Genomic DNA, 72,089 nt, shown 5'->3' with positions numbered 1-72,089 from the left:
ACAAAATACACATAAAATAATGTAAATTCGTATCAAAATAAATAAACAAAATACCAATAAAAGAATGTGTATTTGAATAAATATGAATATATAAAATACACATAAAATAACGTAAATTTATATCAAACTATATACAAAAATACACAAAGGTAGTTAAATTTGTATGAAAATAGATATACAAAATACGCATAAAATAAGCTAAATTTGAATTGAAATATATTTATACAAAATACATCAAATAATGTAAATTTGTATCAAAATATTTATACAAATACACATAAAATAACGTAAATTTGTATAAAAACACATAAGCAAAATACACATTAAATAATAAAAATACGTATAAAAATATATACACAAAATACATATATAATCATGTAACTCGTATCAAAATAAATAAACATAATACCAATAAATTAATGTAAATTTGTATGAGAAAACATCTACAAAATGCACATAAAATAACGCAAATTTTTATAAAAAATTATGTACAAAAATAAAGTAAATTTGCATAGAAATATATATACAAATCACACATTAAATAATGTAAATACGTATAAAAATATGTATACAAAATACCTATGAAATAGTCTAAATTAGAATCGAATTAAATTAACAAAATACCAATAAAATAATGTAATTTTGCACGAAATTGTATACAGAAAATACACATAAAATAATAATGTAAATTTGTATCAAAAAATATACGAATACACACAATAAAATAACGTAAATTTTTATGAAAATATATATACAAAATACACATAAAATATTGTAAATACGTAGAAAAATATATATACAAAATACACATAAAATAATATAAATTCGTATCAAAATAAATAAACAAAATTCCACTAAAAGAAAATATATTTGTAGGAAAATATATATGCAAAATACAAATAAAATAATTAAAATTTGTATAAAAATATATACAAAAATACACAAAAATAATTTAAATTTGTTTGAAAATAGATATGCAAAATACACATAAAATAAGGCAGATTTGTATTGAAATACATATACAAAATACACATAAATAATGTAAATTTGGATGAAAATATATAAACAAGGACACAAAATAAAGTAATTTTTTTTAAAAATATATATACATAATATACATTAAAAAATGTAAATATGTATGAAATATATATACAAAGTACACATAGAATATTGTAAAATCGTATCAAAATAAATAATCAGAATATCAATAAAATAATGTAAAATTGTATATGAAAATAAAGATGCAAAATACCGATAAAATAAAGCATATTTTAATGAAAATACATATACAAAAATACACATTGAATAATTAAATTTGTATTAAAATTAATATACAAAATGCACATACAATGAATAAATTATTTGAAAAAAGAAAAAATACACATAAAACTGTAAATTTGTTTCAAATATATATACGAATACACATAAAATAAAGTAGATTTCTATAGAAATATGTGTACAAAATACACATGAAATGATGTAAATACGCATAAAAATATATATACAAAATACACATTAGATAATGTAAATTCGCTTCAAAATAAAAAATAAAAAAATATCAATAAAAGAATGTGTATTTGGATGAAAATAGATATACAAAATACACATAAAATGACCTAAATTTGTATAAATCTATATACATAAATACACAAAAATAATTTAAATTTGTATGAAAATAAATATACAAAATACACATAAAATTAGGTAAATTTGTATTTAAATACATATACAAAATACACTTAAAATAATGTAAATTTGAATGAAAATATATAAACAAATACACTTAAAATGATGTAAATTTGTATAAAATATATATACAAAATATACATTAAATAATGTAAATATGTATAAAAAATATATACAAAACACAAATAGAATAATGTAAAATCGTTTAAAAATAAATACACAGAATATTAATAAAATAATGTAAATTTGTATGAAAATTAAGATGCAAAATACCATTAAAATAAAGCATTTTTTTTTATAAAAATATATATAACAAAATACACATAAAATATTTGAATTTGTATTAAAATAAATATACAAAATGCACATACAATAAGGTAAATTTGTATTGAAATAGATATGCAAAATACATATAAAACAATGTAAATTTGTTTCAAAATATATATACGAATACACATAAAATAACGTAGATTTCTATAAAAATATATATACAAAATACACATAAAATTAAGTAAATACGTATAAAAAAATGTATACAAAATACACATAAAATAATGTAAATTCGAATCAAAATAAATAAACAAAATACCAATAAAAGAATGTGTATTTGTATAAATATAAATATACAAAATACACATACAAAATAAACATAAAATAAGGTATATTTGTAATGAAATATATGTACAAAATACATATAAAATAATGTAAATTTATATGAAAATATATTTACAAATACACATAAAATACCAAGAATTTGTATAAAAATATATATTTAAAATAAATATTAAATAATGTAAATGCGTATAAAAATATATATACAAAGTACATATAAAATAATGTGAATTCGTATCAATATAAATCAACAACATACACAGAAGTAATTAAATTTGTATGAAAATAAATATACAAAATACAGATAAAATAAGCTTAATTTGAATTGAAATGTATATACAAAATACATAAAATAATGTAAATTTGTATCAAAATATTCATACAAATACATATAACAACGTAGATTTGTTTAAAAATATGTAAACAAAATACAGGTTAAGTAATGTAAATACGTATAAAAAATATGTACAAAATACATATATAATCATGTAATTCGTATCAAAATAAATAAACAAAATAGCAATAAAATAATGTAAATTTGTATGAGAAAACATAAACAAATACACATAAAATAACGCAAATTTCTATAAAAATATATGTACAAAAATGCACATAAAATAAAGTAAATTTGCATAAAAATATGTATACAAAACACACATTAAATAATGTAAATGCGTACATAAAATAACATAAATTTGTATAAAACTATATACAAAAATACACAAAAATAATTTAAATTTGTATAAAAAGAAATATACAAAATACACATAAAATAAGGTAAATTTGTATTGAAATACATATACAAAGTACACATCAAATAATGTAAATTTCAATGAAAATATATAAACAAATACACTTAAAATAACGTAAATTTGTATTAAACATATATGCAAGATACACATTAAATAATGTAAATGTGTATAAAAAATATATACAATAAACAAATAGAATAATGTAAAATCGTATCAAAATAAATACACAGAATATCAATAAAATAATGTAAATTTGTATGAAAATAAAGATGCAAAATTCCCATAAAATAGCGCATTTTTTTTAAATATATATAAAAAAATACACATAAAATATTTAAATTTGTATTGAAATAAATATACAAAATGCATATACAGTAAGGTAAATTTGTATTGAAAGAGATATTCAAAAATACATATAAAACAATGTAAATTTGTTTCAAAATATATATACGAATACACATAAAATAGCGTAGATTTCTATAGAAATATATATACAAAATACATATGAAATTATGTAAATACGTATAAAAATATATATACAAAATACATATTAAATAATGTAAATTCGTCTCAAAATAAATAAACAAAATATCATGAAAAGAATGTGAATTTGTATGAAAATAGATAATAGATAATATGTTTGTATAAAATATATATGCAATATACACATTAAATAATGTAAATATGTATAAAAAAATATATACAAAAAACAAATAGAATAATGTAAAATCGTATCAAAATAAATACACCGAATATTAATAAAATAATGTAAATTTGTATAAAAATAAAGATGCAAAATTCCCCTAAAATAGCGCATTTCTTATAAAAATATATATAACAAAATACACATAAAATATTTAAATTTGTATTGAAATAAATATACAAAATGCACATACAATAAAGTAAATTTGTATTGAAAGAGATATGCAAAAATACATATAAAACAATGTAAATTTGTTTCAAAATATATATACGAATACACATAAAATAACGTAGATTTCTATAAAAATATATATACAAAATACACATAAAATAATGTAAATTCGAATCAAAATAAATAAACAAAGTACCAATAAAAGAATGTGTATTTGTATAAATATAAATATACAAAATACACATACAAAATAAACATAAAATAAGGTAAATTTGTAATGAAATATATGTACAAAATACACATAAAATAATGTAAATTTATATGAAAATATATATACAAATACACATAAAATATAATGAATTTGTATAAAAATATATATTCAAAATAAATATTAAATAATGTAAATGCGTATAAAAATATATATACAAAGTACATATAAAATGATGTAAACTCGTATCAATATAAATCAACAAAATACCAATAAAATAATATATATTTGAATGAAAATAAATTTACAAAATACACATAACATAACTAAAATTTGTATTAAAATATATACAAAAATCCATAAAAATAATTTGAGTTTGTATGAAAATAGATATACAAAATACACATAAAACTAGGTAAATTTCTTTTGAAATATATATACAAAATACCCATAAAATATTGTAAATTTGTGTCAAAATATATAAACAAATACACATAAAATAACGTAAATTTGTATGAAAAATATATACAAAATACATATAGAATAATGTCAAATCGTATCAAAATGAATGAGCAGAATATCAATAAAGTAATGTAAATTTGTATGAAAATAAAGATGCAAAATACCAATAAAATAACGCATTTTTTATAAAAATATATATACGAAAATACACATAAAATATTAAAATTTGTATTAAAATAAATATAAAAAATGCACATACAATAAGGTAAATTTGTATTGAAATAGATATGCAGAATACTTATAAAACAATGTAAATTTGTTTCAAAATATATATACGAATACACATAAAATAACGTAGATTTCTATAAAAATATATACAAAATACACATAAAATGAAGTAAATACGTATAAAAAAATGTATACAAAATACACATAAAATAATGTAAAATCGTATGAAAATAAATCAACAAAATACCAATAAAAGAATGTGTATTTGTATAAATATAAATATACAAAATACACATAAAATAACGTAAATTTGTATAAAACTATATACAAAAATACACAGAAGTAATTAAATTTGTATGAAAATAGATATACAAAATACAGATAAAATAAGCTAAATTTGAATTGAAATGTATATACAAAATACATAAAATAATGTAAATTTGTATTAAAATATTTATACAAATACATATAATAACGTAGATTTGTTTAAAAATATATAAACAAAATACATATTAAGTAATGTAAATACGTATAAAAAATATGTACGAAATACATATATAATCATTTAATTCGTATCAAAATAAATAAACAAAATAGCAATAAAATAATGTAAGTTTGTATGAGAAAACATATACAAATACACATAAAATAACGCAAATTTCTATAAAAATATATGTACAAAAATGCACATAAAATAAAGTAAATTTGCATAAAAATATGTATACAAAACACACATTAAATAATGTAATTGCGTACATAAAATAACCTAAATTTGTATCAAACTATATACAAAAAAACACAAAAATAATTTACATTTGTATGAAAAGAAATATAGAAAATACACATAAAATTAGGTAAATTTGTATTGAAATACATATACAAAATACACATAAAATAATGTAAATTTGAATGAAAATATATAAACAAATACACTTAAAATAACGTAAATTTGTATAAAATATATATGCAAGATACACATTAAATAATGTAAATGTGTATAAAAAAATATATACAAAAAACAAATAGAATAATGTAAAATCGTATGAAAATAAATACACAGAATATCAATAAAATAATGTAAATTTGTATAAAAATAAAGATGCAAAATTCCCATAAAATAGCGCATATTTTATAAAAATATATATACCAAAATACACATAAAATATTTAAATTTGTATTGAAATAAATATACAAAATGCACATAAAGTAAGGTAAATTTGTATTGAAAGAGATATTCAAAAATACATATAAAACAATGTAAATTTGTTTCAAAATATATATACGAAAACACATAAAATAACGTAGATTTCTATAAAAATATATATACAAAATACAGATAAAATTAAGTAAATACGTATAAAAAAATGGATACAAAATACACATAAAATAATGTAAATTCGAATCAAAATAAATAAACAAAATACCAATAAAAGAATGTGTATTTGTATAAATATAAATATACAAAATACACATAAAATAACGTAAATTTGTATAAAACTATATACAAAAATACACAAAAGTAATTAAATTTATATGAAAATAGATATACAAAATACACATAAAATAAGCTAAATTTGAATTGAAATATATATACAAAATTCATAAAATAATGTAAATTTGTATCAAAATATTTATACAAATACACACATAATAACGTAAATTAAATTAAAAATATATAAACAAAATTCTCATGAAATTCTTTAAATACGTATAAAAAATATGTACAAAATACACATATAATAATGTAATTCGTATCAAAATAAATGAACAAAATACCAATAAGTTAATGTAAATTTGTATGAGAAAATATATACAAAATACATATAAAATAACGCAAATTTCTATAAAAATATATGTACAAAAATGCACGTAAAATAAAGTAAATTTGCATAAATATATATATACAAAGCACACATTAAATAATGTAAATGCGTATAAAAATATGTATACAAAATACCTATGAAATAGTCTAAATTAGAATCGAATTAAATTAACAAAATACCAATAAAATAATGTAATTATGGATGAAAATATATATTGAAAATACACATAAAATAACCTAAACACAAATACAAATATACACATAAAATAATTTAAAATTGAATGAAATAAATATACAAAATAAACATAAAATAAGGTAAATTTGTAATGAAATATATGTACAAAATACACATAAAATAACATGAATTTGTTTAAAATTTGTATGAAAATATATACGAATACACACAATAAAATAACGTAAATTTTTAAGAAAATATATATACAAAATAAACATAAAAAATGTAAATACGTAGAAAAATATATATACAAAATACTCATAAAATAATGTAAATTCGTATCAAAATAAATCAACAAAATTCCAATAAAAGAATGTTTATTTGTAGGAAAATATATATACAAAATACAAATAAAATAACTAAAATTTGTATAAAAATATATACAAAAATACACAAAAATAGTTTAAATTTGTTAGAAAATAGATATGCAAAATACAAATAAACTTCGGCAAATTTGTATTGAAATACATATACAAACACATAAAATAACGTAAATTTGAATAAATTATATATACAAAATATACATTAAACATTTTAAATATGTATAAAAATATATATACAAAATACTCATAAAATAATGTTAAATCGTATCAAAATAAATAAACAGAATATCAATAAGATAATGTAAATTTGTATGAAAATAAAGATGCAAAATACCCATATAATAACGCATATTTGTATAAAAATATATATACAAAAATACATATAAAATAATTAAATTTGTATTAAAATAGATATGCAAAATGCACATAAATAATGTAAATTCGTATCAAAATAAGTAAACAAAATTCCGATAAAAGAACGTATATTTGTAGGAAAATAAATATACAAAATACACATAGAGTAACGAAAATTTATATAAAAATATATACAAAAATACACAAAAATAATTTCAATTTGTATGAAAATAGATATACAAAATACACATATAATTAGTTATTTGTATTTAAATACATGTACAAAATTCACATAAAATAATGTAAATTTGTATGAAATGAAAACAAATACACATAAAGTAACGTACATTTGTATAAAAAAAAAAATATATATATATATATATATATATATATATATATATATATATATATATATATATATATATATATATATATATATATATATATATATATATATATATATACAAAATACACATAGAATAATGTAAAATCGAATCAAAATAAATACACAGAATATCAATAAAATAATGTAAATTTGTATGAAAATAAAGATGCAAAATACCCATGAAATGAATCATATTTTAATAAAAATACATATAAAAAAATACACATAGAATAATTAAATTTGTATTAAAACTAATATACAAAATGCACATACAATAAGGTAAATTTGTATTGAAAAAATATGCAAAATACACATAAAACAGTGTAAATTTATTTCAAAATATATATACGAATACACATAAAATAACGTAGATTTCTATAGAAATATATTTACAAAATACACATGAAATGATGTAAATTCGCGTCAAAATAAATAAACAAAATATCAATAAAAGAATGTGTGTTTGTATGAAAATAGACATACAAAATACACATGAAATAACCTAAATTTGTATAAAACTATATACAAAAATACACAAAAATAATTTAAATTTGTATGAAAATAAATATACAAAATACACATAAAATTAGGTAAATTTGTATTGAAATACATTTACAAAATACACATAAAATAATGTAAATTTGAATGAAAATATATAAACAAATACACTTAAAATAACGTAAATTTGTATAAAATATATATACAAAATACACATTAAATAATGTAAATATGTATAAAAAAATATATTCAAAACACAAATAGAATAATGTAAAATCGTATCAAAATAAATACACAGAATATTAATAAAATAATGTAACTTTGTATGAAAATAAAGATGCAAAATACCCATAAAATAACGCTTTTTTTTTTTTTTAATATATATACCAAGACACACATAAAATATTTGAATTTGTATTAAAATAAATATACAAAATGCACATATAATAAGGTAAATTTGTATTGAAATAGATATGCAAAATACATATAAAACAATGTAAATTTGTTTCAAAATATATATACGAATACACATTAAATAACGTAGATTTGTATAAAAATATATAGAAAATACACATAAAATGAAGAAAATACGTATAAAAAAATGTATACAAAATACACATAAAATAATGTAAATTCGTATCAAAATAAACAAAATACCAATAAAAGAATGTGTATTTGAATAAATATAAATATATATAATACACATAAATAACGTAAATTTATATCAAACTATATACAAAAATACACAGAAGTAGTTAAATTTGTATGAAAATAGATATACAAAATACACATAAAATAAGCTAAATTTGAATTGAAATATATTTATACAAAATACATCAAATGATGTAAATTTGTATCAAAATATCTATACAAATACACATAAAATAACGTTAATTTGTATAAAAAACACATAAACAAAATACACATTAAATAATGTAAATACGTAAAAACATATATATACAAAATACATATATAATCATGTAATTCGTATCAAAATAAATAAACAAAATACCAATAATATAATGTAAATTTGTATGAGAAAACATATACAAAATACACTTAAAATAACGCTAATTTCTTTAAAAATATATGTACAAAAATGCACATAAAATAAAGTAAATTTGCATAAAAATATATATACAAAACACATTAAATAATGTAAATGCATATAAAAACATGTATACAAAATGCCTTTGAAATAATCTAAATTCGTATCGAATTAAATTATCAAAATACCAATAAAATAATGTAATTTTGGATGAAAATATATATAGAAAATACACAAAATAACCTAAATACAAATACAAATATACACATAAAATAATTTAAAATTGCATGAAATGAATATATAAAATAAACATAAAATAAGGTAAATTTGTAATGAAATATATGTAAAAATACACATAAAATAATGTAAATTTATATGAAAATATATATTCAAATACACATAAAATAACATGAATTTGTATAAAATTTGTATCAAAATATATACGAATACACACAATAAAATAACGTAAATTTTTATGAAAATATATATACAAAATACACATAAAATAATGTAAATACGTAGAAAAATATATATACAAAATACACATAAAGTAATGTAAATTCGTATCAAAACAAATCAACAAAATTAAAAAAACCAAATGTATATTCGTAGGAAAATATATACACATAATACAAATAATATAACTAAAATTTGTATAAAAATATATACAAAAATATACAAAAATAATTTAAATTTGTTTGAAAATAGATATGCAAAATACACATAAAATTAGGCAAATTTGTATTGAAATACATATATAAAACACACATAAAATAATGTAAATTTTTATGAAAATATATAAACAAATACACATAAAATAACGTAAATTTGGATAAAATATAAATTCAAAATATACATTAAATGATGTAAATATGTATAAAAATATATATACAAAATACACATAGAATAATGTTAAATCGTATCAAAATAAATAAACAGAATATCAATAAAATAATGTAAATTTGTATGAAAATAAAGTTGCAAAATAGCCATATAATAATGCATATCAGCATAAAAAAATATATACAAAAATACACATGAAATAATTAAATTTGTATTGAAATAAATATACAAAATGCACATACAATAAAGTAAATTTGTATTGAAATAGATATGCAAAATACACGTCAATAATGTAAATTTGTATCAAAATATATATGCGAATACACATAAAATAGAGTAAATTTCTATGAAAATATACATACAAAATACATATAAAATGATGTAAATAGTATAAAAATATACATACCAAATACACCTAGAATAATGTAAATTCGTATCAAAATAAATAAACAAAATTCCGATAAAAGAACGTATATTTGTAGGAAAATAAATATACAAAATACACATAAAATAACGAAAATTTGTATAAAAATATATAAAAAAAACACAAATAATTTCAATTTGTATGAAAATATATATACAAAATACACATATAATTAGTTAAATTTGACTTTAAATACATGTACAAAATACACATAAAATAATGTAAATTTGTATGAAATGAAAACAAATACACAAAAAATAACGTACATTTGTATAAAATATATATACAAAATACACATAGAATAATGCAAAATCGTATCAAAATAAATACACAGAATATCAATAAAATAATGTAAATTTGTATGAAAATAAAGATGCAAAATACCCATAAAATAAATCATATTTTTATAAAATTACATATACAAAAATACACATTCAATAATTAAATTTGTATAAAAATTAATATTTTCATACAAATTTATATTATTTTATGTGTATTTTTGTATATATTTCATTACAAATCTAACTTTTTATGTTAATTTTGTATATTTATTTCATTCAATTTTAAATTATTTTATGTGTGTATTTGTATTTGCATTTTGGTTATTTTACGTGTATTTTCTATATACAATTTCATCCAAAATTACATTATTTTATTGGTATTTTGTTAATTTAATTCGATACGAATTTAGATTATTTCATAGGTATTTTGTATACATATTTTTATACGCATTTACATTATTTAATGTGTGTTTTGTATATATATTTTTATGCAAATTTACTTTATTTTATGTTCATTTTTGTATATTTTTATAGAAATTTATAGATGTTTTCTCATACAAATTTACATTAATTTATTGGTATTTTGTTTATTTATTTTGATACGAATTACATGATTATATGTGTATTTTGTACATATTTTTTATACGTATTTACATTATTTAAAGTGTATTTTGTTTATATATTTTATACAAATTTACGTTATTATATGTATTTGTATAAATATTTTGATACAAATTTACATTATTTTATATTTTGTATATATATTTCAATTCAAATTAAGCTTATTTTGAGTGTATTTTGTATATCTATTTTCAGACACATTTTATTACTTATTTTTATTTTTGTATATAGTTTTATATAAATTTACGTTATGTTATGTGAATTTATTATATTTCTATTTATAAAAATACACATTCTTTTATTGGTATTATGTTGATTTATTTTGATACGAATATATTATTGTATTTTGTATATATATTTTATAGAAATTTATTTTATGTGTATTATTTGAAACAAATTTATATTGTTTTATATGTATTTTGCATATCTATTTCAATATAAATTTACCTTATTGTATGTTCATTTTGTATATTTATTTTAATACAAATTCAAATATTTTATGTGTATTTTGGTAATATATTTTAATTAAAAATGCGTTATTTTATGGGTATTTTGCATCTTAATTTTCATACAAATTTACATTATTTTATTAATATTCTGTGTATTTATTTTGATACGATTTTACATTATTTTATGTGTATTTTGTATACATTTTTTATATGTATTTCCTTCATTTTATGTGTATTTTGTATATATATTTTTATAGAAATCTACGTTATTTTATGTGTATTCGTATATATATTTTGAAACAAATTTATATTGTTTTATATGTATTTTGCATATCTATTTCAATACAAATTTACCTTATTGTATGTTCATTTTGTATATTTATTTTAATACAAATTCAAATATTTTATTTGTATTTTAGTAATATATTTTAATAAAAATTGTGTTATTTTATGGGTATTTTGCATCTTAATTTTCATACAAATTTACATTATTTTATTAATATTCTGTGTATTTATTTTGATACGATTTTACATTATTCTATTTGTTTTTTGTATATATTTTTTTTATATATATCTACATTATTCAATGTGTATTTTATCTATATATTTCATACAAATTTACGTTATTTTAAGTATACAAAATACACATAAAATAATGTAAATTCGTATCAAAATAAATAAACGAAATACCAATAAAAGAATGTGTATTTATATAAATATAAATATAGAAAACGTAAATTTGTATAAAACTATATACAAAAATACACAAAAGTAACTAAATTTGTATGAAAATAGATATACAAAAAACACATAAAATAAGCTAAATTTGAATTGAAATATATATACAAAATACATAAAATAATGTAAATTTGTATCAAAATATTTATACAAATACACATAATAACGTAAATTTTTATAAAAATATTTAAACAAAATACTCATTAAATAATGTTAATACGTATGAAAAATATGTACAAAATACACATATAATAATATAATTCGTATCAAAATAAATAAAAAAAATTTACCCATAAAATAACGTATTTTTATTAAAATTAAATTTATTATTATTATTATTTTTATTATTATATTATTATTATATTAAATTTGGTTAAATATAATATACAAAAAATACATATATCGAGGAAATTTATATTGAAATATATATGCAAAATACATATAAAACAATGTAAATTTGTTTCAAAATATATATACGAATACACATAAAATAACGTAGATTTCTATAAAAATATATATATAGAAAATACACACAAAATGATGTTAATACGTATAAAAATATATATAAAATACACATAAAATAATATAAATTCGTACCAAAATAAATAAACAAAATACCAATAGAAGAATGTGAGTTTGTATGAAAATAAATATACAAAATACACATAAAATAACGTAAATTTGTATAAAACTCTATACAAAAATACACAAAAGTAATTTATATTTGTATGAAAATAGATATATATTGAAATATATATAAAAAATACATAAAATAATGTATATTTGTATCAAAATAATTAAAGAAATACACATAAAATAACGTAAATTTGTTTTAAAATATATAAACAAAATACACATTAAATTATGAAAATACGTATTCAAAATATATACAAAATACACATATAATAATGTAAATTCGTATCAAAATAAATAAACAAAATATAAATAAAATAATGTAAATTTGTATTGAAATACATTTACAAAATACACATAAAATAATGTAAATTTGAATGTAAATATATAAACAAATACATATAAATTAACGTAAATTTGTATTAAAATATATATACAAAATGCATATAAAATATATAAAATTTGTATTGAAATATATATATATATATATATATATATATATAAAATATATATATATATATATATATATATATATATATATATATATATATATATATACAAAATATATAAAAATATTATAGTGTAAATAGTATAAAAATATATATACAAAACACACATAGAATAATGTAAATTCGTATCAAAATCTACATAAACAAATATATAAAAGAATGTATTTGTGAAAATATATATTCAAAATATAAAATAAATGAAATTTGTATAAAATATATACAAAAAATACACATATAATAATTTAAATTTGTTTGAAAATAGATATAAAAAATACATATAAAATTAGGCAAATTTGTATTGAAATACATATACAAAATACACATAAAATATATATATAAATTTGTATGAAAATATATAAACAAATATATACATAAAATAACGTATTTTGATAAATATATATACAAATATATATATTAAATATATATAAATATGCATAAAAATATATATATACAAAATACACAAAATAATGTTAAATCATATCAAAATAAATAAATTGAATATAGCAATAAAATAATGTAAATATGTATGAAAATAAAGATGCAAAATACCATATAATAACACATATTTGTATAAAAATATATACAAAACACACATTAGATAATGTAAATGAGTATAAAATATGTATATAAAACCTATGAAAAATTCCAAATTGTATCGAGTTAAATAAGAAAATACAGTAAAATGATTTAAATTTTTGGATGAAAATATATATAGAAAGTACACATAAAATTACCTAAATAAATACAAATATATACATTAAATAATTTAAGATTGAATGAAATATATAAAAAATAATCATAAAAGAAAAATTTGTAATGAAAATATCAAAATACACATAAAATAATATAAATTTGTATGAAAATATATAAGAAATACACAAAATAACATGAATTTGTATAAAATTTGTATCGCAATTAATGTGAATACACACTATAAATAATGTAAATTTTTATTAAAATATATATACTAAAATACATATAAAATAATGTAAATGCAGAAAAAATATATATACAAATACACATAAAATAATGTAAACTGGTATCAAAATAACATAAACAAAATTCCAATAAAAGAATGTATATTTGATATATACAAATAGAAATAAAATTAAAATAAATAACTAAAATTAGTATTAAAATAAAATACATAAATACACAAAATAATAATTTAAATTTGTTTGAAAAATAGATATGAAAATACATAAAGTTATTAAATTTGAATGAAATGTATATACAAAATACCAATAAAATAATGTAAATTTGTATAAAAACAAATATACAAAAAAATACATAAAATAACGTAAATTTGTATAAAAAGTAAATTTATATATATATATATATATATATATATATATATATATATATATATATATATATATATATATATATATATATATATATATATATATATATATATATATATATATACAAAATAAACATTAAATAATGTAAATATGTATAAAAAATATAGAGAAAATGCACATAGAATAATGTTAAATCGCATCAAAATAAATAAACAGAATATCAATAAAATAATGTACATTTTTATGAAAATAAAGATGCAAAATACCCATATAATAACGCATATATGCATAAAAATATATATGCAAAAATACACATTAAACAATTAAATTTGTATTGAAATAAATATACAAAATGCACATACAGTAAAATAAATTTGTATTGAAATAGATATACAAAATACACATCAATAATGTAAATTTGTATCAAAATATATATACGAATACACATTAAATAGGGTAAATCTCTCTGAAAATATACATACAAAATACATATAAAATGATGTAACTAGTATAAAAATATATATACGAAATACACTTTAAATAATGTAAATTCGTATCAAAATAATCAAACAAAATTCCGATAAAAGAACGCATATATGAAGGAAAATAAATATACAAAATACACATAAAATAACGAAAAAATGTATAAAAATATATACAAAAACAAAATAATCTCAATTTGTATGGTGAGATTTACAAAATACATATATAATTATTAAATTTGACTTTAAATACATGTACAAAATACACAAAATAATGTAAATTTGTATGAAATGAAAACTAATACACTTAACATATCGTACATTTGTATAAAATATATTACAAAATACACATAGAATAATGTTAAATCGGATCAAAATAAAAATACAGAATATCACAAAATAATGTAAATTTGTATGAAAATAAAGATAAATATACACATAAAATAATTTTATAAAGTACATATGCAAAAAACACACATATAATAACTAAATTTATATAAATATATATTCAAAATAAATATAAAATTATCTATATATATATATATAAATAAATATATATATATATATATATATATATATATATATATAAATCTAGATATATATATATATATAATATATATATATATATATATATATATATATATATATATATATATATATATATATATATATATATATATATATATATATATATATATATATATATATATATATATATATATATATCAATATATATATAAACAAAATATACAATGAAAGAATGTGTATTTGTATGAAAATACATATACAATATTTTAAATGTAAATTTGTATAAAACTATATACAAAATACACGAAAATAATTTATGTTATTTTATAATATAAAATATATAAAATTTACTAAATTTATATTTGCATATTTTGATAAAAACACATAATTTTATGTAAATTTGCATGAAAATATTTCAATACAAATTTACCGTATAATACAAATATATAAATATATACAAATATACACATTAAATAATTTAAAATTGAATGAAATAAATATACAAAATAAACATAAAATAATGTAAATTGTATCAAAATATATGTACAAAATACATATAAAATAATGTAAATTTGTATGAAAATATATATCCAAATACACATAAAATAACATGAATTTCTTTAAAATTTGTATCAAAATATATACGAATACACACAATTAAATAACGTATTTTTTTAAGAAAATAAATATAGAAAATAAACATAAAAAATGTAAATACGTAGAAAAATATATATACAAAATACTCATAAAATAATGTAAATTCGTATCAAAATAAATCAACAAAATTCCAATAAAAGAATGTATATTTGTAGGAAAATATATACAAAATACAAATAAAATAACTAAAATTTGTATAAAAATATATACAAATATACACAAAAATAGTTCAAATTTGTTTGAAAATAGATATGCAAAATACAAATAAACTTAGGTAAGTTTGTATTGAAATACATATACAAACACACATAAAATAATGTAAATTTTTATGAAAATATATAAACAAATACACATAAAATAACGTAAATTTGGATAAAATATATATACAAAATATACATTAAACATTTTAAATATGTATAAAAATATATATACAAAATACTCATAAAATAATGATAAATCGTATCAAAATAAATAAACAGAATATCAATAAGATAATGTAAATTTGAATATACAAAATGCACATACAATAAAGTAAATTTGTATTGAAATAGATATGCAAAATACACATAAATAATGTAAATTCGTATCAAAATAAATAAACAAAATTCCGATAAAAGAACGTATATTTGTAGGAAAATAAATATAAAAAATACACATAGAGTAACGGAAATTTATATAAAAATATATATACAAAAATACACAAAAATAATTTCAATTTGTATGAAAATAGATATACAAAATACACATATAATTAGTTATTTGTATTTAAATACATGTACAAAATTCACATAAAATAATGTAAATTTGTATGAAATGAAAACAAATACACATAAAGTAACGTACATTTGTATAATATATATATATATATATATATATATATATATATATATATATATATATATATTTATATATAAAAATATATATATAGATATATAGATATATATATATATATATATATATATATATATATATATATATATATATATATATATATATATATATATATATATATATATATATATATATATATATATATATATATATATATATACATATATATAGATATATATATATATATATATATATATATATATATATATATATATATATATATATATATATATATATATATATATATATATATACAAAATACACATAGAATAATGTAAAATCGAATCAAAATAAATACACAGAATATCAATAAAATAATGTAAATTTGTATGAAAATAAAGATGCAAAATACCCATGAAATGAATCATATTTTAATAAAAATACATATAAAAAAATACATATAGAATAATTAAATTTGTATTAAAACTAATATACAAAATGCACATACAATAAGGTAAATTTTACATTATTCTATTTGTGTTTTGTTTATATATTTTTTATACATATTTACACTACTTAATGAGTATTTTGTATATATATATTTTATACAAATTTACGTTAATTTAAGAGTATTTGTTTATATATTTTCATTCAAATTTACATTATTCTATGTGTATTTTGTATATGTATTTCAATACAAATTTATTATTATTTTGTTTATGTATTTTGATACGAATTTACATTATTATATGTGTATTTTGTATTTATTTTGAATACGTATTTTCATAATTTAATGTGTATTTTGTTTATATATTTTAAAACAAATTTACGTTATTTTATGCGTATTTGTTTAATTATTTTGATACAAATATACATTATTTTATGTATTTTTTATATATATTTCAATACAAATTTAGTTTATTTTATATATTTTGTATATCTATTTTCATACAAATTTAAAATACTTTTGTGTATTTTTGTATAGAGTTTTATACAAATTTACGTTATTTTATGTGTATTTTGTATATTTATTTTCATACAAACTCACATTCTTCTATTGGTATTTTGTTTATTTATTTTGGTACGAATTTATATTATTTTATGTGTATTTTATATATATATATATATATATATATATATATATATATATATATATATATATATATATATATATATATATATATATATATATATATATATATATATATATATATATATATATATATATATATATATATATATATATTTTTATAGAAATCTACGTTATTTTATGTGTATTCGTATATATATTTTGAAACAAATTTACATTGTTTTATATGTATTTTGCATATATATTTCAATATAAATTTACCTCATTGTATGTGCATTTTGTATATTTATATTAATACAAATTTAATATAATAATAATATAATAATAATAATAATAATAATAATAATAATAATAAATTTAATTTTAATAAAAATACGTTATTTTATGGGTAAAATTTGTTTATTTATTTTGATACGAATTATATTATTATATGTGTATTTTGTACATATTTTTCATACGTATTAACATTATTTAATGAGTATTTTGTTTATATATTTTTATAAAAATTTACGTTATTATATGTGTATTTGTATAAATATTTTGATACAAATTTACATTATTTTATGTATTTTGTATATATATTTCAATTCAAATTTAGCTTATTTTATGTGTTTTTTGTATATCTATTTTCATACAAATTTAGTTACTTTTGTGTATTTTTGTATATAGTTTTATACAAATTTACGTTTTCTATATTTATATTTATATAAATACACATTCTTTTATTGGTATTTCGTTTATTTATTTTGATACGAATTTACATTATTTTATGTGTATTTTGTATACTTAAAATAACGTAAATTTGTATGAAATATATATACAAAATACACATTGAATAATGAAAATATATATATATAGAAAATATATACAAAACACAAATAGAATAATGTAAAATTGTATCAAAATAAATAAACAGAATATTAATAAAATAATGTAAATTTGTATGAAAATTAAGATGCAAAATACCCATAAAATAACACAATTTTTATTAAAATATATTACTAAAATACAAATAAAATATTTGAATTTGTATTAAAATAAATATACAAAATGAATATACAATAAGGTAAATTTGTATTGAAATAGATATGCAAAATACATATAAAACAATATAAATTTGTTTCAAAATATATATACGAATACACATAAAATAACGTAGATTTCTATAAAAATATATATACAAAATACACATAAAATGAAGGAAATACATATAAAAAAATGTATACAAAATACACATAAAATAATGTAAAATCGTATCAAAATAAATACACAGAATATTAATAAAATAATGTAAATTTGTATGAAAATTAAGATGCAAAATACCCATAAAATAACGCATTTTTAATTAAAATATATTACCAAAATACACATAAAATATTTGAATTTGTATTAAAATAAATATACAAAATGAACATACAATAAGGTAAATTTATATTGAAATAGATATGCAAAATACATATAAAACAATATAAATTTGTTTCAAAATATATATACGAATACACATAAAATAACGTAGATTTCTATAAAAATATATATACAAAATACACATAAAATGAAATACATATAAAAATTTATACAAAATACATAAAATAATGTAAATTCGTATCAAAATAAATCAACATAATACCAATAAAAGAATGTGTATTTGTATAAATATAAATATACAAAATTCACATAAAATAACGTAAATTTATATAAAACTATATACAAAAATACACAAAAGTAATAAAATTTGTATGAAAATAGATATACAAAATACACACAAAATAAGCTTAATTTGAATTGAAATATATATACAAAATACATAAAATAATGTAAATTTGTATCAAAATATTTATACAAATACACATATAATAACGTAAATTTGTATAAAAATATATAAACAAAATACACATTAAATAATGTAAATACGTATAAAAAATATGTACAAAATACACATATAATCATGTAATTCGTATCAAAATAAATAAACTAAATACCAATAAATTAATGTAAATTTGTATGAAAAAACATCTATAAAATACACAAAAAATAACGCAAATTCCTATAAATATATATGTACAAAAATTAACATAAAATAAAGTAAATTTGCATAAAAATATATATACAAAACACACATTAAATAATGTAAATGCGTATAAAAATATGTATACAAAATACCTATGAAATAATCTAAATTCGTATCGAATTAAATTAACAAAATACCAATAAAATAATGTAATTTTGGATGAAATTGTATATAGAAAATACACGTAAAATAACCAAAATGCAAATACAAATACACACATAAAATAATTTAAAATTGAATGTAATAAATATAATAAAATTAACATAAAAAGTTAGATTTGTAATGAAATATATACAAAAATGCACATAAAATAATATAAATTTGTATGAAAATATTAATTTTTATACAAATTTAATTATTGAATGTGTATTTTTGTATATGTAATTTTATAAAAATATGATTTATTTTATGGGTATTTTGCATCTTTATTTTCATACAAATTTACATTATTTTATTGATATTCTGTGTATTTATTTTGATACGATTTTGCATTATTCTATGTGTATTTTGTATATATATTTTATACAAATGTACGTTTTTTTATGTGTATTTGTTTTCATTTCATACAAATTTACATTATTTTATGTGTATTTTGTACATGTATTTAAAGACAAATTTAAATAATTATATGTGTATTTTGTATATATATTTTCATACAAATTGAAATTATTATCTTTTTTTTTGTATATATTTTTATACAAATTTTCGTTATTTTATGTGTATTTTGTATATTTATTTTCCTACAAATATACGTTCTTTTATCGGAATTTTGTTTATTTATTTTTATACGAATTTACACTATTTTAAGTGTATTTGGTATATATATTATTATACTATTTACATCATTTGATATGTTTTTTGTATGTATATGTTCATAGAAATGTACTCTATTTTATGTGTATTCGCATATATATTTTGAAACAAATTTATATTATTGATGTGTATTTTGCATATCTATTTCAATACAAATTTACTTTATTGTATGTGCATTTTGTATATTTATTTCAATACAAATTTAATTATTTCATGTGTATTTTTGTATATATATTTTTATGCTAATATGCGTTATTATATGGGTATTTTGCATCTTTATTTTCATACAAATTTACATTATTTTATTGATATTCTGTTTATTTATTTTGATACGATTTAACATTATTCTATGTGTATTTTGTATATATATTTTTATACATATTTACATCATTTAATGTATATTTTGAATTTATATTTTATCCAAATTTACGTTATTTTATGTGTATTTGTTTATATATTTTCATAAAAATTTACATTATTTTATGTGTGTTTTATATATGTATTTCAATACAAATTTGCCTAATTTTATGTGTATTTTGCATATCTATTTTCAAACAAATTTAAATTATTTTTGTATATTTTTGTATATATTTTTATACAAATTTTAGTTATTTTATTTGTATTTTGTGTATATATTTTCCTACAAATATACATTTTTTTATTGGAATTTTGTTGATTTATTTTGATACGAATTTACATTACTTTATGTGTATTTTGTATATATATTTTTTTACGTATTTACATTATTTTATGTGTATTTTGTATATATATTTTCATAAAAATTTACGTTATTTTAATGTGTGTATTCGTATATATTTTGATACAAATTTTATACAAATTCATGTTATTTTATGTGTATTTGAATATATATTTTCATATAAATTTACATTATTTTATGTGTATTTTTACATTTATTTCATTACAAATTTACCTTATTTTATGTTTATTTTATATATTCATTTCATGTAATTTAAAATTATTTTATGTGTATATTTGTATTTGTATTTAGGTTATTTTAAGTGTATTTTCTATATATATTTTCATCCAAAATTACATTATTATATTGGTATTTTGATAATTTAATTCGATACGAATTTAGATTATTTCAAAGGCATTTTGTATACATGTTTTTATATGCATTTACATTATTTAATGTGTTTTGTATATATATTTTTATGCAAATTTACTTTATTTTATGTGCATTTTTGTACATATATTTTTAATGAAATTAGCGTTATTTAAAGTGTATTTTGTTTACATTATATTATTGGTATTTTGTTTATTTATTTTGGTACGAATTACATGATTATATATGTATTTTGTATATATATGTTTTTACGTATTTACATTATTTAATGTGTATTTTGTTTATGTGTTTTTATACAAATTAACGTTATTTTATGTGTATTTGTATAGATATTTTGATACAAATTTACATCATTTGATGTATTTTGTATAAATATATTTCAATTCAAATTTAGCTTATTTTATGTGTATTTTGTATATCTATTTTCATACAAATTTAACTACTTCTGTGTATTTTTGTATATAGTTTGATATAAATTTACGTTATTTATGTGTATTATATATATTTATATTTATTCAAATACATATTCTTTTATTGGTATTTTGTTTATTTTGATACGAATTTACATTATTTTATGTGTATTTTGTATACATTTTTTTATACGTATTTTCTTCATTTTATGTGTATTTTCTATATATATTTTTATACAAATCTACGTTATTTAATGTGTATTCGTATATATATTTTGAAACAAATTTACATTGTTTTATATGTATTTTGCATATCTATTTCAATACAAATTTACCTTATTATATGTGCATTTTGTATATTTATTTTAATACAAATTCAAATATTTTATGTGTGTCTTGGCATATATATATTTTTTTTTAAATGCGTTATTTTATGTGTACTTTGCATCTTTATTTTCATACAAAGTTACATTATTTTATTAATATTCTGTGTATTTATTTTGATACGATTTTACATTATTCTATTTGTGTTTTGAATATATTTTTTTATACATATTTACATTATTTAATGTGTATTTTGTATATATATTTTATACAAATTTACGTTATTTTAAGTGTATTTGTTTATATATTTTCATTCAAATTTACATTATTTTATGTGTATTTTGTATACTTATTTTTAAACAAATTTAAATTATTTTTGTGTATTTTTGTATATAGTTTTATACAAATTTAGGTTATTTCATGTGTATTTTGTATGTCTATTTTCATACAAACACACATTCTTTTATTAATATTTAGTTTATTTATTTTGACGCGAATTTACATCATTTCATGTGTATTTTGTAAATATATTTCTATAGAAATCTACGTTATTTTATGTGTATTTGTATATATATTTTGAAATAAATTTACACTGTTTTATGTGTATTTTGCATATTTTTTCAATACAAATTTACCTTATTGTATGTGCATTTTGTATATTAGTTTTAATAGAAATTTAATTATTCTATGTGTATTTTTTTATATGTATTTTTATTAAAATATGATTCATTTCATGGGTATATTGCATCTTTATTTTCATACAAATCTACATTATTTTATTGATATTCTGTGCATTTATTTTCATTCGATTTTACATTATTCTATGTGTATTTTGTATATATATATATATATATATATATATATATATATATATATATATATATATATATATATATATATATATATATATATATATATATATATATATATATATATATATATATATATATATTATGTGTATTTGTTTTCATTTCATACAAATTTACATTATTTTATGTGAATTTTGTACATGTATTTAAATACAAATAACTAATTATATGTGTATTTTGTATATCTATTTTCATACAAATTGAAATTATTTTTGTGTATTTTTGTATATATTTTTATATAAATTTTCGTTACTCTATGTGTATTTTGTATATTTATTTTCCTACAAATATACGTTCTTTTATCGGAATTTTGTTTACTTATTTTGATACGAATTTACATTATTTGTGTGCATTTTGCATATCTATTTTAATACAAATTTAATTATTTTATATGTATTTTTGTATATATATTTTTATACAAATATGCGTTATTATATGGGTATTTTGCATCTTTATTTTCATACAAATTTACATTATCTTATTGATATTCTGTTTATTTATTTTTATACGATTTAACATTATTTTATGAGTATTTTGTATATATATTTTTATACATATTTAAAATGTTTAATGTATATTTTGTATATATAATTTATTCAAATTTACATTATTTTATGTTTTTGTATATGTATTTCAATACAAATTTGCCGAAGTTTATTTGTATTTTGCATATCTATTTTCTAACAAATTTAAACTATTTTTGTGTATTTTTGTATATATTTTTATACAAATTTTAGTTATTTTATTTGTATTTTGTATATATATTTTCCTACAAATAAACATTCTTTTATTGGAATTTTGTTGATTTATTTTGATACGAATTTACCTTATTTTATGAGTATTTTGTATATATATTTTTCTACGTATATTCATTTTTTATGTTTATTTTGTATATATATTTTCTTAAAAATCTACGTTATTTTATTGTGTGTTTCGTATATATTTTTATACAAATTTTAAACAATTTCATGTTATTTTATGTGTTTTTGGATATATATTTTCATACAAATTTACATTATTTTATGTATTTTGTACATATATTTCATTACAAATTTACCTTATTTTATGTTTATTTTGTATATTTATTTCATTCAATTTTAAATTATTTTATGTGTATATTTGTATTTACATTATTTAATGAGTATCTTGCATATATGTTTAATACAAATTTTCGTTCTTTTAAGTGTATTTGTTTATATATTTTCATTGAAATTTACATTATTTGATGTGTACTTTGTATATGTATTTCAATACAAGTTTACCTTATTTTATGTGTATTTTGTATATTTCTTTTTATACAAATTTAAAATATTTTTGTGTATTTTTCTACATATATTTATATAGAAATTTGCGTTATTTTATGTGTATTTGTTTATGTTTTCTCATACAAATTTACATTATTTTATTGCTATTTTGTTTATTTATTTTGATACGAATTACATGATTATACATGTATTTTGTACATATTTTTTATACGTATTTACATTACTTAACCTGTATTTTGTTTACATATTTTTAAACAAATCTACGTTGTTATATGTATTTGTATGAATATTTTGATACAAATTTACATTATTTTATGTATTTTGTATATACATTTCAATTCAAATTAAGCTTATTTTATCTGTAGTTTGTATATTTATTTTCATACAAATTTAATTACTTCTGTGTATGTTGTTGATTTATATTGATACGAATTCACATTATTTTATAAGTACTTTGTATATACATTTTTATACGCATTTACATTATTTAATATTTATTTTAAAAATATATTTTTATACAAATTCTTGGTATTTTATGTGTATTTGTAAATATATTTTCATATAAATTTACATTATTTTATATGTATTTTGTACATATATTTCATTACAAATATACCTTATTTTATGTTTATTTTGTATGTGTATTTTGTATATTTATATTTATACAAATACACATTCTTTTATTGGTATTTTGTTTATTTATTTTGATTCGAATTTACATTATTTTATGTGTATTTTGTATACATTTTTTTATACGTATTTACTTAATTTTATGTGTATTTTGTATACATATTTTTATAGAAATCTACGTTATTTTATGTGTATTGGTATATATATTTTGAGACAAATTTACATTGTTTTATATGTATTTTGCATATCTATTGCAATACAAATTTACCTTATTGTATGTGCATTTTGTATATTTATTTTAAAACAAATTCAATTATTTTATGTGTATTTTGTTATATATATTTAAAAAAAAAAAGCTTTATTTTAATGGTATTTTGCATCTTAATTTTCATACAAATTTACATTATTTTATTAATATTCTGTGTATTTATTTTTAAACGATTTTACATTATTCTATTTGTGTTTTGTATATATTTTTTTATACATATTTACATTATTTAATGTGTATTTTGTATATATATTTTATAAAATTTACATCATTTTAAGTGTTTTTGTTTATATATTTTCATTCAAATTTACATTATTTTAAGTATATTTTGTATATATATTTAAATACAAATTTACCTAATTTTATGTGTATTTTGTATATTTATTTTCATACAAATTTAAATTATTTTTGTGTATTTCTGTATATAGATTTATACAAATTTAGGTTATTTTATGTGTATTTTGTATATCTATTTTCATACAAATACACATTCTTTTACTGATATTTTTTTATTTATTTTGAAGAGAATTTACAGTATTTAATGTGTATTTTGTATATATATTTTTATACGTATTTACATCATTTCAGGTGTATTTTGTACATATATTTCTATAGAAATCTACGTTATTTTATGTGTATTCGTATATATATTTGAAACAAATTTACAGTTTTATGTGTATTTTCCATATTTTTTCAATACAAATTTACCTCATTGTATGTGCATTTTGTATATTAATTTTAATACAAATTTAATTATTCAATGTGTATTTTTGTATATGTATTTTCATTAAATTATGCTTTATTTTATCAGTATTTTGCATCTTTATTTTCATATACAATTTTACATAATTTTATTGATATTCTGATTATTTATTTTGATATGATTTTACAATATTCTATGTGTACTTTGTATATATATTTCATACATATTTACATTATTTAATGTATATTATGTATATATTTTTTATGGAAATTTACTTTATTTTATGTGTATATGTTTATATATTTTCATACAAATTTACATTATTTTATGAGTATTTTGTATATGTATTTCAATACAAATCTGCCTAATTTTATGTGTATTTTGCATATCTATTTTCAAACAAATTTAAATTATTTTGTGTATTTTTGTATATATTTTTATACAAATTTTAACTATTTTATTTGTATTTTGTATATATATTTTCCTACAAATATACATTCTTTTAGTGGAATTTTGTTTATATATTTTGATACGAATTTACATTGTTTTATATGTATTTTGTATATATATTTTTCTACGTATTTACAATATTTTATGTGTATTTTGTATATATATTGTCATAAAAATTTACGTTATTTTATTGTGTGTATTCGTATATTTTTTTATACAAATTTACATTATTATTTTATGTGTATTTTCTGTATACAATTTCGTGCAAAATTACATTATTTTAATAGTGTTTTGTTAATTTAATTCGTTACGAATTTAAATTAATTCATAGGTATTTTGTATACATATTTTTATACGCATTTACATTATTTAATGTGTGTTTTGTATATATATTTTTATGCAAATTTACTTTATTTTATGTGAATTTTTGTACATAATTTTTTTTAGAATTTTGCGTTATTTTATGTGCATTTTGTAGATGTTTTCTTATACAAATTAACATTAATTTATTGGTATTATGTTTATTTATTTTGATACGAGTTACATGATTATATATGTATTTTGTGTATATATTTTTATACGTATTTTTATTATTTAATGTGTATTTTGCTTATGTGTTTTTATACAAATTTACGTTATTTTATGTGTATTTGTATAAATATTTTGATACAAATTTACATTATTTGATGTATTTTGTATAAATATATTTCAATTCAAATTTAGCTTATTTTATGCGTATTTTGTATATCTATTTTCATACAAATTTAACTACCTTTGTGTATTTTTGTATATAGTTTGATATAAATTTACGTAATTTTATGTGTATCTTATATATTCGTATTTATTCAAATACACATTCTTTTATTGGTATTTTGTTTATTTATTTTGATACGAATTTACATTATTTTATATGTATTTTGTATACATTTTTTTAATACGTATTTACTTTATTTTTTGTGTATTTTCTATATATATTTTTATAGAAATCTACGTTATTTTATGTATATTCGTATATATATTTTGAAACAAATTTACATTGTTTTATATGTATTTTGCATATCTATTTCAATACAAATTTACCTCATTGTATGTGGATTTTGTAAATTTATTTTAATACAAATATAATATAATAATAATAATAATATAATAATAATACTATTAATAATAATAATTATAATAATAATAATAATAATAATAATAATAATAATAATAATAATAATGATAATAATAATAAATTAAATTTTAATAAAAATGCGTTATTTTATGGGTATTTTGCATCTTTATTTTCATCAAATTTACATTATTTTATTAACATTCTGTGTATTTATTTTGATACGATTTTACATTATTCTATTTGTGTTTTGTATATATTTTTTTTATACATATTTACATTTCTTAATGAGTATTTTGTATATATATTTTATATAAATTTACGTTATTTTAAATGTATTTGTTTATATATTTTCATTCAAATTTACATTATTTTATGTGTATTTTGTAAATGTATTTCAATACAAATTTACCTAATTTAATGTGTGGTTTGTATATTTATTTTCATACAAATTTAAATTATTTTTTTGTATTTTTGTTTTATACAAATTTACGTTATTTTATGTGTATTTTGTATATGTATTTTCATACAAATACACATTCTTTTATTGATATTTTCTTTATTTATTTTGACACGAATTTACATTATTTAATGTGTATTTTGTACATATATTTTTATAAGTATTTATATAATTTCATGTGAATTTTGTATATATATTACTATAAAAGTCTACGTTATTTTATATGTATTCTTATATATATTTTGAAACAAATCTACATTATTTTATGTGTATTTTGTATATATATTTCATTCCAAATTTGCCTTATTTTTGTTTATTTTTATATTTATTTTCAATCAAATTCAAATTATTTTATGTGTATATATTTATTTGTATTTACGTTATTTTATGTGTATTTTCTATATATATATTTTCATTCAAAATTACATTATTTTATTGGAATTTTGTTGACTTATTTTGATACGAATTTACATTATTTTATGAGTATTTTGTATATATATTCTTTTACGTATTTACATTTTTTATTTATATCTATTTTCTTAAAAAATTACGTTATTTAATTGTGTGTATTCGTATATATTTTGATACAAATTTTAAACAAATTCATGTTATTTTATGTGTACTTGGATATATATTTACATACAAATTTACATTATTTTATGTGTATTTTGTACATATATTTCATTACAAATTTACCTTATTTTATGTTTATTTTGTATATTTATTTCATTCAATTTTAAATTATTTGATGTGTATATTTGTATTTGTGTTTAGGTTATTTTAGGTTAGGTTTTATATATATATATATATATATATATATATATATATAGATATATATATATATATATATATATATATATATATATATATATATATATATATATATATATATATATATATATATATATATATATATATATATATATATATATATATATATATATATATATATATATATATATATATATATATATATATATATATATATATATATATATATATATATATATATATATATATATATATATATATATATATATATATATATATATATATATATATATATATATATATATATATATATATATATATATATAGAAATCAAAGTTATTTTATGTGTAATCGTATATATATTTTTGAAACAAATTTACATTGTATTTTTGTATATATTTTTATATAAATTTTCGTTACTTTATGTGTATTTTATATATTTATTTTCCTTCTAATATATTTGTATTGAAAAAGAAATGAAAAAAAAAAACACATCAAACAATGTAAATTTGTTTCAAAATATATATAAGAATACACATAAAAAAACGTAAATTTCTATAAAAATACAAATAAAAAATACACATAAAATGATATATATACATATAAAAATATATATACAAAATAATCATAAAATAATGTAAATTCGTACCAAAATAAATAAACAAAATACCAATAGAAGAATGTGAATTTGTATGAAAATAAATATACAAAATAAACATAAAGTAATGTAAATTTGTTTAAAACTATATATAAAAATACACAAAAGTAATTTAAATTTGTATGAAAATAGATATATAAAATTTACATAAAATAAACTAAATTTGTATTAAAATATATATACAAAATACATAAAATAATAAAAATTTGTATCAAAATATTTTAACAGATGCGCATAAAATAACGTAAACTTGTTTTAAAATATACAAAATACACATTAAATAATGTAAATATGTATAAAAAAATATATACAAAACACAAATAGAATAATGTAAACTCGTATCAAAATAGATGCACAGAATATTAATAAAACAATGCAAATTTGTATGAAAATAAAGTTGCAAAATACCCATTAAATAACGCTTTTTTTTATAAAAATATATATACCAAAATACACATAAAATATTTAAATTTGTATTACAATAAATATACAAAATGCACATACAATAAGGTAAATTTGTATTGAAATAGATATGCAAAATACATATAAAATAATGTAAATTTGTTTCAAAATATATATAAGAATACACATAAAACAAAGTAGATTTCTATAAAAATATATATACAAAATACACAGAAAATGAAGTAAGTACGTGTAAGAAAATGTATACTAAATAAACATAAAATAATGTAAATTCGTATCAAAATAAATAAACAAAATACCAATAAAACAATATGTGTTTGTATAAATATAAATATACAAAATACATCATAAAATAACGTAAATTTGTATAAAACTATATACAAAAATACACAGAAGTAATTAAATTCGTATGAAAATAGATATACAAAATACAGATAAAATAAGCTAAATTTGAATTGCAATGTATATACAAAATACATAAAATAATGTAAATTTGTATCAAAATATTTATAAAAATACATATAATAACGTAAATTTGTTTAAAAATATATAAACAAAATAAACATTAAGTAATGTAAATACATATAAAAAATATGTAAAAAATACACATATAATCATGTAATTCGTATCAAACTAAATAAACAAAATAGCAATAAAATAATGTAAATTTGTATGAGAAAACATGTAAAAATACATATAAAATAACGCAAATTTCTATAAAAATATATGTACAAAAATGCACGTAAAATAAATTTGAATAAAGATATATATACAAAACACACATTAAATAATGTAAATGCGTACATAAAATAACCTAAATTTGTATAAAACTATATATAAAAATACACAAAAAGAGTTTAAATTTGTATGAAAAAAAATATACAAAATACACATAAAATTAGGTAAATTTGTATTGAAATACACATACAAAATACACATGAAATAATGTAAATTTGAATGAAAATATATAAACAAATACACATAAAATAACGTAAATTTGTATGAAATATATTTTCAAAATATACATTAAATAATGTAAATATGTATTAATAAAATTTATACAAAACACAAATAGAATAATATAAAATCGTATCAAAATATATACACAGAATATTAATAAAATAATGTAAATTTGTATGAAAATTAAGATGCAAAATACCAATAAAATAACGCTTTTTTTTTTATTATAGATACCAAAATACACATAAAATATTTTAATTTGTATTAAAATAAATATACAAAATGCACATACAATAATGTAAATTTGTATTGAAATAGATATGCAAAATACATATAAAATAATGTAAATTTGATTCAAAATATATATACGAATACACATAAAATAACGTAGATTTCAATAAAAATACATATACAAAATACACATAAAATTAAATAAATACGTATAAAAAAATGTATACAAAATACACATAAAATAATGTAAATTCGTATAAATATAAATAAACAAAATACCAATAAAAGAATGTGTATTTGTATAAATATAAATCTACAAAATGCACATAAAATAACGTAAATTTATATAAAACTATATACAAAAATACACAGAAGTAATTAAATTTATATGAAAATAGATATATAAAATACACACAAAATAAGCTTAATTTGAATTGAAATATATGTACAAAATACATAAAATGAATTAAATATGTATCAAAATATTTTTTCAAATACACATATAATTACGTAAATTTTATATAAAAATATATAAACAAAATACACATTAAATAATGTAGATACGTATAAAAAAAATATGTACAAAATACGGATATAATCATGTAATTCGTATCAAAATAAATAAACAAAATACCAATAAAATAATGTAAATTTTTATGAGAAAACATATACAAAATACACATAAAATAACGCAAATTTCTATAAAAATATATGTACAAAAATGCACATAAAAAAAATTTGCATGAAAAAATATATACAAAACACACTTTACATAATGTAAATGAGTATAAACATATGTATACAAAATAGTTATAAAATAATCTAATCGTATCGAATTAAATTAAGAAAATACCAATAAAATAATGTAATTTTGGATGAAAATATATATAGAAAACACACATAAAATAACCTAAATAGAAATACAAATATACACATGAAATAATTTAAAATTGAATAAGATAAATATACAAAATAAACATAAAATAAGGTAAATTTGTAATGAAATATATGTAAAAATACACAATAAATAATATAAATTTGTATGAAAATATATATACAAATACACATAAAATAACATGAATTTGTATAAAATTTGTATCAAAATATATACGAATACACACAATAAAATAACGTAAATTTTTATGAAAATATATATATAAAATACACACAAAATAATTTAAATACGTAGAAAAATATATATACAAAATACACATAAATAAATAAACAAAATTTCGATAAAAGAACGTATATGTGTAGGAAAATAAATATAGAAATTACACATAAAATAACGAAAATTTGTATAAAAATATATACAAAAAAAGAAACACAACAATAATTTCAATTTGTATGAAAATAGATATACAAAATACACATATAATTAGTTAAATTTGTATTTAAATACATATACAAAGAACATATAAAATAATGTAAATTTGTATGAAATGAAAACAAAATCACATAAAATAACGTACATTTGTTTAAAATATATAAACAAAATACACATAGAATAAAGTAAAATCTCATCAAAATATATACACAGAATATCAATAAAGTTATATATATTTGTATGAAAATAAAGATGCAAAATAACCATAAAATAAATCATATTTTTTTAAAAATACATATAAAAAAATACACAGAATAATTAAATTTGTATTAAAATTAATATATAAAATGCAGATACAATAAGGTAAATTTGTATTGAAAAAATATGCAAAATACTCATAAAACAGTTTAAATTTGTTTCAAAATATATATTCGAATACACATAAAATAACGTAGATTTCTATAGAAATATATATACAAAATACACATGAAATGATGTAAATACGTATAAAAATATATATACAAAATACACATTAAATTCTGTAAACTCGCTTCAAAATAAATAAACAAAATATCAATAAAAGAATGTGTATTTGTATGAAAATAGCTATACAAAATACACATAAAATAACCTAAAATTATAGAAATATATACAAAAATACACAAAAATAATTTAAATTTCTATGAAAATAAATATACAACATACACATAAAATTAGCTAAATTTGTATTGAAATACATATACAAAAAACACATAATATGATGTAAATTTGAATAAAAATACATAAACGAATACACTTAAAATAACGTAAATTTGTATAAAATATATATACAAAATACAAATTAAATAATGTAAATATGTATAGAAAAATATATACAAAACACAAATAGAATAATGTAAAATCGTATCAAAATAAATACACAGAATATTAATAAAATAATGTAAATTTGTATGAAAATAAAGAAGCAAAATACCCAATAAAAAACGCCTTTTTTTATAAAAATATATATACAAATATACACATAAAAAAATAAATTTGTATTAAAATAAATATACAAAATACACATACAATAAGGTAAATATGCATTGAAATAGATATGCAAAATACATATAAAACAATGTAGATTTGTTTCAAAATATATATACGAATACACATAAAATAATATAGCTTTCTATATAAATATATATACAAAATACTTGAAATAAAGTAAATTTGTATCAAAATATTTATACAAATACACATATAATAACGTAAATTTGTATAAAAATATATAAACAAAATACACATTAAATAATGTAAATACGTATAAAAATATGTACAAAATACACATATAATCATGTAATTCGTATCAAAATAAATAAACAAAATACCAAAGAAATAATATAAATTTGTATGAGAAAACATATACAAAATACACATAAAATAACGCAAATTTCTATAAAAATATATGTACAAAAATGCACATTAAATTAATTTGCATATAAATATATATACAAAACACAGATTAGATAATGTAAATAAGTATGAAAATATGTATACAAAATACCTATGAAATAATCTAAATTCGTATCGAATTAAATTAAGAAAATACCAATAAAATAATGTAATTTTGGATGATAATATATATAGAAAATACACATAAAATAACCTAAATACAAATACAATTATACACATAAAATAACTTAAAATTGAATGAAATAAATATACAAAATAAACATAAAATCAGGTAAATTCGTAATGAAATATATATAAAAATAGATATAAAATAATAAAAATTTGTATGAAAATATATATACAAATACACATAAATTAACATGAATTTGTATAAAATTTGTATCAAAATATATACGAATACACACAACAAAATAACGTAAATTTTTATGAAAAAATATATACAAAATACTCCCAAAATAATTTAAATACGTAGAAAAATATATATACAAAATACACATAAAATATTGAAAATTCGTATCAAAATAAATAAACAAAACTCCAATAAAAGAATGTATATTTGTAGGAAAATATATATACAAAATACAAATAAAATAACTAAAATTTGTATAAAAATAAATACAAAAATACACAATAATAATTTAAATTTGATTGAAAATAGATATCCAAAATACACATAAAATTTGGCAAATTTGTATTGAAATACATATACAAAATACACATAAAATAATATAAATTTGTATGAAAATATATAAACAAATACACATAAAATTACGAAAATTTGGATGAAATATATATACAAAATAAACATTAAATAATGTAAATATGTATAAAAAAAAAATATATACAAAATACACACAGAATAATGTTAAATCGTATCAAAATAAATAAACAGAATATCAATAAAATAATGTAAATATGTATTAAAATAAAGATGCAAAATACCCATATAATAACACATATTTGTATAAAAATATATATAAAAAACACACATTAGATAATGTAAATGAGTATAAAAATATGTATACAAAATACCTATGAAAAAATCTAAATTCGTATCGAGTTAAATTAAAAAAATACCAATAAAATAAATTAATTTTGGATGAAAATATATATAGGAAATACACATGAAATTACCTAAATACAAATACAAATCTACACAAAATAATTTAAGATTGAATGAAGTAAATATACAAAATAATCATAAAATAAAGTAAATTTGTAGTGAATAATATGTAAAAATACACATAAAATAATATAAATTTGTGTGAAAATATATATATACAAATACACATAAAATAACATGAATTTGTATAAAATTTGTATCAAAATTAATACGAATACACATATAAAATAATGTAAATTTTTATTAAAATATATAAACAAAATACACATAAAATAATGTAAATACGTAGAAAAATATATATACAAAATACACAAAAATTATGTAAACTCGTATCAAACTAAATAAACAAAATTCCAATAAAAGAATGTATATTTGTAGGAAAATATATATACAAAATACAAATAAAATGACTAAAATTAGTATAAAAATAAATACATAAATACAAAAAAATAATTTTAATTTGTTTGAAAATAAATATGCAAAATACACATAAAGTTAGGCAAATCTGCATTGAAATACATATACAAAATACACATAAAATAATGTAAATTTGTACAAAAATATGTAAACAAATAAACATATAATAACGGAAATTTGGAAAAAATATATCTACAAAATATACATTAAATAATGTAAATATATATATATATATATATATATATATATATATATATATATATATATATATATATATATATAAATATATCTATATATATATATATATATATATATATATTTATATATAATATACATATATATATATATATATATATATGTATATTATATATATATATATATATATATATATATATATATAATATAAATTAAATACACATAGAATAATGTTAAATCGTATCAAAATAAATAAACAGAATATCAATAAAATAATGTAAATTTGTATGAAAATAAAGATGCAAAATACCCATATAATAACGCATATATGCATAAAAATATTTATACAAAAATACACATGAAATAATTAAATTTGTATTGAAATAAATATACAAAATGCACATACAATAAAGTAAATTTGTATTGAAATAGATATGCAAAATACACATCAATAATGTAAATTTGTATCAAAATATATATACGAATACACATAAAATAGAGTAAATTTCTAGAAAATATACATACAAAATACATATAAAATGATGTAAATAGTATAAAAATATACATACCAAATACACCTAAAATAATGTAAATTCGTATCAAAATAAACAAACAAAATTCCGATTAAAGAAGGTATATTTGTAGGAAAATAAATATACAAAATACACATAAAATAACACATAAATAACTTCAATTTGTATGAAAGTAGATATACAAAATACACATATAATTAGTTAAATTTGTCTTTAAATACATGTACAAAATACACATAAAATAATGTAAATTTGTATGAAATGAAAACAAATACACAGAAAATAACGTGCATTTGCATAAAATATATATACAAAATACACATAGAATAATGTAGAATCGTATCAAAATAAATACACAGAATAGTAATAAAATAATGTAAATTTGTATGAATATAAAGATGCAAAATTCCCATAAAATAAAGCAAATTTTATAAAAATACATATACAAAAATACACATAGAATAAATTTGAATTTGAATTAAAATTAATATACAAAATGCACATACAAAAGAAAAATTTGTATTGAAAAAATATATATACGAATACACATAAAATAACGTAGATTTCTATAGAAATATATATACAAAATACACATGAAATGATGTAAATTTGGATAAAATATATATACAAAATATACATTAAATGTTATAAATATGTATAAACATATATATACAAAATACACATAATATAATGTTAAATCGTATCAAAATAAATAAACAGAATATCAATAAAAGAATGTGTATTTGTATGAATATAAATATACAAAATACACATAATACAACGTAAATTTATATAAAACTATATACAAAAATACACAGAAGTAATTAAATTTGTATGAAAATATATACAAAATACACACGAAATAAGCTAAATTTGAATTGAAATATATATACAAAATACATGAAATAAAGTAAATTTGTATCAAAATATTTATACAAATACACATATAATAACGTAAATTTGTATGAAAATATATAAACAAAATACACATTAAATAATGTAAATACGTATAAAAAAATATGTACAAAATACACGTATAATCATGTAATTCGTATCAAAATAAATAAACAAAATACCAATAAAATAATATAAATTTGTATGAGTAAACGTGTATGTTGCATATTTTTTCAATACAAATTTACCTTATTATATACACATTTTGTATATTAATTTTTATACAAATTTAATTATTCGATGTGTATTTTTGTATCTGTATTTTTATAAACATATTCTTTATTTTTTGGGTATTTTGCATCTTTATTTTCATACAAATTTACATTATTTTATTGATATTCTGCTCATTCATTTTGATAGGAATTGACATTATTCTATGTGTATTTTGTATATATTTTTCATACAAATTTACGTTATTTTATGTGTATTTGTTTATATATTTTGACACAAATTTTTAATATTTTATGGGTATTTTGTATATACATTTCAAAAGAAATTTACCTAGTTTTATGTGTATTTTGTATATCTATTTTCATACAAACTCAAATTATTTCTATGTATTTTTGTATATAATTTAATACATATTTTAGTTATGTTATGTGTATTTTGTAAATTTATTTTCATTAAAATATATATTATTTTATTGGTGTTTTGTTGATTTATATTGATACGAATTTACATTATTTTATATGTACTTTGTATATATATTCTTATACGCTTTCCCATTATTTAATATTTATTTTAAATATATATTTTTATACAAATTCATGGTATTTTATGTGTATTTGTATATATATTTTCATATAAATTTACATTATTTTATGTGTATTTTGTACATATATTTTATTACAAATCTACCTTATTTTTTGTTTATTTTGTATGTGTATTTTGTATATTTATATTTATCCAAATATACATTCTTTTATTGGTATTTTGTTTATTTATTTTAATTCGAATTTACATTATTTTATGTGTATTTTGTATACATTTTTTATACGTATTTACTTAATTTTATGTGTATTTTGCATATATATATATATATATATATATATATATATATATATATATATATATATATATATATATATATATATATATATATATATATATATATATATATATATATATATATATATATATATATATATATATATATATATATTTATAGAAATCTACGTTTTTTAATTTGTATTCGTATATATATTTTGAGACAAATTTACATTGTTTTATATGTATTTTTGCATATCTCTTTCAATACAAATTTACCTTATTGTATGTGCATTTTGTATATTTATTTCAATACAAATTTAAATATTTTATGTGTATTTTGGTATATATATTTTTATAAGAAGTGCGCTATTTGATGGGAATTTTGCATCTTTATTTTCATACAAATTTACATTATTTTATTAATATTCGGTGTATTTATTTTGTTACGATTTCACATTATTCTATTTGTTTTTTGTATATATTTTTTTTTTACATATTTACATTATTTAATGTGTATCTTGCATATATATTTCATACAAATTTATAATCTATTATTACACGAATTTACCTAGATATGTATTTTGTATATATATTTTTATACGTATTTACATAATTTCATGTGTATTTTGTATATATATTTCTATATAAATCTACGTTATTTTATGTGTATTCGTATATATATTTTGAAACAAATTAACTTTGTTTTATATGTATTTTTTAATATCTCTTTCAATACATATTCACCTTACTGTATATGCATTTTGTATATTTATTTCAATACAAATTTAAATATTTTATGTGTATTTTGGTATATATATTTTTATAAAAAAAAGCGCTATTTTATGGGAATTTTGCATCTTTCTTTTCATACAAATTTACATTATTTTATTGATATTCTGTGTATTTATATTGATAGGATTTTACATTATTCTATTTCTTTTTTGTATATATTTTTTTATACACATTTACATTATTTAATGTGTATCTTGAATATATATTTTATACAAATTTACGTTATTTTAAGTGTATTTGTTTATATATTTTCATTCAAATTTACATTATTTTATGTGTATTTTGTATATGTATTTCAATACAAATTTACCTAATTTTATGTGTATTTTGAATGTTTCTTTTCATACAAATTTTAAATACAAATTTAGGTTATTTTATGTACGCATTTACATTATTTAATGTGTGTTTTGTATATATATTTTTATGCAAATTTAGTTTATTTTATGTGCATTTTTGTACATATATTTTTTTTGAAATTTGCGTTATTTTATATGTATTTGTATATAAATTTACATTTTGTTATTTTGTTATTGCTATTTTGTTTATTTATTTTGATACGAATGAAAATAGATATACAAAATATACATAAAATAAATTAAATTTGTATTGAAATATATATACAAAATACATAAAATAAGATAAATTTGTATCAAAATATTTTAACAGATGCGCATAAAATAACGTAAATTTGTTTTAAAATTTACAAAATACACATTAAATAATGTAAATATGTATAAAAAAATATATACAAAACACAAATAGAATAATGTAAAATCCTATCAAAATAAATACACTGAATATTAATAAAATAATGTAAATTTGTATGAAAATAAAGATGCAAAATACCCATTAAATAACGCTTTTTTTTTTTAATATATATATCAAAATACACATGAAAAAATTAATTTGTATTAAAATAAATATACAAAATACACATACAATAAGGTAAATCTGTATTGAAATAGATATGCAAAATACATATAAAACAATGTAAGTTTGTTTCAAAATATATATACGAATACACATAAAATAACGTAGATTTGTATAAAAATATATATACAAAATACACATAAAATGAAGTAAATACGTATAAGAAAATGTATACAAAATACACATAAAATAATGTAAATTCGTATCAAAATAAATAAACAAAATACCAATAAAAGAATGTGTATTTGTATAAATATAAATATACAAAATACACATAAAATAACGTAAATTTGTATAAAACTATATACAAAAATACACAGAAGTTATTAAATTCGTATGAAAATAGATATACAAAATACAAATAAAATAAGCTAAATTTGAATTGAAACGTATATAGAAAATACATAAAATAATGTAAATTTGTATCAAAATATTTATAAAAATACATATAATAGCGTAAATTTGTTTAAAAATATATAAACAAAATACACATTAAGTAATGTAAATACGTATAAAAAATATGTACAAACTACACATATAATCATGTAATTCGTATCAAACTAAATAAACAAAATATCAATAAAATAATGTAAATGTGTATGAGAAAACATATACAAATATATATAAAATAACGCTAATTTCCATAAAAATATATGTCCAAAAATGAACGTAAAAGAAAGTAACTTTGGATAAAAATATATATACAAAACACACATTAAATAATGTAAATCCGTACATAAAATAACCTAAATTGGTATAAAACTATATACAAAAATACACAAAAATAATATAAATTTGTATGAAAAGAAATATACAAAATACACATAAAATTAAGTTAATTTGTATTGAAATACATATACAAAATACATATAAAATAATGTAAATTTGAAAGAAAATATATAAACAAATACATATATAATAACGTAAATTTGTATGAAATATATAATCAAAATACACATTAAATAATGTAAATATGTATAAAAAAATATATACAAAACACAAATAGAATAATGTAATATCGTATCAAAATATATACACAGAATATTAATAAAATAATGTAAATTTGTATGAAAATTAAGATGCAAAATACCTATAAAATAACGCATTTTTTATATAAATATTGATACCAAAATACACATAAAATATTTGAATTTGTATTAAAATAAATATACAAAATGCACATACAATAAAGTAAATTTGTATTGAAATAGATATGCAAAATACATATAAAATAATGTAAATTTGTTTCAAAATATATGTAAAATACACATAAAATAACGTAGATTTCTATAAAAATACATGTACAAAATACACATAATATTAAGTAAATAGGTATAAAAAAATGTATTTTTTTATACGTATTTACGTTATTTTATGTATTCGTATATATTTTTGAAACAAATTTACATTATATGTATTTTGCATATCTATTTCAATACAAATTTATATTATATGTGTTTTGTACATTTATTTTAATACAAATTTAATTTTTTGTGTATTTTGGTATATATATTTTATAAATAAAAAATACGTTATTTTATGGGTATTTGGTTCTTTATTTTCATACAAATTTACATTATTTTATTAATATTCTGTGTATTTATTTTGATATTTACATTATTCTATTGTTGTACATATTTTTTATAAATTTACGTTATTTTAAGTATTTGTTTATGTATTTTCATTGAAATTTACATTATTTTATGTGTATTTTGTGTATGTATTTCAATACAAATTTACCTAATTTTATGTGTATTTTGTATATTTATTTTCATACAAATTTAAAATATTTTTGTTTATTTTTGTATATAGTTTGATACAAGTTTAGGTTATTTTATGTGTATTTTGTATATCTATTTTCATACAAATACACATTCTTTTATTGATATTTTGTTTATTTATTTTGACGCGAGTTTTATGTGAATTTGTTTTCATTTCATACAAATTTATATTATTTTATGTGTATTTTGTACATGTATTTAAATACAAATTTAACTAATTATATGTGTATTTTGTATATCTATTTTCATACAAATTGAAATTTATTTTTTTGTTTTTTTGTATATTTTTTTTATTCAAATTTTCGTAATCTTATAAAAATAAATATACCAAAATACACATAAAATATTTAAATTTGCATTGAAATAAATATACAAAATGCACATACAATAAGGGAAATTTGTATTGAAAGAGTTATGCAAAAATACATATAAAACAATGTAAATTTGTTTCAAAATATATATACGAATACAAATAAAAAAACGTAGATTTCTATAAAAAAATATATACAAAATACACTTAAAATTAAGTAAATACGTATAAAAAAATGTATACAAAATACACATAAAATAATGTAAATTCGAATTAAAATAAATAAACAAAATACCAATAAAAGAATGTGTATTTGGATAAATATAAATATACAAAATACACATACAAAATAAACATAAAATAAGGTAGATTTGTAAAAAAATATAAGTACAAAATACACATAAAATAATGTAAATTTATATAAAAATATATATACAAATACACATAAAATACCATGAATTTGTATAAAAATATGTATTCAAAATAAATATTAAATAATGTTAAAGCGTATAAAAATATATATACAAAGTACATATAAAATAATATAAATTCGTATCAATATAAATCAACAAAACACCAATAAAATAATATATATATGAATGAAAATAAATTTACAAAATACACATAACATAACTAAAATTTGTATTAAAATATATACAAAAATACATAGAAATAATTTGAGTTTGTATGAAAATAGATCTACAAAATACACATAAAACTAGGTAAATTTCTTTTGAAATGTATATACAAAATTCCCATAAAATATTGTAAATTTGAGTCAAAATATATAAACAAATACTCATAAAATAACTTAAATTTGTATGAAATATATATAAAAAATACACATAGAATAATGTCAATTCGTATCAAAATGAATGAGCAGAATATCAATAAAATAATGTAAATTTGTATGAAAATAAAGATGCAAAATACCCAAAAAATAAAGCATATGTTTATAAAAATACAGATACAAAAATACACATCGAATAATTCAATTTGTATTAAAATTAATATACAAAATGCGTATATAAAAAGGTAAATTTGTATTGAAAAAATATGCAACATACACGTTTACTCATACAAATTTATATTATTTTATTGGTATTTTGTTTATTTATTTTGATACGAATTACATGATTATATGTGTATTTTGTACATATTTTTACACATAAAATAACGTAAATTTGTATGAAAAATATATACAAAATACACATAGAATAATGTCAATTCGTATCAAAATGAATGAGCAGAATATCAATAAAATAATGTAAATTTGTATGAAAATAAAGATGCAAAATACCCCAAAAATAGAGCATATGTTTATAAAAATACAGATACAAAAATACACATCAAATAATTAAATTTGTATTAAAATTAATATACAAAATGCGTATATAATAAGGTAAATTTGTATTGAAAAAATATGCAACATACACGTTTACTCATACAAATTTATATTATTTTATTGGTATTTTGTTTATTTATTTTGATACGAATTACATGATTATATGTGTATTTTGTACATATTTTTTATACGTATTTACATTATTTAATGTGTATTTTGTTTATATATTTTCATACAAATTTACGTAATTATATGTGTATTTGTATAAATATTTTGATACAAATTTACTTTATTTCATATATTTTGTATATATATTTCAATTCAAATTTAGCTTATATCGTGTCTATTTTGTATATATTTTCATACAAATTTAATTACTTCTGTGTATTTTTGTATATAGTTTTATATAAATTTACGTTATTTTATGTGTATTTTGTATATTTATATTCATACAAATACACATTCTTTTATTGGTATTTTGTTTATTTATTTTGATACTAATTTACATTATTTTATGTGTATTTTATACATTTCTTATCCGTATTTACTTCATTTTATGTGTATTTTGTAAATATATTTTTATAGAAATCTACGTTATTTTATGTGTATTCGTATATATATTTTGAAACAAATTTACATTGTTTTATATGTATTTTGCATATCTATTTCAATACAAATTTACCTTATTGTATGTGTTTTTTGTATATTTATTTTAATACAAATTTAATTTTTTGATGTGTATTTTGGTATATATATTTTTATAAAAAAAAAATGCGTTATTTTATGGGTATTTTGCTTCTTTATTTTCATTCAAATTTACATTATTTTATTAATATTCTGTGTATTTATTTTGATACGATTTTACATTATTCTATTTGTGTTTTGTATATATTTTTTTATACAAATTTACGTTTTTTTTTTTAAATTATTGATACCAAAATACACATAAAATATTTCAATTTGTATTAAAATAAATATACAAAATGCACATACAATAAGGTAAATTTGTATTGAAATAGATATGCAAAATACATATAAAATAATGTAAATTTGTTTTAAAATATATATACGAATACACATAAAATAACGTAGATTTATATAGAAATACATATACAAAATACACATAACATTAAGTAAATACGTATAAAAAAATGTATACAAAATACACATAAAATAATGTAAATTCGTATAAATGTAAATAAACAATATACCAATAAAAAAATGTGTATTTGTATAAATATAAATATACAAAATGCACATAAAACACATAAAACGCACGTAAATTTATATAAAACTATATACATAAAATAACGCAAATTTCTATAAAAATATATGTAAAAAAATGAACATAAAATAAATTTGCAAAAATATATATATATACAAAACACACATTAGATAATGTAAATGAGTATAAAAATATGTATAGAATATACCTATGAAATAATCTAAATTCGTATCGAACTAAATTAAGAAAATACCAATAAAATAATGTAATTTTGGATGAAAATATATATACAAAATACACATAACCCTTTGAGGGTTTCTGGTACATATATGTACCATAAATTTATTTGAGTGTGACACATATCCTTTGTTTTTTTTTTTAAAGATTGATCATAGAAAACGACAGTGTAATGCTTGCTCTTTCCTTTTCTACCGACTATATGGCAACTGTTACTCTCCAAGGTGTTCGGTAGTCCATGGGCAGTTGCGCTGTTACGCCCGTCGTGGAAGGACATTATTATAGCCTTTACAGTAAGTATTTTGATTAACATTTCTTAAATTACTTTACTACTATTTTTTTCTTATATGTGTATACTTTACGACTATATTACTCATGAGTTGAAATTTCTCGTTTTCATATATAAGAAATGATCATTTGTTTTTGTGGTACACCGGTGTACCATTATCCCTTTGTCTAATTTTTTTCAATTTCTTTAATTATCTTCCTTCAAGTTATTGTTTATGCTATAAATTCTTATTGGACCTACTTTTTCTTGATAAACGTGTTTTTAGAGATAATTTAGCCTAACTGTGACCTAAAATCAAATAAAATTACTTATTTCAGATGACCGGAAGACGAAGAATTCTGAATATAAATGAAAATGAAATTCAAGAATACTTATTTGGCGACACCAGTGACACGGAAGATGCTCTAAATCTTGATGAGGAGGACATTGGCTTTCTTGAAGATGATATTGAGACAATGAATACTTGTGGAGATGAAGATTCTACAATTATAATTGATCCTGCCGATTCTGGGCAGATTCCTGAGACTGTGGATCAAGCACCTAATTCCAAGAATAATGAAGAGGACTCTCCTTCCACCTCGTCATTAACTTCTGTCAACATCACTAACTTCAGATGGAAAAAAATGGATGCTGAGAATGCTGAAAAACTTTTTGCTGTTTCAAGAGACACAAAAGATGAAAAAGAATTTGGTCATATTCTTATTGATACAACAGACGATCCTAGTCCATACGAAGTTTTTGGCAAAGTAGCAAAGTTTGATGAGTTTCTTTGTGATGTAGTCATTCCAGAATCTAAGCTCTATGCATCCCAGAAAGGCCATGTTTTTGATATTGAAATTGATGAACTAAGAGCTTTTTTTGGGATGAACATTGTTATGGGATATCATGTACTTCCTTCATATAGAGACTACTGGTCAAGTGATCCTGATTTAGGGGTACCATACATTGCAAATGTCATGCCACTAAAGCGATTTGAGGAAATCCGATCTATGCTGCACTTCAATAATAATGATCTAATGAAAAAGCCTACTGATCCCATGTATGATAGATCTTTCAAGATAAGACCTGTATTGAAACACTTCAACGATGCATTTTTGAGTGCTCTCTCCCCAACTAAATATCAAACAATTGATGAGCATATGATAAAATTCAAAGGCCAAAATGCAATGAAGCAATATGTGAAAGGTAAGCCTGTAAAATGGGGATTCAAAATGTGGTGCAGGTGTGACTCTAAATCGGGGTATTTGTTTGAGTGTGATCTGTATACAGGAAAGAAATGTAGTAAACCTGAGCATGGCTTGGGAGAAGGAGTAGTTTTACAGCTAACAGAAAAAATCAAAGGACTTGGTTGTCAAGTGTTCATTGATAACTTTTTCAATTCTCCATTACTGCAAGCTTTGCTTCACAAAGACAAAATACTTAGTGCTGGAACAGTTCGTCAAAATCGCAAACATGTACCCAAGGCACAGGTTCCACAAGATAAAAACATGAAAAGGGGCGATATTGCTTGCTTTGCCTCTAATGATGTGTGCTATGTGAAGTGGATGGATAACAGAGCAGTCCATATGGTTTCCAACTTCCTTTCTCCTTTCCCTATTCATGAAGTAAAGCGAAGAAAAAAAGGATCAAGTGCTAAAGTATCAGTAAGCTGCCCAAATGTAATAAAACAATATAACGCAAACATGGGTGGAGTTGATATAATGGACCAGAAGAAAGTGACATATCAGATGGATCACCGATCGAAATACAAATACTACCTTAGGCCTGTATTTGATCTAGTTGACATTGCAGTCAATAACTCATTCAGTGTGTACACAATGATGTCAGAATCACTGTTTCCAGAAATTGAAAAGCTTGATGCTAAAACATTTCGAAGAATTGTAGCTAGACAGCTCATAGGAAACTACACAAACCGAAAGAGAGCAATACCTAAAACTTCAATAGCGCATAATTCAAAAAAGGCTCGCCTCTCTAACGTGAGATTCAGTGTAGGTCATTCCATGGAAAAAGTAGATGAAAGACAGAGATGTAAACTTTGCACCAAAAGGAAAGTTCAGAACAGAACTAACAACAAGTGTGTTGAATGTGGTGTATACTTATGCTATGTGAAAGATAGAAACTGTTTCAAGCTGTACCATGAAGGATCATAGAATAAGTATGGATATATATCACTGAATAGATAATTTTCTATTTTTAGTTCAAAAGAAAATTTTAGTTGAACTGCATCTTAGGAAACTGTTCCAAAAATATGTAAATGTTGTAGGAAAAAGTGTGTCATGTTCGTAAAATAATGTCATTTTTTTCATTTTTTTTTTAATTTTCTATTCTCAATATCTAGTATTTCTATAAAGAAGGAAATAAATAAATATATGTTTAGTTTTTTCATGCTCCTTTCCCTTATAATAACGATAATTCTTTTATTATAATACAATGGGATTCCATATGAGAAAATTTCTCAAGGCGATTACTGGTACATATATGTACCATGCACTAATATCACTATTTATGTAAAATTTTACAATATTATCACATAAACATGATTGATTACCTCTAGAGACACAATATATATAGAATTTGACAAAAGATATATGCTAGAAAAATTATATCCCTTAAAGAGATAAAATAACCTAAATACAAATATACACATAAAATATTGTATTATGTATATACATTTCAATTCATATTTAGCTTATTTTATCTGTATTTTGTATATCTATTTTCATACGAATTTAATAACTTCTGTGTATTTTTGTATAGTTTTATACAAATATACGTTATTTTATGAGTATTTTGTATATTTATATTTATACAAATACACATTCTTTTATTGGTATTTTGTTTATTTATTTTGAAAAGAATTTACATTATTTTATGTGTATTTTGTATACATTTTCTTATACGTATTTACTTCATTTTATGTGTATTTTGTATATATATTTTTATACAAATCTACGTTATTTTATGTGTATTCGTATATATATTTTGAAACAAATTTACATTGTTTTATATGTATTTTGCATATCTATTTCAAGACAGATTTACCTTATTATATGTGTATTTTGTATATTTATTTTAATATAAATTAATTTTTTCAGGTGTATTTTGGTATATATATTTTTATAAAAAATGCGTTATTTAATGGGTATTTTGCATCTTTATTTTCATACAAATTTACATTGTTTTATTATAAAATAATATAAATTTGTTTGAAAATATATATAAAAATACACATAAAATAACATGAATTTGTATAAAATCTGTTTCAAAATATATACGAATACACGCAATAAAATAACGTAAATTTTTCTAAAAATGTATATATAAAATACACATAAAATAGTTTAAATACGTAGAAAAATATATATACAAAATACACATAAAATAATATAAATTCGTAAAAAATTAAATACACAAAATTCCAATAAAAGAATCTATATTTGTAGGAAAATATATATACAAAAAACAAATAAAATAACTAAAATTTGTTGAAAAATATATACAAAAATACACAAAAATAATTTAAATTTGTTTGAAAATAGATATGCAAAATACACATAAAGTTAGGCAAATTTGTATTGAAATACATATACAAAACTCACATAAAATAATGTAAATTTGTATGAAAATATATAAACAAATACATATAAAATCACGTAAATTTGGATAAAATATATATATACAAAATATACATTAAATATTTTAAATATGTATAAAAATATTATATTATATATATTTTTATTGATATTTGCGTTATTTATGTGTATTTTGTATATGTTTTCTCATAGAAATTTACATTATTTTATTGGTATTTTGTCTATTTATTTTGATACGAATTACATGATTATTTGTGTATTTTTTACATACGTATTTACATTATTTAATGTGTATTTTGTTTATATATTTTTATACAAATTTACGTTATTATATGTGTATTTGTATAGGTATTTTGATACAAATTTATTTTATTTTATGTATTTTGTATATATATTTCAATTCAAATTTAGCTTATTTTATGTGTATTTTGTATATCTATTTATTTTAATACAAAATCAAATATTTTATGTTTTTTCGTATATATATTTTTATAAAAAATGCGTTATTTTATGGGTATTTTGCATCTTAATTTTCATACAAATTTACATTATTTTATTAATATTTTCTGTATTTATTTTGATACGATTTTACATTATTTTATTTGTGTTTTGTATATATTTTTATACATATTTACATTATTTAATGTTTTTTGTATATATATTTGATACAAATTTACGTTATTTTAAGTCTATATGTTTATATATTTTCATTCAAATTTACATTATTTTATGTGTATTTTGTATATGTATTTCAATACAAATTTACCTATTTTTATATGTTTTTTGTATATTTATTTTCATACAAGTTTAAATTATTTTTGTGTATTTTTGTATATAGTTTTATACAAATTTAGGTTATTTTATGTGTATTTTGTATATCTATTTTCATACAAATACACATTCTTTTCATGATATTTTGTTTATTTATTTTGACACGAATTAACATTATTTAATGTATATTTTTTATATATATTTTTATACGTATTTACATTATTTCAAGTGTATTTTGTATATATATTTCTATAGAAATCTGCGTTATTTTGTGTATTCGTATATATATTTTGAGACAAATTTACATTGTTTTATGTGTATTTTGCATATTTTTTCAATACAAATTTACCTTATTGTATGTGCATTTTGTATATTAATTTTAATACAAATTTGATTAATCTATGTGTATTTTTGTATATGTATTTTTATAAAAATATGCTTTATTTTATGGGTATTTTGCATCTTTATTTTCATACAAATTTACATTATTTTATTGATATTCTGTGTATTTATTTTAAAATGATTTTACATTATTCTATGTGTATTTTGTATATATATTATATATAAAATGTATTTGTTTTCATTTCATACAAATCTACATTATTTTAAGTGTTTTTTTGTACATGTATTTAAATACAAATTTAAATAGTTATATGTATATTTTGTATATCTATTTTGTATGTATATTTTTATAGAAATTTACTCTATTTTATGAGTATTCGTATATATATTTTGATACAAATTTACATTATTGATGTGTATTTTGCATATCTATTTCAATACCAATTTACTTTATTGTACGTGCATTTTGTATATTTATTTTAATTCAAATTTAACTCTTTTATATGTATTTTTGTATATATATTTTTATGCAAATATGCGTTATTATATGGATATTTTGCATCTTTATTTTCATACAAATTTACATTATTTTATTGATATTCTCTTTATTTATTTTGATACGATTTAAAATTATTCTATGTGTACTTTGTATATTTTTTTTTATAAATATATACACTATTTAATGTTCATTTTGTATATATATGTTATCCAAATTTACATTATTTTATGTGTATTTGTTTATATATTTTCATACAAATTTACTTTATTTTATGTGTTTTTTGTATATATATTTTTCTACGTATTTAAATTATTTTATATGTATTTTGTATATACATTTTCATAAAAAAACTACGTTATTTTATTGTGTGTATAAGTATATATTTTAATACAAATTTTATACAAATTCATGTTATTTACTGTGTATTTCTATATATATATATATATATATATATATATATATATATATATATATATATATATATATATATATATATATATATATATATATATATATATATATATATATATATATATATATACTATTTTCATAAAATTTATATTATTTTATGTATTTTTCATATATTTCATTACAAATTTACCTTATTTTATGTTTATTTTGTATATTTATTTCATTCAATTTTAAATTATTTTATGTGTATATTTGTATTTATATTTAGGTTATTTTATGTGTATTTTGTATATATATTTTCATCCAAAATTACATTATTTTATTGATATTTTCTTAATTTAACTCGATACGAATTTAGATTATTTCATAGGTATTTTGTATACATATTTTTATACTCATTTACATTATCTAAAGTGTGTTTTGTACATATATTTTTATAGAAATTTGCGTTATTTTATGTATATAGTTTTATATAAATTTACGTTATTTTATGTGCATTTTGTATATTTATATTTATACATATGCACATTTTTTTATTGGTATATTGTTTATTTACATTTATACGAATTTACATTATTTTATGTGTATTTTGTATAGATTTTTTTATACATATTTACTTAATATTATGTGTATTTTGTATATGTATTTTTATAGAAATCTACGTTATTTTATGTGTATTCGTATATATATTTTGAAACAAATTTACATTATTTTATATGTATTTTGCATATCTATTTCAATACAAATTTACCTTATTGTATGTGCCTTTTGTATATCTATTTTAATACAAATTGAAATATTTTATGTGTATTTTGGTATCAATAATTTTATAAAAAATGCGTTATTTTATAGGTATTTTGCATCTTAATTTTCATACAAATTTACATTATTTTATTAATATTCTGTGTATATATTTTGATACGATTTTACATTATACTATTTGTGTTTTGTATATATTTTTTATACATATTAACATTATTTAATGTGTATTTTGAATATATATTTCATACAAATTTACGTTATTATATGTGTATTTGTTTATATATTTTCTTTCAAATTTACATTATTTTATATGTATTTTGTATATGTATTTCAATACAAATTAACCTAATTTATTTGTATTTTGTATATTTCTTTTCATACAAATTTCAATTATTTTTGTGTATTTTTGTATATAGCTTAATACAAATTTAGGTTATTTTATGTACGCATTTACATTATTTAATGTGTGTTTTGTATATAAATTTTTATCCAAAGTTACTTTATTTTACGTTCAATTTTGGACATATATTTTTATGGAAACTAGCGTTATTTTATATGTATTTGTATATGTTTTCTCATACAAATTTACATTATTTTATTGATATTTTGTTTATTTAGTTTGATACGAATTACATGATTATATGTGTATTTTGTACATATTTTTTATACGTATTTACATTACTTAATGTTTATTTTGTTTATATATTTTTAAACAAATTTACGTTATTATATGTATTTTTATAGATATTTTGATACAAATTTACATTATTTTATGTATTTTGTATATATATTTCAATTCAAATTTAGCTTATTTTATCTGAATTTTGTATATCTATTTTCATACGAATTTAATAACTTCTGTGTATTTTTGTATATAGTTTTATACAAATTTACGTTATTTTATGTGTATTTTGTATATTTATATTTATACAAATACACATTCTTTTATTGGTATTTTGTTTATTTATTTTGAAACGAATTTACATTATTTTATATGTATTTTGTATACATTTTCTTATACGTATTTACTTCATTTTATGTGTATTTTGTACATATATTTTTATACAAATCTACGTTATTTTATGTGTATTCGTATATATATTTTGAAACAAATTTACATTGTTTTATATGTATTTTGCATATCTATTTCAATACAGATTTACCTTATTGTATATGTATTTTGTATATTTATTTTAATACAAATTAATCTTTTCATGTGTATTTTGGTATATATAGAATATATAGAAATAGAATAATGTATTTTTGCATCTTTATTTTCATACAAATTTACATTGTTTTATTAATATTCTGAGTATTTATTTTGATACGATTTTACATTACTCTATTTATTATTTTTGTATATATTTTTATACATATTTACATTATTTAATGTGTATTTTGTATATTTTGAAACAAATTTATGTTATTTTATGCGCATCTGTTAAAATATTTTGATACAAATTTACATTATTTTATGTATTTTGTGTATACATTTCAATTCAAATTTAGCTTATTTAATCTGTATTTTGTATATCTATTTTCATACGAATTTAATTACTTCTGTGTATTTTTGTATATAGTTTTATACAAATTTACGTTATTTATATGTATTTTGTATATTTATATTTATACATACATTCTTTATTAGTATTTTGATGCAATTTACATTATTTTATATTATTTGTATACATTTTTTATACGTATTTACTTCATTTTACGTGTATTTTGTATATATATTTCTATACAAATCTACGTTATTTACGTGTATTGTATATATATTTTTGAAACAAATTTACATTGTTTTATATATATTTTGCATATCTATTTCAATACAGATTTACATATTGTGTATGTATTTTGTATATTTATTTTAGCTACAAATAAATTTTTTTATGTGTATTTTGTATATATTTTAAAAAATGCGTTATTTTATGGGTATTTTGCTTCTTTTTCATACAAATTTACATTATTTTATTAATATTCTGCATTTTATTTGATACGATTTACATTATTCTATTTGTGTTTTGTATATATTTTTTATACAAATTTACGTTATTTAAAGTGTATTTGTTTGTATTTTTCATTCAAATTTCAGTATTTTATGTATTTTGTATAATATTTCAATACAAATTTACCTAATTTATATATTTTGTATATTTATTTTCATATAAATTTAAATTATTTTGTGTAAATAGTTTTATACAAATTTATATTTATCTTATGTATTTTGTATATTTATTTTCATTAAATACACATTCTTTTATTATTTGTTTTATTTTATTTTGACGCAATTTACATTATTTAATGTGTTTTTTGCATATATATTTTTATACGTATTTACATCCTTTCATGTATTTTGTATATTTATAAAAATGCGTTATATTATATTTGCATCTTTATTTTCATACAAATTTTACATTATTTATTTACATTCTGTGTATTTATTTTAATACGATTTTACATTATTCTATTTGTGTTTTGTATATATATTTTTTATACATATTTCACTATTTAATAGTATTTTTATATATATTTTTACAAATTGATGTTAATTTAAGTGTATTTGTTTATATATTTCATTCAAATTTACATTATTTTATGTATTATTTTGTATATGTATTTCTTTACAAATTACCTAATTTTATGTGTATTTTGTATATTTATTTTCCATACAAATTTAACTTGTGTTTGTGCATTTTATATATAGTTTTATACAAATTTACGTTATTTTATGTATTTTGTATATGTATTTTCATACAAATACATTCTTTTATTGATATTTTAATTATATTTTGACACGAATTTTATTTAATGTGTATTTTATATATATTTTTTATACGTATTTTCAACATTTCATTATTTTGTATATATATTTCTATAAAGAAATCTACGTTATTTTATGTGTATTCATATATATTTGAAACAAATCTACATTATTTTATTTGTATTTTGTATATATATAACATTATAAATTTGCCTTATTTTAAGTTTTATTTTATATCTATTTTCATTCAAATTCAAATCATTTTATGTGTATATTTATTTGTATTTACGTTGTTTTATGTGTATTTTCTATATATATTTTCATACAAAATTACATTATTTATCAGTTATTTTTGTTCATTTTATTTCGATGCAGTTTAGATTATTTCATGTGTACTTTCTATACATATACATATAAGTAAATTTCTATGAAAATGTATATTCAAAATACATATAAAATTATGTAAAATAAGTATAAAAATATATATATCAAATACACCTAAAAAAATGAAAATTCGTATCAAAATAAATAAAATTTCAATAAAGAACATATATTGTAGGAAAATAAATACACAAAATACATAAAATTACGAAAATTTGAATAAAATATAAAAATACAAAATTATTCAATTTGTAAAATGAATATACAAAATACACATATAATTAGTTAAATTTGTATTTAAATACATGTGCAAAGTTCACATAAAATAATGTAAATTTGTGAAAACAAATTCACATAAAATAACGTACATTTAGTATAAAATAGATATACAAAATATACATAGAATAATGTAAATCGTATCAAAATAAATACACAGAATATCAATAAAATAATGTAATTTTGTATGAAAATAAAGATGCAAAAATACCCATAAAAATAAGCATATTTTTATAAAATACATATACAAATACACATAGAATAGCTAAATTTGTATTAAAATTAATATACAAATGCGTACAATAAAATAAATTTTGTATTGAAAAAATATGCAAAATGCATAAAGATAATATATGTTTCAAAATATATATACCAGACACATAAAATAACGTAATTTCTATGAAATATATATAGAAACCATGAAATGACGTAAATACGTTATAAAAGTATATATACAATGCACGTTAAATAGTATGAGTTCAAAATAATAAATAAGTATCAGTTAAAGGAGATGTGTTAAAATTTGTGTGAAAATATGCAGAAATGCACATAAAAAATATTTTTTGAAAATATATATACCAAAATGCACATAAAATATTTAAATTTGTATTACAATAAATATACAAAAATGCACTTAATAAGGTAAATTTGTATTGAAATAGATATGCAAAATACATATAAAACAATGTAAATTTGTTTGAAAAATACATACGAATACATAAAATAACGTAGATTTCTATAAAATATATATACAAAATACACATAAAATGAAGTAAATACGTATGAAAATGTATACAAAATACATAAAATAATGTAAATTCGTATCAAAATAAATAAACTAAATGCCAATAAAAGAATGTTTACTTGTATAAATATAAATATACAAAATACACATAAAATAACGTAAAATTGTATAAAACTTAATACAAAAATAAACAAAAATAATTAAATTTGTATGAAAATAGATATACAAAAGACACATAAAATGAGCTAAATTTGAATTGAAATAAATATAGAAAATGCATAAAATAATGTAAATTTGTATCAAAATATATATTCAAATACACATATAATAACGTAACTTTGTATAAAAATATATAAACAAAATACACATTAAATAATGTAAATACGTATAAAAGATATGTACGTAATGTAAAAATTTGTAAAATTAAAGATGCAAAATACCCATAAAATATCTCATATTTAAAAAAAAATACATACAAAAATACACATAAAATAATAAAATTTGTATTAAAATAAATATACAAAGTACACATACAATAAGGTATATTTTTATGAAAATATATATACAAAATACACATAAAATAATGTAAATGCATAGAAAAATATATATACAAAATACACATAAAATAATGTAAATTCGTATCAAAATAAATAAACAAAATTTCCTGTAAAAGAATGTATATGTGTAGGAAAATATATATACAAAATACAAATATAATAAAATAAATGTGTATAAAAATAATACAAAAATACACAAAAATGATTTAAATTTGTTTGAAAATAGATATGCAAAATACAAATGAAATTAGGCAATTTTTTTATTGAAATACATATACAAAATACACATAAAATAGTGTAAATTTGTATGAAAATATATAAACAAATACACATAAGATAACGTAAATTTCCATAAAATATATGTACAACATATACATTAAATAATGTAAATAGGTCTAAAAATATATAAACAAAATACACAGAATAACGTAAAATTGTATCAAAATAAATAAAGACAATCAATAAAATAATGTAAATTTGTATGAAAATAAAGATGCAAAATACCCATATAATAACGCATATTTGTTTAAAAATATATATACAAAAATACACATAAAATAATTAAATTTGCATCAAAATAAATATACAAAAGGCACATACAATAAAGAAAATATGTATTGAAATAGATATGCGAAATACACATAAATAATGTAAATTTGTATCAAAATATATATACGAATACACATAAAATAGAGTAAATTTCTATGAAAATATATATTCAAAATACATATAAAATTATGTAAATAAGTATAAAAATACATATATCAAATACACCTAAAATAATGAAAATTCGTATCAAAATAAATAAACAAAATTCCGATAAAAGAACGTATATTTGTAGGAAAATAAATATACAAAATTCACATAAAATTACGAAAATTTAATAAAAATATATACTAAAATACACAAAATTAATTTCAATTTGTATGAAAATAGATATACATAATACACATATAATTAGTTAAATTTGTATTTAAATACATGTACAAAATACACATAAAATAATGTAAATTTGTATAAAATGAAAACAAATTCACATAAAATAACGTTCATTTGTATGAAATATATCTACAAAATATACATAGAATAATGTAAAATCGTATCAAAATAAATACACAGAATATCAATAAAATAAGGTAAATTTGTATGAAAATAAAGATGCAAAATACTCATAAAATAAAGCATTTTTTTTTTTAAAATACATATACAGAAATACACATAGAATAATTAAATTTGTATTAAAATTAATATACAAAATGCACGTACAATAAGGTAAATTTATATTGAAAAAATATGCAAAATGCACATAAAACAATGTATATTTGTTTCAAAATATATATACGAATACACATAAAATAACATATATTTCTATAGAAATATATATACAAAATACACATGATATGACGTAAATACGTATAAAAATATATATAAACAATACACATTAAATAATGTGAATTCGCGTCAAAATAAATAAACAAAATATCAATAAAAAAATGTGTATTTGTATGAAAATAGGTATACAAAATACACATAAAATATTTTAAATTTATATAAAACTCTTTTTATTAAAATATATATACCAAAATAATAAAATATTTCAATTTGTATTACAATAAATATACAAAATGCACATACAATAAGGTAGATTTATATTGAAATAGATATGCTAAGTACATATAAAACAATGTAAATTTGCTTCAAAATATATATACCAATACACATAAAATAACGTAGATTACTATAAAAATATATATACAAAATACACATTAAATGAAGTAAATACGTATAAGAAAATGTATACAAAGTACACATAAATAAATAAATAAATAAATTTGTGTTAAAATAAATATACAAAATACACATACAATAAGGTATATCTATATTGATATAGATATGCAAAATAAACATAAAATAATGTAAATTTGTATCAAAACATATACGAATACACACAATAAAATAACGTAAATTTTTATGAAAATATATATAAAAAATACACTTAAAATAATGTAAATACGTAGAAAAATATAAACACAAAATACACATAAAATTATGTAAATTCTTATGAAAATAAATGAACTAAATTCCACTAAAAGAATGTATATTTGTAGGAAAATATAAATACAAAATACAAATAAAATAACTAAAATTTGTATAAAAATATATAAAAAATACATAAAAATAATTTAAATTTATTTGAAAATAGATATGTAAAATACACATAAAATTAGGCAAATCTGTATTGAAATAAATATACAAATTACACATAAAATATTGTAAATTTGTATGAAAATATATAAACAAATACACATAATATAGCGTAAATTTATATAAAATATATATACAAAACATACATTAAATAATGTAAATGTGTATAAAAATATATATACAAAATACACATAGAATAATGTAAAATCGTATCAAAATAAATAAACAGAATATCATTAAAATAATGTAAATTTGTATGAAAATAAAGATGCAAAATACCCAAATAATAACGCATATTTTTACAAAAATACACATAAAATAATTAAATTTGTATTAAAATAAATATACAAAATACACATACAATATGGTAAATTTGTATTGAAATAGATATGCAAAATAAACATAAATAATGTAAATTTGTATCAAAATATATATACGAATACCCATAAAATAGAGTAAATTTCTATGAAAATATATATTCAAAACACAAATAAAATGATATAAATAAGTATAAAAATATACATATCAAATACACCTAAAATAATGTAAATTCGTATAAAAATAAATAAACAAAACTACGATAAAAGAACGTATATATGTAGGAAAAAAAATATACAAAATATATTTGTATAAAAATATATACAAAAATACACAAAATTAATTTCAATTTGCATGAAAATATATATACAAAATACTCATATAATTAAATAAATTTGTATTCAAATACATGTACAAAATACACATAAAACTAGATAGATTTGTATTGTAATACATATACAAAATACACATAAAATAATATTTAAATTTGAATGAAAATAAAAAAATACACCTAAAATTACGTAAATTTGTATAAAATATATATAAAAAATACACATTAAATTATGTAAATATGTATAAAAAAATATATATACAAAACACAAATAGAATAATGTAAAATAGTATCAAAATAAATACACAGAATCTTAATAAAATAATATAAATTTGTATGTAAATTAAGATGCAAAATACCCATAAAGAAACGCATTTTTTTTTTAAATATATATACCAAAATACACATAAAATATTTGAATTTGTATTGAAATAAGGTAAATTTGTATTGAAATAGATATGCAAAATACATATAAAACAATGTAAATTTGTTTCAAGATATATATACGAATACACACAAAATAACGTAGATTTCTATAAAAATATATACAAAATACACATAAAAAGAAGTAAATACGTATAAACAAATGTATACAAAATACACATAAAATAATGTAAATTCGTATCAAAATAAATAAACAAAATACCAATAAAAGAATGTGTATTTGTATAAATATAAATATACAAAATACACATAAAATATACTAAATTTGTATTAAACTATATACAAAAAGACACAGCAGTAATTAAGTTTGTATGAAAATATATATACAAAATAACATAAAATAAGCTAAATTTGAATTGAAATGTATATACAAAATACATAAAATAATGTAAATTTGTATCCAAATATTTACACAAATACACATTTAATAACGTTAATTTGTTTAAAAATACATAAACAAAATACATATTAAATAATGTAAACACGTATAAAAAATATGTACAAAATACACATATAATCATGTAATTCGTATCAAAATGAATAAACAAAATAGCAATAAAATAATAATAATAATAAATGGTCTATTCATTTGTAGGAAGCCGTTAAATAATGTAAACTCGCGTCAAAATAAATAAACAAAATATCAATAAAAGAATGTGTATTTGTATAAAACTAGATATAGAAAATACACATAAAATAACCTAAATTTGTATAAAACTATACACAAAAAAACACAAAAATAATTTAAATTTGTATGAAAATAAATATACAAAATACACATAAAATTAGGTAAATTTGTATTGAAATACTTATACAAAATACATTTAAAATAATGTAAATTTGAATGAAATTATATAAAGAAATACACTTAAAATAACGTAAATTTGTATAAAATATATATAAAAAATACACATTAAATAATGAAAATATGTATAAAAAAATATATACAAAACACAAATAGTATAATATGAAATCTTATCAAAATATATACACAGAATATTAATAAAATTATGTAAATTTCTATGAAAACTAAGATGCAAAATACCTATAAAATAACGCTTTTTTTTTTTTAATTATATATACCAAAATACGCATAAAATATTTGAATTTGTATTAAAATAAATATACAAAATGCACATACAATAAGGTAAATTTGTATTGAAATAGATATGCAAAATACATATAAAGCAATGTAAATTTGTCTCAAAATATATATACGAATACACATATAATAACGTAGATTTCTATAAAAATATATATACTAAATACACATAAAATTAGGTAAATACGAATAGAAAAAGTACACAAAATACACATAAAATAATGTAAATTCGTATAAATATAAATAAACAAAATACCAATAAAAGAATGTGTACTTGTATATATATAAATATACAAAATGCACATAAAATAACGTAAATTTGTATAAAACTATATACAAAAATACACAGAAGTAATTAAATTTGTATGAAAATAGTTATACAAAATACACACAAAATAAGCTAAATTTGAATTGAAATATATATACAAAATACATAAAATAAAGTAAATTTGTTTCAAAATATTTTTAACAAATACACATATAATAACGTAAATTTGTATAAAAATATATAAACAAAATACACATAAAGAAATGTAAATACGTTTACAAAAAATATGTACAAAATACACAAATAATCATGTCATTCGTATCAAAATAAATATACAAAAAACTAACTAAATAATGTCAATTTGTATGAGAAAACATATACAAAATACACATAAAATAACGCAAATTTCTATAAAAATATATGTACAAAAATGGACATAAAATTAATTTGCATAAAAAATATATATACAAAACACACATTAGATAATGAAAATGAGTATAAAAATATGTATACAAAATACCTATGAAATAATCTACATTCGTATCGAGCTAAATTAAGAAAATAACAATAAATTAATGTAGTTTTGGATGAAAATATATATAGAAAACACACATAAAATAACCTAAATACAAATACAAATAAACACATTAAATAATTTAAAATTGAATGAAATAAATATACAAAATAAACATAAAATAAGGTAAATTTGTAATAAAATATATGTAAATATACACATAAAATAATATAAATTTGTATGAAAATATATATACAAATACACATAAAATAACATGAATTTGTATAAAATTTGTTTCAAAATATATACGAATACACCCAATAAAATAACGTAAATTTTTATGAAAATGTATATATAAAATACACATAAAATAATTTAAATACGTAGAAAAATATATATACAAAATACACATAAAATAATGTAAACTCGTAACAAAATAAATACAAAAAATTCCAATAAAAGAATGTATATTTGTAGGAAAATATATATACAAAAAACAAATAAAATAACTAAAATTTGTATAAAAATATATACAAAAATACACAAAAATAATTTAAATTTGTTTGAAAATAGATATGCAAAATACACATAAAGTTAGGCATATTTGTATTGAAATACATATACAAAACTCACATAAAATAATATAAATTTGTATAAAAATATATATACAAATACACATAAAATCAAGTAAATTTGGATAAAATATATATTACAAAATATACATTAAATATTTTAAATATGTATAAAAATATATGATATTATATATATTTTTATTGACATTTGCGTTATTTATGTGTATTTTGTATATGTTTTCTCATAGAAATTTCAATATTTTATTGGTATTTTGTCTATTTATTTTGATACGAATTACATGATTGTTTGTGTATTTTGTACATTTTTTTATACGTATTTACATTATTTAATGTGTATTTTGTTTATATATTTTTTTACAAATTTACGTTATTATATGTGTATTTTTATAAGTATTTTGATAAAAATTTACATTATTTTATGTATTTTGTATATATATATTTCAATTGAAATTTAGCTTATTTTATGTGTATTTTGTATATCTATTTTAATACAAATTTAATTACTTTTATTTATTTTTGTTCATAGTTTTATATAAATTTACGTTATTTTATGTGTATTTTGTATATTTATATTTATACAAACACACATTCTTTTATTAGTATTTTGTTTATTTATTTTGATACGAGTTTACATTATTTTATGTGTATTTTGTATACATTTTTTTATACGTATTTACTAAATTATATGTGTATTTCGTATATATATTTTTATAGAAATCTACGTTATTTTAGGTGTATTCCTTTATATATTTTGAAACAAATTTACATTGTTTTATATGTATTTTGCGTATCTATTTCAATACAAATTTACCTTATTGTATGTGCATTTTGTATACTTACTTTTATACAAAATCAGATATTTTATGTGTTTTCTTATATATATTTTTATAAAAAATGCGTTATTTTATGGGTATTTTTCATCTTAATTTTCATACAAATTTACATTATTTTATTAATATTTACATTATTATATTTGTGTTTTGTAAATATGTATAAAAAATATATATACAAAACACAAATAGAATAATGTAAAATCGTATCATAATAATAAATATATATATATATATATATATATATATATATATATATATATATATATATATATATATATATATATATATATATATATATATATATATATATATATATATATATATATATATATATATATATATATATATATATATATATATATATATATATATATATATATATATATATATATATACAAAATACACATTAAATAATGTAAATTCGTGTCAAAATAAATATACAAAATATCAATAAAAGAATATGTATTTCTATGAAAATATATATACAAAATACACATAAGATAACATAAATTTGTAAAAAACTATATACAAAAATACACAAAAATAATTTATATTTGTATGAAAATAAATATACAAAATACACATAAAATTAGGTAAATTTGTATTGAAATACATATACAAAATTCACATAAAATAATGTAAATTTGAATGAAAATACATAAACAAATACACTTAAAATAACGTAAATTTGGATAAAAAAATATATACAAAACACAAATAGAATAATGTAAAATCGTATCAAAATAAATACACAGAATATTAATAAAATAATGTAAATTTTTATGAAAATAAAGATGCAAAATACCCATAAAATAACGCTTTTTTTTTTTAAATATATTTATACAAAAATACACATAAAAAATTTAATTTGCATTAAAATAAATATACAAAATACACATACGATAAGGTAAATCTGTATTGAAATAGATATGCAAAATACACATCAATAATGTAAATTTGTATCAAAATATATATACGAATACTCATAAAATAGAGTAAATTTCTATGAAAATAAAATAATGTAAGTTTGTATGAAAATAAAGATGCAAAATTCCATTAAAATATCGCATTTCTTATAAAAATATATATACCAAAATACACATAAAATATTTAAATTTGTATTGAAATAAATATACAAAATGCACATACAATAAGGTAAATTTAAATTGAATTTTCATTTTTTTAGGTGTATTTGATATATATATTTTTATACTTATTTACATAATTTTATATGTATTTTCAATATATATTTTCATAGAAATTTACTCTATATGTATATGTATAGAAAATACACATGAAATAATCTAAATTCGTATCGAAAAAAATGAACAAAATACCGATAAAATAATGTAATTTTGAATGAAAATATATATAGAAAATACACATAAAATAACGTATATACAAATAAATATATACACATAAAATAATTTGAATTTGAATGAAAATAGATATAAAAATAAACATAAAATAAGGCAAATTTGTAATGAAATATATATACAAAATACACATAAAATAATGAAGATTTGTTTCAAAATATATATACGAATACACTTAAAATAACGTAGATTTCTATAGAAATATATATACAAAATACACATGAAATGATGTAAATACGTATAAAAATATATATACAAAATACACATTGAATAATGTAAATTCGTGACAAAATAAATAAGGAGAATATCAATAAGAGAATGTGTATTTGTATGAAAATACATGTATAAAATACACATAAAATAACGTAAATTTGTATAAAACTATATATAAAAATACACAAAAATAAATTAAATTTGTATGAAAATAAATATACAAAATACACATAAAATTAGGTAAATTTGTATGAAAATAGATATACAAAATACAGATAAAATTAGCTAAATTTGAATTGAAATATATATACAAAATACATGAAATAAAGTAAATTTGTATCAAAATATTTATACAAATACACATATAATAAATTTGTTTCAAAATATATATACGAATACACATAAAATAACGTAGATTTGTATAAAAATATATATACAAAATACACATAAAAATGAAGTAAATACGTATAAAAAAATGTATACAAATTACACATAAAATAATGTAAATTCGTATCAAAATAAATAAACAAAATACCAAAAAAAGAATGTGTATTTGTATAAATATAAATATACAAAATACACATAAAATAACGTAAATTTGTATAAAACTATATACAAAAATACACATAAGTAATTAAATTTGTATGAAAATTGATATACAAAATACACACAAAATAAGCTAAATTTGAATTGAAATATATATATACAAAATACATAAAATAAAGTAAATTTGTATCAAAATATTTATACAAATACACATATAATAAAGTAAATTTGTATGAAAATATATAAACAAAATACACATTAAATAATGTAAATACGTATAAAAAATATGTACAAAATACACATATAATCATGTAATTCGTATCAAAATAAATAAACAAAATACCAATGAAATAATATAAATTTGTATGAAAAAACATATACAAAAAACACATAAAATAACGCAAATTTCTATGAAAATATATGTACAAAAATGCACATGAAATGAATTTGCATAAAAATATGAGTAAAAAAAAAATATGAGCATAAAAATATGTATACAATATACCTATGAAATAATCTAAATTCGTATCGAATTAAATTAAGAAAATATCAATAAAATAATGTTGTTTTGGTTGAAAATATATATAGAAAACACACATAAAATAACCTAAATACAAATACAAATATACACATAAAATAATTTAAAATTGAATGAGATAAATATACAAAATAAACATAAAATAAGGTAAATTTGTAATGAAATATATGTAAAAATACACATAAAATAATATAAATTTGTATCAAAATACATATATACAAATACACATTAAATAACAAGAATTTGTATAAAATTTGTATCAAAATATATACGAATACACACAATAAAATAGCGTATCAAAATAAATAAACAGAATATCAATAAAATAATGTAAATTTGTATGAAAATAAAAATGCAAAATATCCATATAATAACGCATATTTGCATAAAAATATATATACAAAAATACATATAAAATAATTAAATTTGTATTAAAATAAATATACAAAATGCACGTACAATAAAGTAAATTTGTATTGAAATAGATATGCAAAATACACATCAATAATGTAAATTTGTATCAAAATATATATACGAATACTCATAAAATAGAGTAAATTTCAATGGAAATAAAATAATGTAAGTTTGTATGAAAATAAAGATGCAAAATTCCCATAAAATAGCGCATTTCTTATAAATATATATATACCAAAATACACATAAAATATTTAAATTTGTATTGAAATAAATATACAAAATGCACATACAATAAGGTAAATTTGTATTGAAAGAGATATGCAAAAATACATATAAAACAATGTAAATTTGTTTCAAAATATATATACGAATACAAATAAAATAACGTAGATTTTTATAAAAATATATATACAAAATACACATAAAATTAAGTAAATACGTATAAAAAATGTATACAAAATACACATAAATAATGTAAATTCGAATTTAAATAAATAAACAAAATAGCAATAAAAGAATGTGTATTTGGATAAATATAAATATACAAAATACACATACAAAATAAACATAAAATAAGGTAGATTTGTAATAAAATATATGTACAAAATACACATAAAATAATGTAAATTTATATGAAAATATATATACAAATACACATAAAATACCATGAATTTGTATAAAAATATATATTCAAAATAAATATTAAATAATGTAAATGCGTATAAAAATATATATACAAAGTACATAAAAACAATGTAAATTCGTATACAAAATACACTTAAAATAATGTAGATTTGAATGAAAATATATAAACATATAGACTTAAAATTACGTAAATTTGTATCAAATATATATACAAAAAAAACATTAAATAATGTAAATATGTATAAAAAAATATATTCAAAACACAAATAAAATAATGTAAAATCGTATAAAAATAAATACAGAAAATATTAATAAAATAATGTAAATTTGTATGAAAATTAAGATGCAAAATACCCATAAAATAATGCATTTTTTATAAAAATATATTTACGAAAAAACATAAAATATTTGATTTTGTATTAAAATAAATAGATATACAAAATACACATAAAATAAGCTAAATTTGAATTGAAATATATATACAAAATACATAAAATAATGTAAATTTGTATCAAAATACCTATACAAATAAACATATAATAACGTAAATTTGTATAAAAATATATAAACAAAATACACATTAATAATGTAAATACGTATAAAAAAATGTAAAAAATACACAAATATTCATGTAATTCGAATCAAAATAAATAGACAATATACCAATAAAATAATGTAAATTTCTATGAGAAAACATATACAAAATACACATAAATAACGCAAATATCAATAAAAATATATATAATATAATATATTTTTATACATATTTAAAATATTTAATGTATATTTTGTATATATATATATATTTTATCCAAATTTACGTGATTTTATATGTATTTGTTTATATATTTTCATACAAATTTACATTATTTTATGTGAGTTTTGTATATGTATTTCAATACAAATTTGCCTAACTTTATGTGTATTTTGCATATCTATTTTCAAACAAATTTAAATTATTTTTGTGTTTTTTTGTATATATTTTTATACAAATTTTAGTTATTTTATTTGTTTTTTGTATATATATTTTCCTACAAATATACATTATTTTATTGGAATATTGTGTATTTAATTTTTTACGAATTTACATTATTTTATGTGTATTTTGTACATATATTTTTCTACGTATTTAAACTATTTTATGTGTATTTTATATATACATTTTCATAAAAATTTACGTTATTTTATTGTGTGTATTCGTATATATTTTGAAACAAATTTTATACAAATTCATGTTATTTTATTTGTATTTGTATATATATTTTCATACAAATTTATATTATTTTATGTGTATTCTTACATATATTTTATTACAAATTTACCTTATTTTATGTTTATTTTGTGTATTTATTTCACTCAATTTTAAATTATTTAATGTGTATATTTGTATTTGTATTTAGGTTAATTAATGTGTGTTTTCTATATATATTTTCATCCAAAATTACATTATTTTATTGTTATTTTCTTAATTTAACTCGATACGAATTTAGATTTTCTGTGTATTTAGTATATATATTTTTATAGAATCTACGTTATTTTATCTGTATTCGTATATATATTTTGAAACAAATTTACATTGTTTTATGTGTATTTTGCATATCTATTTCAATACAAATTTACCTTATTGTATGTGCATTTTGTATATTTATTGTAATACAAATTTAAATATTTTATATGTATTTTGGTATATATATTTTCATAAAAAATGCGTTGTTTTATGGGTATTTTGCATCTTTATTTTCATACAAATTTACATTATTTGATTAATATTCTGTGTATTTATTTTAATACTATTTTACATTATTTTATTTGTGTTTTGTATGTATTTTTTTATACATATTTACATTATTTAATGTGTATTTTCTATATATATTTCATACAAATCTACATTATTTTAAGTGTATTTGTTTATATATTTTCATTCAAATTTACATTATTTTATGTGTGTTTTGTATATGTATTTCAATAGAAATTTAACTAGTTTTATGTGTATTTTGTATATATATTTTTATACAAATTTAAATTATTTTTGTGTATTTTTTTAATAGAGTCTTATACAAATTTACAATATTTTATGTGTATTTTGTATATCTATTTTCATACAAATACACATTCTTTTATTGATATTTTGTTTATTTATTTTGATGCAAATTTACATTATTTAATGTGTATTGTGTATATATATTTTTATATGTATTTTACGTCATTTCATGTGTATTTTGTATATATATTACTATAGAAATATACGTTATTTTATGTGAATTCGTATATATATTTTTAAACAAATATACATTGTTTTATGTGCATTTTGTATATTTTTTCAATAGAAATTTACCTTATTGTACGTGCATTTTGTATATTAATTTTAATACAAATTTAATTATTCTATGTGTATTCTTGTATATGTATTTAAAAAAAAATGCTTTATTTTATGGGTATTTTGCATCTTAATTTTCATACAAAATTACATTATTTTATTGATATTCTGTGTATTTATTTTGATACGATTTTACATTATTCTAAGTATATTTTGTATAGTATCTATTTTACACAAATGTACGTTATTTTATGTGAATTTGTTTTCATTTCATACAAATTTACATTATTTTATGTGTATTTTGTACATGTATTTAAATACAAATTAAACTAATTATATGTGTATTTTGTATATCTATTTTCATACAAATTGAAATTTATTTTTTTGTTTTTTTGTATATATTTTTATTCAAATTTTCGTAATTTTATGTGTATTTTGTATATTTATTTTCCTACAAATATACGTTCTTTTATCGGAATTTTGTTTATTTACTTTGAAAAGAATTTTCATTTTTTTAGGTGTATTTGATATATATATTTTTATTCTTATTTACATAATTTTATATGTATTTTGAATATATATTTTCATAGAAATTTATTCTATATGTATATACAAAAAAACACAAAAATAATTTAAATTTGTATGAAAACAAATATACAAAATACACATAAAATTAGGTAAATTTGTATTGAAATACATATACTAAATACACTTAAAATAATGTAAATTTGAATGAAATTATATAAACAAATACACTTAAAATAGCGTTAATTTGTATAAAATATATATAAAAAATACACTTTAAATAATGGAAATATGTATAAAAAAAATATATACAAAACACAATTAGTATCATATAAAATCGTATCAAAATATATACGCAGAATATTAATAAAAAAATGTACATTTGTATAAAAACTAAGATGCAAAATACCTATAAAATAACGCATTTTTTATAAAATTATATATACCAAAATACAAATAAAATATTTGAATTTGTATTAAAATAAATATACAAAATGCACATACAATAAGGTAAATTTGCATTGAAATAGATATGCAAAAAACATATAAAACAATGTAAGTTTGTTTCAAAGTATATATACGAATACACATAAAATAACGTAGATTTCTATAAATATATATATACAAAATACAAATAAAATTAAGTAAATACGAATCAAAAATGTATACAAAATACACATAAAATAATGTAAATTCGTATAAATATAAATAATCAAAATACCAATAAGAGAATGTGTATTTGTATAAATATAAATATACAAAATGCACATAAAATAACGTAAATTTGTATAAAACTACATACAAAAATACACAGAAGTAATTAAATCTGTATGAAAATAGATATACAAAATACTCACAAAATAAGCTAAATTTGAATTGAAAAATATATACAAAATTCATAAAATAAATTAAATTCGTTTCAAAATATTTATAACAAATACACATGTGTATTTTGTATATCTATTTTGTATGTATATTTTCATAGAAATCTACTCTATTTTATGAGTATTCGTATATATATTTTGATAGAAATTTACATTATTAATGTGTATTTTGCATATCTATTTCAATACAAATTTACTTTATTGTACGTGCATTTTGTATATTTATTTTAATACAAATTTAATTATTTTATATGTCTTTTTGTATATATATTTTTATGCAAATATGCGTTATTATATGGATATTTTGCATCTTTATTTTCATACCAATTTTCATTATTTTATTGATATTCTCTTTATTTATTTTGATACGATTTAACATTATTCTATGTGTTTTTTGTATATATTTTTTTTATATATATATTTACATTATTTAATGTTCATTTTGTATATATATTTTATCCAAATTTACATTATTTTATGTGTATTTGTTTATATATTTTCATACATATTTACATTATTTTATTTATTTTTTGTATATATATTTTTCTACGTATTTAAATTATTTTATGTGTATTTTGTATATACATTTTCATAAAAAAAATACGTTATTTTATTGTGTGTATAAGTATATATTTTTA

At 16.6% G+C, this 72,089-nt stretch overlaps 1 protein-coding gene across 1 annotated transcript; it reads left to right on the top strand.

The window, feature by feature from the left end:
* The first annotated feature begins 46,109 nt into the window (after positions 1-46,109).
* LOC126993850 (piggyBac transposable element-derived protein 4-like) lies at positions 46,110-48,814 on the top strand. Its single transcript, XM_050852991.1, has 2 exons — positions 46,110-46,285; positions 46,599-48,814. The coding sequence occupies exon 2, from the start codon at positions 46,599-46,601 to the stop codon at positions 48,429-48,431; it is 1,833 nt and encodes a 610-aa protein (XP_050708948.1). The 5' UTR covers positions 46,110-46,285; the 3' UTR covers positions 48,432-48,814.
* The last annotated feature ends 23,275 nt before the right edge of the window (positions 48,815-72,089 follow it).

This window comes from Eriocheir sinensis, unplaced genomic scaffold (assembly GCF_024679095.1).
Source record: "Eriocheir sinensis breed Jianghai 21 unplaced genomic scaffold, ASM2467909v1 Scaffold69, whole genome shotgun sequence".
In the NCBI taxonomy this organism is placed as follows: Eukaryota; Metazoa; Arthropoda; class Malacostraca; order Decapoda; family Varunidae; genus Eriocheir; species Eriocheir sinensis.
Note: the sequence above shows the minus strand (reverse complement) of the source record. Positions and strands in the feature narration are given on the sequence as shown.

Bases quoted from the DNA above. Each gene is read 5' to 3' on its own strand.
- LOC126993850 (XM_050852991.1), top strand. From the start codon at position 46,599: ATGACCGGAAGACGAAGAATTCTGAATATAAATGAAAATGAAATTCAA.